Raw genomic sequence first — 72,089 nt, forward strand, 5'->3', positions numbered from 1 at the left:
CGACGACGATAGATGAGGGAGAAAATAAAATACGGAAAGCATCGAAGACACTGCATTGCGTTTCTCGTGAGGATCACCGGGACATGTAATACATACGTCTCTGTCCATATTCATCGAGCACTTCGTCACTGTAGGTAAGCGTTTAAGAGCAAGCGCCATGCTACCGTAATTGCAGAGATATTTTCGAAGCTAGCCAGCCATTGTAAAACACAGCAAAGCGTTTTTATTAGGGCGATTTTGTTCACTGTGAAGAACTGGAAATCACAAGGCAATAAAGACAAGTACAGTTACACGCTGGCACAGGACAAGCGCTAAAAGTGCCATTCTTGTGCACGAGTATCGCGTCTGCGTCCTTGGCTTTAATGCGTTATGATTTATTGTCTATTCTCTATTGGCTACTAGTCATTGAAAGAAGAAGGCTTCGAGCGTTAGGCTTTCAAAAAGCCTGTATTCGAAAGACTTGGTGCTACGAATCCGGATGCCCCACAATCGTCTTCTCTTTTCACTTCGCCTTCTCTAATAAGATTTATTCCAGAGAGGGAATGCTTTCACGCGAGATAAGTATTTTGTGAACTCGGCCACTAGTTCGCAAGAAAAACGAAACTCCTTAGATATTGAGCGTGAATGAAGCGTGACGCACTTAAATGGGGCCTCACTTTTCTTCCAGCCGCTGTCCTAGTCGCTGTCTTCAGAAGACTGAAGCTTGCCTATCCTGTGTTCGAACTTTTTCGCAGTGCTGAATCATGAATGACTCGGCCGGAGTGCTCAACGAAAACAGACAAAGTAACATTATTGTTCCTTTATCTTGAGGGACGTGACAGCTGTCGCGGAGCGGACAGTAAACAGACAATGACAAAGGTTTTTTTTCTTTCTTTCATTTTTGTAAGTATTGTAAAAGTTAAAATTTTGAATTTGGCGGCAGAAACTGTGCCCATTACGATAATAAAAAAAACATAAGAAGTAGGCGGGATGCCTAAGATTTCTTTGTAACTCATTTCGGCAGACGCGAAGGCAGCGGCAAGTATTTGCCGGTAAAGGATAATTTTTTTGGCATTATCTGAAGAATGTAGCACAACAAGTAATATTTTATTAGAAGAAAACTGCAGTGAGTGGCAGGTAACTGGTACACATAAGGGTAATCAATTATAGTTGTGTTTCTAAGTCCGAAACAGTCATCGCTGCTATGTGGCACGCCATGGTGCAGGACTCTCGTTGCGCGGGCACCACTCAGGCATAATTAATAAAGCACATCATTTTTTATGAGCGCGCCACAGTAGAGCGGCCGTTTCGAATCACCCGCAATGTTGTATGCGGCAGCACAGCACCACAAACACACCATGTGTCGTGACAGCACAAACCAGGCATTTGTTAATTATTTCGTTTCATCTTTAATGCTATTCCTTTTTACAAGGCACAGTAATCTAGAAATCTGGGCAAGTTGGAATTTGCGAATGTATGGTAGCTGTCAGTGCAGAATTATACGGGAATAAAAAAAGCGCGTTACCTGTGTACGTGCTATTTGTTTTTTTCTTCTTTCCTGTGTGTTTCTGCGCTGGATGCTACAATTGGCAGGCACTTATTGTGAGCTTAGTTTGCTTACACAGCATAGATGTCCTGATAACTGTATAATGTTTGGCTCCTTTCTAAGATTTTCGGTATGATAACAACATTGCGTCTGTTACAGAGTGAGAGAGAGCGCGATAGAAGAGAGTAGAAAGGCAGAGAAGTCAATCAGACTCGCATCCATTTTGTTATCCTGCAAAGGGAAACTGGGATTTATGGGTGAAAAGGGGGAAAGAAAAAATAATTAAGGAAAGAAAGAAGGAAGGAAGGAAGGACAGAAAAAGTAACAAAGAAAAGAAGGAAGAAAAGGTAGCAGCGAGGGTCTCGCTTCATCATGAGGTGCGCATCAACACCACACTTTGTCACTGCGGTGTGAAGAATTAAACTGCAGCAATTCGCATGTCGCTTTCCGAGCTTGACATAGTCACTGTAACGTCCTCTTCTGCGTGAATGCTTGCGGCTTAGAATACGCGAGGTATAATTCTATACTTGACTAAAGAGCAGTACTCTGTCCAATGCTCGCCGTACTTCTTTGCGCACAGCCTCTCGAAGCGGTGCGTTCGGTAAACGAACCAACCCACGAGGAAGATGACGTAAAAGTACGGCACCATGCTTTTCTTCCCCGATGGAAGGACCCAGCACAGGGCCGTGAGAATTTCGAAGACGTAGTTAGGGTGGCGACATACAGACCAGAACCCGGACGCCACAAGGTACTTTGTGTCATCGTTGCCAGAAGCGTCTTTGTACGCTGCCTTGATCACTTTTGCTGGCGAGCCCCATATGTTGCAATCGCCCTCCTTTTCCTTGACCAACTGCTTTTGACGTTGACACCAGCAAGTCGACAAGATCATGACGATCCCAGTGACCAGAATCAACGCAGCCGCAACTGGACTCATGTCGGATGGATTCTCCACCATATAGACGCTGGCCAGTGAGTACATTGAAGGCACAAAAGCGATGTGGCTCCAACACATGTAGAAACCTGCAGATAGGCAAGAAAAAGAAGTTGGTTGCGCATAAGAAGTTTTTTTTTATCGTTTGCCTCTCTTTCGTTTCTTGTTGTGTGCAGTTTTTATCCCCTCCTGCGGGTGAATCTATTTCGTGGGTATGAGCCACAATGTGAAACCACAGCAACAATGTGTCTGTGAAAGCGCAGGAACGACCTCATTACAGTTGCATGGAATATTATGGTCCAGTTTTGTAAACCCCACATTGGTTATACTCTCTCAAATATGTCAGCCGATCCTGATGCTGAATATAATACTGAAGGTGCGAAAGGGCCCAGCCACTGACAAATAACACTTAGGAGCGCAAAGCTTTGTGAATTAGGCTCGTAAGCCCATATTAACAAACACTATGCTTAGGTTGTCTATAAGAGAAAATGCCACCCAGTCCTGATCGAATATATTATTAGCAAAGGCTGCCAGCCAGTTTAACAAAGCAGTTAGGACCGCAAGCGTTCGTGAATTCAGCTGTTGGGCCCGTATTTACAAAATGTCTTACGCTAGAATTGTTCATAAGTAAACATTTCAGCCAACCCTCATGCACAACATGTTATTAGCGAAGGCGGACGGCCAATTGAAGAGAGCCCTTATGAACCAAGCAAATATTTGTAAATCCGGCACCTGGGCCCCTATGTGCAAAAAAGGTCTTGCAGTAGAATTGTTCGTAAGAGAACAATTCAGGGAATTCTTGTGCTGGATATATTATCTACGATGGCAGCCAGCCAATGGCGAAAACACTTATGAACGAAAAACAAATTCGGTCTTTGGGGCCGAGTTCACAAAGCTTTCCATTCGTAAGCGCTCTTTGAGATTGACTGGTGGCCTTCGTTATTCACATATCCGTCCTCACGATTGGCTGCAATTCATTCTTATGAAAACATTATAGCGTGAGAACTTTTTGCGAATACGATCCATGGTGATTAGAGGACAAAGAGCAGGTAGTTTTGTTTTGGTTGCTTACGGGGCTCACCTCCTCTGTCCACGGTTATGTCCATGGTCTGCATGTAGAGGTCCTCCCACCAAAAGAACTTGGCGATGTACGCAGTCTGCAGCACGGCCGACACTGCCACGGCCCAGTTCCATCCACTCGTGTCCACCTGAGCCTTCCAGCAGGCGAGAACGAGGAGCTGCCAGAGCATCATGCCGAACCGACTGTTGGTCCACATCTTCATGTCGAACCGGTCACCTATTCGAGGATAGAGCTCGATGCCCCAGTAGAAGTCGAACACGATGTTTCCCGTTGTGCCGAACTCTCCTGGCGAAGGGTCCATCGTGCCCATCAAGAAGAGCAGGGCGGACACGAATGTTCCTCCGATCACCAGAGCAACGGTGAAACCGGGCAGGGCTTGGTAAAGCGTGTAGCAAGGCAGGTCCTCTCCCAGGAGGAAAAAAACGGCTATTGCCATTGTGAGCACATAGTAGGTGAAACCGTTGTTCCAGTAAACGGGTTTGTGTCCCGAACACGTTGGTGGGCCCCAGTACTTCTTCCCGCGTAGCGCTTCGATGGACAGTGAACTGTGCAGCGCGAACACCATTAGGAACTGCCAACAGTCCCGGGGTCCCAGTCCGTAGGCTGTCCACGATTCCCATAAGAAACTGAGGAAACCAGACTCCAAGGCTAGAGATACAGTAGCACAGTGCGTAACCACGAAAGAGACGGTGCAAATGACCACGTTGGGTACAGTGAGTATGAAGGCGAGAGGCATGGCCATGTACCAGAAGATACTTGACGACAACTTGTCGGGCTCTTCCTCACCTGCACGTAATAAGAAGGGATTACATGTGAAGCAATATTTGAAGCAAAGCGCATGAAATTAGGGCCCTTAGCATACATCGTCAACTTGGCTACAGGCTTTGTCAAGTGCTCATTAGACAACACAACTGTTTCTTGGCCTAGTTTGTGCTTGCTCAAAGACGCACCTGCTGCAAAGAGGAGACGCACAAAGATGAAGATACATCGGTTACGACACTGGCGGCACGTGTCAATGTGTATTCCTTTTTCTTTGTGTCCTTTTGAGGAAAATGTGTTTTACAGCAAATACTCATTGCTTGTGTGGAACAAAATTTTTTGTTCAGTTATACATGTTATGTTTGGTACCAGGGAAAATATGCCTGAGAGCATTTCGTAGATCGCATTATTAAACTTATTTACTTATTCAAGGTGTCCATAAGTGCCATCAACATGATGTTATTACATAAGGGGAGAGTCATGCAGCCCTTTAATAAAGATCCAACTACCATAGAAAGACGAGTGTAATTGTAACTTCAAAATTACAATAAAGAATGTACACATCAGGCGCATGAAATTGTAACGCCAAATAAACAATTAAAAATAAAAGATCCGGATCATTAACAAAGAAAGAACACGATAACAGGTTGCAGCCATTACTAAAGAATGGTCCACAGCAACCATGTCAAATGAAAGGTCAGGTGTTTTAAATGCGCTCTAGTTCTTGGAATTTAGCTAGGTCAATTTAAATGGCACTGTTTGACGGAAGGTCATGCCGATCTTTTATTCAGCACAAAAGAAATTTCGCCACCTAAAGTGATGTGGCGACATATGAAAAGTTTTATTTTGTTTGGATGTTCTCGGCGCTGAAAAATAGCTGCCGGTTGAGCGAAGAAATCACCATAAAGTGATACAATATGGTAAAGGTTCCCTGCTAGTTGTCCAGCGAACATTCATTGTCTTGCTTTTGGACATAGAGTGGATGCCATTACACAATTTCTTACCTCACATGCCTATTATGCATGCACATTGCCGCTTCAGCCAGAGCAGCCTTTCGTATGCTAAAATTACTAGAGAACGAAGAGCTAAGCCATAGTTATGGGGAAGACAGGCAAGAACACAATTTGCATGGTTATAGACATCTACTTGGTAGTCATGACCAAGAATGATTAAAATATCAGGAGACTCTCCAGTATTTACGAAACCTTATGAATGACATTGAACAAAAAAACGCTTCTTAGGTGATCGCCAACAGTGTGAATGGCAGAAGGACGCAGGAGGCGTCTGCGTAGTTTTTCGTGACATTGGTCATATTTCGAACAAGAATAGAACGTAATTAGGTTTGGACTGCCTGGAACGAATACAGTTGGATCTTTTAACTACCTGACGGAGAATACAGTCATCTGCAAACGAAATCATCCCCGGTAGAGGAGTACGAACGGAAATCGACAAGGTCCATTATTAATGTATTACATCGGGACCCACATAGCACGTTTCACTCGGCATCAATTAATCAATCGAGGACTTCGCCAGAAAGCCCGTTCTGTCAAATTGCATGTGTGAACGGTTTAATATTGTACCAGTTCATAAACTTTACGAGCATTATCTAGCAATAAGATATAAGCAATCACTGTTCAATAATGAGGCCTCCCTGGATATCTTTGGTCTGGAAACATATATTATGCCATACCCTGCCCGTCACGAACAACATTGGATAATTCCATTTCGTGGAACACACTTTGGGCGACAAATGCTACGGTTCACTGTTGCTGTGTTATTAAATAAATTACTCAAAAAAATATAACAATTCAACAATACAGTCCACATGATTTTAGGGAAGCTCTTTTATTGTGAAAAGAAATGCAATGTTGATACAGGCGTTAAGAAAAGTGTCTATGTATATTGTATTTTGTGTATATTGTACTACTTTATATTGGCGTCCATGCATATTATGACTTGTTTTGTGTAAAATATTTTCATGCTTTATTACGCTCAGTGAACTCTCCCTTTTGTCCTCGCTGTTTTCCATATGTCAGGGAGGCTCGGGTTCTCCTAAAGTGGCGTCCCTTTTCTCCCGAGCCTACCCTCATCCTTGAGATGAAAAATAAGTTTGAATTTGAACTTCAATTTGAGTTTTCATAGACGTTACGAAGCACAATTGTGTATTTATACACTCCCTCTAATTCAAAGCAGCAATATGTGGGCCTTCTTGGTGGTGTTCTTGGAAACACTCTTAATCGCGAACCACATGGTTTCCATTAAGTGGAATATTTCTTGTGAAGATGTTCCACTTTCTAAGCGCAACCATGCAATGTGGAACCGCTCTCCTCGAGCGTTGGCTCTTGCGACAGAGGAACTTGTTTCCGCTGCTTCTATTGATATAATGTTATTACACGTATTTTCACTAATTAGGCTGGACATCTTAATCTCGTTGAAAATAATTTCCACTTAGTAAGAGAAACACTTCTGCAAAAATGTTCGGCTTATTGGAACTCATGTGGAAAGAAATTAAGGGCCAAGTCCTCTTTGGCGGAAAATTCTCATTAATGCACTCAAGTATACTGCGAATCAACTGCCGTTTGCCGGGACGACGCCGGAGCCTACGTGTTAGTTCTCCTGGTGCTTACCCCGAACATCCAAGAAGTGTACTACTAAAATTTGCTCATGTAAGGTTAGCCGAACTTCGACCAAGCGAGAAACAATGGAATATTCTCCATTGGTCTTGTTCGTCTCAGGCATCATCATCATCATCATCAGCCTGGTTACGCCCACTGCAGGGCAAATGCCTCTCCCATGCTTCTCCAACAACCCCGGTCATGTACTAATTGTGGCCATGCCGTCCCTGCAAACTTCTTAATCTCATCCGCCCACCTAACTTTCTGCCGCCCCCTGCTACGCTTCCCTTCCCTTGGGATCCAGTCCGTAACCCTTAATGACCATCGGTTATCTTCCCTCCTCATTACATGTCCTGCCCATGCCGATTTCTTTTTCTTGATTTCAACTAAGATGTCATTAACTCGCGTTTGTTCCCTCACCCAATCTGCTCTTTTCTTATCCCTTAACGTTACACCTATCATTCTTCTTTCCATAGCTCGTTGTGTCGTCCTCAATCGTCTCAGGCATCGGTGCGCAAATCTACACATAGCAAGGCTCTGATTAAGGCCACAGTTCGTCTGCGAGCACGGTACTATAGCCAAACATTCAATTAGAAATACAGGCCTGAAATATTAAGAACGAGTTGTTAATGACTTCGGCAACAATGCCATACTTCTGAGGAGCACAATTTGTACACTGCGCGGGGTACAATGGATTGACTCAGCAAAAACGAAGTGTCAAGAATCGTTCTCTGCGATAAGCTAATCCCTTACGTATGTCGTAAATCGGGTACTATAATCAATACGTGCAAAAATAGAACATATTTTGGCAAACTAACGACTTCGTTTTTACTCACTTGCGAACATTATTTCTGTATTTTGACAACGCTCCAGAAACTGAATAGAATATGTCAAACCCACACTCGGCGTAGATAGAAACGTGTTCAGCTTTTTAATGTAACGATCACAAATTGTTGCTATGGGTTTGAACGCCGATATTTCTTGCAAAATTTAATTCAGAGACTGGTCGCATTTTTCGGGGTAAATCAATGGGAAAGACAGCAGGTATACCTAATAGCGAATATTACAAACATTGGAAAGAGAAGAAAAACATCGTTCTCATTAAGCGAGTCGTCGCTAAGTGACTGGGACTTACCCAGCGATGACGGTACACTCTTAACTTTGACACTCATGAATTCCAGTGTAAGTGGAAGAAGTTTGTTCTACTACAAACATGGCAATTCTAAATGCAAGTGTTTTAGTTTCCAAATGAATGTTGCTGTATGGGTGGCAGGAGCTCGGTTAATTTGCGATAGAGCAGCTTTTTCTCCAGCCACCAATTTTTCGCAGTATATTGATTGCATAAGGCGATTCCATATTGTGTGATTGATTTCATTTGATTGACTTGCTTAGTCAAACCTGTGCAATGCACCACTTAGTGAAAATCCGTGGTACTTATGCAATGCTACAATTAAGTGGAACATTTTTTTGCAAATATATTGCGCTTATTTAGTGGAGCCGATGTGGAATAAGATTAAAGAGTGTAGAGCCCTCTGCAGCTGTACGGTCTGCACAAAACAGCTCGGTTGAACACATGTCCCATATATGTTGCAACCATTTCTGGCTTCAGCAGATTCCACCCCCACATTATGAAAACCACCTCCTTAATCATTTCAGCGTATTTTCTTTAGCTCCTCCTAATCTTGCAATGAAACCCTTGCAACCGCAGCGATAAAAAAAAATATGCTTGAGGGGCGTTAAATAAAGTAAAACCAACGATTTGGTTATGATTATTGCGTACGTTTTCGACGCCACTTATACGGCAAACGTGGAGAGCGTTTCTTTCCTGCTACCTTTTTCGAGCTGTAATTCGGTCAAAGCAGGGAGTGATCAGATTGGACGTACCCACCCTTGAGGTTAAAATTAAATTATCAGGTTTTACGTGCCAAAACCACTTACTGATTACGAGGCGCGCCGTGTGGAGGACTCCCAAAATGTCGACCACCTGGGGTTTTTAACGTGCAGCTAAATCTAAGTACATGGGTCTCTTCGCATTTTGCCCCCATCGAGATGCGGCCGCCGTGGCCGGGATTCGATGCCGCGACCTCGTGCTCAGCAGCCCAACACCACACCAACTGAGCAACCACGGCGGGTAACATTGAAGTCGTAGAGTTAGCTATGCACAACACGCCACTATCCGTGCAATAATATGCAAACTACAGTTCTTTTCACATCGTTTATTCGCCTTGCCCGTTTGCTTTACCGTGTTGGAACTGACAATGCGTGGGAACGCTTTTCTATGCGAAGAAAATTCTCCACATTTCGAATTTCATGTGCAGACCGTGGGCATAGTTCTTAACAAAGATACTCGCCAACGAAAGAATTACGAATGTCACTGCTCGTGCCAGAAAACGAGAATCATTTCCGTTCATGCATACTCTTTCACACAGACGCATAAGCACAGCCATTGCCGCGCAAGCGGAAAAAATTTTTGAAAATGGGATGCAATCAAAATTTACAGTCTCCCTTAAAAGCTTTCAAGCCACAGAGTGCGCGAACACGTTCAGGTTCCGACCGGTGGCGGGACTCCCGGAGCAATTTTTACACTCGGAAGCCATGAATGGTGAGGAGCGGGGTCATCTTCCCTCTTGAGAACGTTGGATATGTTATAGAACGGAACAGAAGCCCCGCTACAATGGACGATGCGAACGTGTTCGTGTGCGCTGTGTCCTGGGAACATTTGATGGAGACTCTCTGCAACAGCTGCAGATAGCAACTAGGAAACGAGACTTGACAACGTGAGCACATTTATTTAAATTGCACGGGCCCGTTTAGTGAACGGAGTCCTCATGACTAACATTCTTGATTAGTGACCATCCTCGGGCGTGCGAGAGTATAACGCGGTTTCAGCCTCAAGAAACGTCTGGTCACTTGCCTTATTAGTCTGGTACACTGGAACAAAAAAGCGTTTTCTTTTTCATAGGTCGTTTCGACATAGGGAAAGTGTCCTTGTACGTTTTCAGATAAAAGAAAGGCGCATAATGCCTCAAGGCAAGTTTTTCGAATTTTTCGCATAACTTGCCGCCAATTTGGACGTTAAAACGGTGGTTATGTGCAGGGTAAAAGTGTAGACAATTAGGGAGCTTCTCTAATGAAAGCCCTCCCCCTGCTCACCACTGTCTTTTTTGTCCTCTATATTTACCCGGATGTGTAAGTGCTGCCGGCACTTCTTGAAGCCGCCCTGTGCCTAATTTTTTAAACCGCGAGAAGGTCTATAGACAATTTTCGCTTCACTCCCGTGGTCTCTGCCGTGTTTTATCACCTAGTGCCATGTTTTATCACGCGTTCATTACGTGCCCCAGCCGGCCTCCGTTGCCTCTGTTTACAACGGCTGCGCACGACGCCGGTGTGGTGCAGCAAGCTGCTGTTCCGACGTTTGCCACCGTCATTGAATGCCTGAACTGCAAGAAACTTTAGCCAAAGCTTCAAAGGATATGCAGATGTCGCATACTCATCCTTGCAAGCTCGTTGCATCTTGTCCTATGCTACGAGCGCTGTCGCACGATGTGCCTGTACTAGAAGGCAGGGCTGGAAGTTGTTTTTCAAGACAAATCGGCACGTACTTTATAGCAGATGTAATAACTAAGGATTAACTTCATTCGCTCGTAGTCATTTCTTTGTTGATTCTCAATGGCTTGGAATGCCAAAGGTTGCCTTTTTGTTTTGTTTCAGTAACGTCTTTTTTTTTCGGGGCGATGTCACTACAATATTTATTTTGCACACAGTCACCCGTGAACATGTCATTTACGCTAGATTTGTTTGTGCAGCGCTCTGAGCTCAACGCATCCATGTGTAGAGGTTTTGTGGTAGCTAGCAGAAAAGTCGTAACATCGTTAGTCAATCGTTCACGTTGTGGCTAGGGACGAAATGTATAGCTTCCAACATTCTTACGTAACATATGTGACCTACTCATTGGTCAGCATGCTCTAAACGAGTGCACTTATATGCTATACGTGGCTGTGAGTATCAGTGAGTCACAGTGAATGAGGCTATACGTTACTGGAGACCAGAAAGATTATACTTACAAACGCAAGCAAGTATATACTAAATTTGGTGTGCTATCAGACTATCGTTGTATGTGGAGTTTGCCTTTCATCAAAAATAGCCGCAGAAAATATTAAACTATAGCAATACGTTGGTTTTAGTTGGATAACGCTTCGCCATTTTATTCCCAGATTACGGCTGAAAAAAACAAAGACGAAGAAAAGTTGCCCTGACAATCGCTACAGTTAAGAAGAGTTAGCAGAACGCTGTTAACAAGTGGTACTTCTTTTTTCTCGATGCTTCTCCATTGAGAACACGATACAGTGCGAGCTGAGCGGCTTTTAGTACAAAGCTCCACGTGAGAATGCCACAGTCCTCAATCCATAGGAAGCAGCCCTACTGGAGCGTTGCGCGCGTAGAGCCTATGTAGCAGATTTCTATTTCTTTAATGTGGTACAGCGTCTTCAAACTTTCAAACTGCACACTGTGTTATGAGGAATGTGGTGTGCTTGTTCTCATGATTATATTTTGATTATCTGGTGTTCTCTAACACACATCTGGTATTCTCTAACCTGAGCACAGGATCATTTTTGCATTACACCCCCATAGGAACGCGCCCACCCAGCACCACCTAGATAACACAAGGCCTGTTCACTCCGATCCATGACGTCACGTAACCTGGCCCAGCTGCCCTAGAAGCTAATGGGGGACGTTCCCGGGTGAGCTGCGGTGATCTTGACGTCAGCGCTTTCGACAAACCTGCCTTGTGAAAGGAAATTTAGGGCCAGGTAGCATGACGTCATGGATGGGAGTGAAGAGGCCTTGTGCTATCTAGGTGGTGTTGGCCCACCAAATGGGCAGCACATGGGTAGGCACGGCGCAAGCGCCATCTGTTTATAGTGGGTGAACTAGCCGGCGAAGAGAGTGCATAGTGAAGTTCGCTTCTTATCCTGGCTACAGCATGTAATATGCATAACGCGTGTGATTGGACTTGACCAGCGACGTATTTACAAAGCTTCCCAGCGAACCGAATACCTACTGTAGCGCCAGCCCATGCTTCAGTAAAAGGAAACGCCCGAAAATTGTGTTTACGGTCTCTAGCGGCAGCATATCTTACTTCTCACGCCAAACATAATCATTATTCGTGCAGGATATTGAAGACACCGTTTCTTAACGCAGCAGGACGCAAACAGGGGCACGAAGAGTCAGACGAGGATGAACACAGTGTTGTGTACATTACAGACATTTAGAAGTATAGCCTGCTTCGCGTCGCGTTGGCTGTGAAAAATAACACGTTGCCACTGCGCACACACCGTGAACAAACGAGCTTCCGGAAGTTTCTTTCACTCTTGATTCAAGTGCACTATCCAACAAATAGCCTCTGGACGCAAAGTTGATAGGATCGCAGGACCTCGGGATGTATACGTCATTCTAGGAGCCAATAGTTTCCACAAGAATTCTTTGGCACTGCACTGTGGGCTTCCAGGAAATGAATGGCGTAGTAATATTTCGCTTGCGGTTATCCCCTTTGCTGAGTTTCGACGGTGGCAATGATCGAGAAAGTGTGTGGTTTAACGTCCTTTAGTATGACACTGGAGCTTTGAAAGACGCCATTCGTAAATAGCTTCGGATTAAGTTTGACCGCATGATATAATTTTTTTTTACCGTCCACTAAAATCGCGGCATACGAACTTTTCTTGCTTAGCGTCGATATCGAACACTGTAAAAATATTTACGCCCTTAACGGTGTTTTCTTGTCGCACTGCAGCACCCTTGCCGTTAGGGCTTAAAAAATTTATAGAGGACGACAGCGGAGCTCTAACGAGATGTGTGATAACAAAAGACGTAGTTGAAAACTATGTAATCATTCAAACAACCTTGGGAGCATAGAAATATCTGACAGGAGAGTTTCCTATCTCTCTCTGTAAAATTCCCTTGTCGGTTATTTCTGTGCGCCTAAGGCTGTCAGAATGATTACATAGTTTTCAACTAAGTTTCGCACGTCTCATTAGAGCTTCGCTGTTGCTCTCTATAAATTTTTTAAGGCCATAACGGTAAGGGTGTTACAGTGCGACAAGAGAACACACTTTTAAGGGTACAAATATTTTTACAATGAAGTTGGGTCCCCCCGGTAAACAATCAAACGCGCGACCAGGTTATTGTTTGTTTATTTGTTTGTGGTGGGCCCAAAGTGAAGTTAGTCCCAAGTTATACTCGGAATTGCGTGACGGGCTGGGGTGCTATTTAGCTGAGATTTCAGTAGATTAACAAATAGACGCTTTTTGTATACGCCGATCAAAAGGCGCTGCCACTGCGCAAGTCCTTGGCCCAGCCTCGGTCTGTGGACAAGGGCGACGGAAGTAACTGTTGCAGCTGTTGAGAGCCGATGCACTGGGGGATTAGGATATGAATTTGGGACATCAGTAGGAGTCGCCAGAATTCAGCGAGTACCCCGCAAGTACCACGCTTCAATGTATTAAACAGCAGCACAGCGCAGCAAGCACTGCGGTTATCACTGAAGATTTTTTTTCCAGGAGTCGCATGTGCGCGCTCTCGTAATACCGTACAATGTCTGAACATCCGAAAGCGTAGCGGTGGCGTCGATGAGGCAAGAGAGCAAATAAACAAGCACGGTGTCGAGCTTTGTAAAACTGTTGTCGATTGAGTCGCGGGACGTCAAGAGAGATTGCATGCTTATGTAAGCACTTTTCTTTATTTTGCTTCTTTACGTTTTGGTATCTCGAGCACATATGTGGCAACCATTTGCCGCTGTCTCTCGGCAAGAGCTTCCCTTTAAGTCTGCAATGACGCTTCAGGCAAAAAAATAGAAAGACAGATTCAACGCATCGCCTTCTAAACAATTGATCGTGGCAATGAGAGCGAGTTATGCCGCAGGCAGAAACAAACGAGGAAGGCCCAGAATGATTACAAAGCGTGTGTAAAAACTAGGCCTGGAGTATGTCACAGCCTACATAGATGGTGTCCAAATCCACGCCTCAGAGACGCCTCCGTCTGAGTAACAGATATCGATCTCGAGAACTATGCTTTCGTTGACTGCAAGCGCCGGAAGTGATTGCAGGAGCCGTAAATAACGTCATAGCCGCCGTGTTTTAGACATCACCTATAAAAATACGGGTGTCTTGGCAACTAACACTCTCTGTGTACATTGAAAGTACTGGATAACGATGCATAGGGAGGACACTTTTCGAACGCTGAGGCTCAGTTTTTGAACGCTGAAGAAATAACTTCGTTTAAAAGCGTCCTTGCAAATAACCAGCCATTTTGGTGCGTCTGGCTGGAAGAAAACAAGCGCAGTTGCTGTAAGCCAAAACGTGTAAGAGCTGCAGAAGCAGAGCGCTTATTTTATTACACACTTACACGCTACTCGCAGTTGCCCTGGTGCGCCAATCGGTGCGTTGCCGCTGAAACAATTTTCACGTTGCGTCGTTCACACTGTTCTTCCGTGGCGGGTAAATATGCGCTTCACCGCGAAACATATACAATGGGGTGCAATTTACTGTGTTCTGCGCTGTTGGTTTGTTTCTTGAACTCGGTGCAACGCCACATTCGTCGTTTATGTTTCTGGAACGATGTGGGGTTGTCATGGTAACACATTAGGCCACTGCTCTGAGTCAGCCCGAAAGCGCCCGAGAAAGATGCGATGCCAAAGGCAGGGAGGTTTCTGCATTCTATTACCGAGCAGGAGCTTTTACATAAAGGTTAAACAGCAATCCCGTTTATGCAATTTTACGGCAGGAACTTTTCTCAAAGCAAGAATTGCATAACTGCACATCTTCACGAATACCGCTGCTCATGCTTTTCCGCAAACGTTCAGCGTTAGTGGCTTTTAGCTATGCAGTTACGTTTTATTTTATGTACATAGATGACGCATTCCGTTTAGTACGTCAGAAAACATTTAAAACATGAAGAGGGTCCGAAAAATTGTCATTCCGAGATGTTTTACATCGTTGCAAATATGATTTCGCAGGTTGTTTTTATGACTGCAGCCGCAAGGCAAATGCATGGCAGGGCGTGTATTTAGCGAAGCCCGGTGAATAAATATTGTTGAGTCGTTGGAGTCAAGCGGCATACATTGTAGTATACGTACAGAATGTAACTGTCGACACGTAAGACGTAAGACTACTTAGTTGTTTGCGCGAAATCTGTAATTAGATTTTTTCCGCGTATATAATCAAGGGCAAATTCATGCAGTAGTTATTACGTTGAACAGTACGGATATTTATTTTCCGTACATATTCAACGTCAATTCTTCTCATGCCTAGGCGGAGCGCCACTCGAACAACCGACGAGTCACGATAAGGAATAACAATAGAATATAATCGCTGCACTCTATCACAGCCCAGCAACTCAAGCCCAAAAACATGTTAACGTAGCTCCAATTTCCTTGGACTCGAACAAAATTATGGTAGTAAGTTTAAACCATTCCACTGATAGCATCAAGATGCGCTAACACGGCAACGTGTATTGAAAAATCGAGTACACAACAAGGTCAAGGGGAGCGGCTTTGACTACAAACAGCGCTTGCCAGAGTCCTCCTACCCATTCGCCTGAGCGGCGTCGGCACAGTGCTCAGTTTGTGGCGCAGCTGTTTGCGGCAGCATAACCGCGAGGCACGGAGCTAGAGAACCCGGAATCTATCGCAGCTACGTGATCGTCGCGTCGCTGGCAGCCGCCACTCGCTTGGCGTTTACAAAGGAAACTTCGAACGGCCACAGCAGGCGGTCCCTGTCGCGTCACCCGTTCGCTTTCGTTCCTGTGTCGCCCTTGCATGTGATTCTCTCCTCCCACGCTTCCAAGCGATTGTTCGCAAACCATGAATGGGTGTTGCGACGTTTGTTGTACAAGGCAACGTGTCTAAATTTTGCAAAGAAAGGCGCGTTTAGAAGGCGAACATGAGCCTCGAGTACACTACAGAAGCATGGATCGGGCGGAATTATTCGAAATGTGCGGAAAATACCAACAGTACGAAGGCTTCGATCGACCGAACCTTGTATATGCAAAGGCTTCCCCGGTCGAATCACCATATAAGTCGAACATTGCTTTGTCTCTTTAGCTTCAGGTTTTGCGCCGTGTACCAGATTTTTATGGGATTCAAGGTTCAGAAGCTAAATTCGACGACTGATTTCAGAGTGGCTGACAGCGCGTTTTCTGGTTTCTTTCAAAGACGAGATTAGTAGCCCCTCTAAATCGTTCAGATGACTAGAGTTTGGTAAACCTGGACAGGATCATTATTAAAATCTTCATAATATCTGGGAACAAGCTAATGAAAAATTTGGACACGTTCCGATAGAGTGCATGGAGCACCAAGATGTGTCCAGTTTGTTTTTAATGGCATCAAAATGTTTATGATGCTCTGGCAACCAAACCACGTGCGGCTTCATTCTCTACCATTTAAAGAAATTGTCAACAACATCTCAAGTGGCTGCTCGCTCAACCTGTGCATATTATTCTTTAAGGTGTTTCTTAACAACGGGTGGAGAACAAGAGCTCCGCTTCTACAGAGACAAATAGTGAATCCTGAGTGCTCGTTTTATGTCCAGGAGGTTATTTGCATGCGCTGTTCTCAGTGCTAGGATTCCTCGGCTGTTTTTTCTTTAGCTGGGTCTTCGAAAATTTCATGCCACACATTTTAAGGATTCGAGCTGCGCCACCACGTCAGTCCCTACTGTTTCCAGTCTCGCATACTTATCAAGTGTCCTCGAAACGGCCTAAGCGGGCCCGAATGCATGAGGCGCGTTTTATCTTCAGCGGCATGCAGCTGTGAAGAACCCAAACGGATGCCGTTTTTGTTTCTCGCACTGGCACAGCGTTGGCTACATTGCGAGACCTGATAGCAAGTGCCGTCGATATACATGTCGAATGACTTCACATCCTGGTATAGTTGAACTTTACGCAGCGTACACTGCAGTGTACATAAGATACAAAGTATTGCGTGACAGAATGCAATAGTCGGACAGATTTACGGCAACCCTCTGGCGTTTTGTAAGGCAGTGCCTGGAATAAACATAAAAGTATGTACCTGCGATAAGGTCGGCCTTCAAGTTTAAAGAGAAGTCTTGAAAGCGGACGCCTACCCATCGTGAACTAATGTGCCAGGCTCTGTCTGACATGACGCGCATGAAATGTCGTGCTTTTTCAGTTTCTTGCAATTTTGAACATTGGAAAGACAGTTTGCAGTACAATTAAGCGATTCGGACGCCGTTGGACGCATAAGCAGAAGAAACTGCAATTGTTCCCTGCCGAGAGTAAAACATTACCAGCAGTTTGATGGCAAAGTGAGCACAAGCACGTCTATTAAAACACTGCAAATATCAAAATATGTACAACCAGGACAGTCTGCAATTTTCCGGGACATCCAACGTAACTTCCGCCCATTTCGCGAGAACAGAGTCGCTGACAACCATGTATGAGCAGTTTGGTAGACGCAGCTACTTATCTGAGACACTTTTAGAAATCCGGACATATCCAGGAAGTCCTAAACTATAAAGGTGACACACAGCCAACGTATGTGAGTTCAGTGTGAGGAAATAAATGCGCCGAATCCGTAGAGAGTACCCATAAATTTACCTCATCTTACGCATGCTACCAGAGCAAATGGTAGGAGCACCTATTTCAAGAAGAAATAAGAATAAAAAATAAAAAAAGACAAGAGAAGAAGCGATGACGGCGTGACGCATGAAGAGAAGTAACAGAAGTGGATGATGTGTTTAACGTTGTTTGAACAACTTGCAAGCACCAGTGATAAGTTGTGTAATTATTTTTCCTTCTTTAATCTTATTCTAGGCTGCGCTTGTGCTACCTAACTGATGGTGAACTAGCCGCATATTTTTTTTCTTCGCTTATATTAAAGAAATAATTTTCAAAGGGCCGAATAAGCGTAACTTCAAGAAACACGGTTCGTGTTTCTTCTAGTGAAGGGCGTTTGTTTAAATATTTTCTCGTTTCATCGGTCTCAACCTCGCAGAATCTCATCATCGCAGGGGCCCACTTCCTGTATTTGTCGGTTCACGTTGTCCCCTCAGCGCGTCGTCCAATGGTTACGGTTAACGTAAACTTTTCGGCCCTCGTGAAAACCAGCTGCTTGATGTGGCTACTGAAGCTTGACGTTATAACGCGTCGGTTCTTTCTGACTAACCTGTGTCATCGAGCAAAGAAAGGTCGTCGGACTTCCGTTTCTCTAAAAGGCGGACAAGTTTGTATGGAAAAGGCAAACACGGGAACATTGAGTTTCTAAATTGACTCCGGCAGGAGAGTGCAAACAAGATGAAGCGATTCCCCACAAATGGCGGAAGTCCAGGCACTGAGAAGAAAAAGGCTTAGTGCTGTACACCGTCGTTTTTGCACTGGGATTACATATTTGTCCCGCAGGAAGGGTCAATTTTGAAGGGACTGCAGAATAAGACGGAAAGGCAACTCGTGAGTCGTTTCCTCAGCTTCACCATCTCATTATTAGTTGTGTTTTTATACGTTGTTTCCGAGAAACTTGGTCTCTAATTGGCACGCTCAAGAGCGACTGTTCTCTGCCTGATGATAGCCATGTCACCTCACTCCTAACGCTGTTCATCAGGAACATGGCATTTGTCACAGAATGATGGTGAAGTGCACGCTGTACCGGTGAGCACGCAAAATGAACGCAGAGAAACACGTAGTGCAATGTATGCTTCTCCATACGTGCCATTACTTTGCATTGTCAGTACGCATTATAATTTCCAAGAAGGGAGGATGTAGTTCTGTAACGCGTATTAGCTTCAGTAGTCATTTTATATATATGAAATAGTACCCTTCTCAGACTCGCAGGGCATCCGGTAAAATAGAAGATGAGCTGTGCGTAGTGCATTATAGCTTGAAAGAAAAAAAAGAAACTGGTAATGTCTTAAAGAGAACTTCATTTGCATTGCTGGTATAGGTGATATTAATAGGTGCAGTAGCTCTGATATTTTAAGGCAAGGGAAGGGGGCTTCTTGCAGAAACTCCTTGGCCTACCTGCACTTTTAGCGGCCTCTGGATGGTCGGCATCATGGCAGTCATGCTCCGTAGCATTTCCTTCGAGAGATTCTGCGGCAGAAAAAAAAAGTGATGAAATAAGCCAATTGTACAGTGCTTTGACTGCAGAGATGTCTTACTGCTTGAGCCTGGAAGGAAGGAAAAGTCGTACACACCTCCTGTCAAAGACACGAGTAACTAGAATAGAGTTCGGCAATGCGTGCCACTTGAACGTATCCACATCTTCATTAACGTTCATTTTGGTAAGCGACAAAGTGTTTTTTCTTATTCTACTGCCGACTTATATTAAAGAAGTAAAATATGCATACGCTGCGGAAAAAGATTGCCTACGAGAAAGCCGACAGGACAGTGACATGCCGATACACTGGGAAGCACATGTTTTGCATAAATAAATAAAAAATTGCCACATCAGAAGATGTTTTAGAAGGCGTCTCATTGTCGCTGTCTGCAATCGAAATTTGTTGGAAGTGTCTATACCAGTTCTCCCCCCCAAGTTCCCATGTAAGGAGCGGCGCATTCAGTTTTGATTGCTATGTCAAAATACACCATCTTCAGCAAGCTTACAATTTCACATCATCCAGGGAACAGCAAAAGCTGACAAAAGGGCCTGGCGAGGTTTTCTTCAGTGCAACATTATAAAAAAGCCACTTGCTCTGTTTTGCATTTTGTTGCTGGCGTCGCTTGAACCTCATCTACTCTCGTGAACGAAATGTTATTATAGGATAGGAAAAGTGTAGGTTTGGCGGCGCAGAAGGGCAACAGAAAAGGACGTTGCCAAATTGTGTTGCCTGAAAGCACTGGTCTCTTTCGTAATAATCATTTCTTAAAGAAAAGAATAGATGAAGACTAGTGCAAAGTCTTCTTTTACAGTGAGTATCCGAGCTGCCATTGAAATTTTCAGCACTGCCTCAACGACAACGTGAAATTAAACCATGTCATTTGCATTTGTAAAAAGCAACTGCTGGCCACAGGTGTCTTATACCCTCTTTGATTTTCGCAATCTATCCGGGCTGGCAAAGCGCTCGATGACAACCACGTGTAAAGCTATCCACGTTATTCTTGAGAGTTTTCGAGTCGGAGCGGCTCTGACATATTCTATTACATGTTGCGTGACACTGACACCTGTGTAGCTTGGAAAACTTTCCAAGATGCATGGCTCCCGCATTTACGACAGGAGAGAGACACCAGCTATGACTATGCGCACGCCAAAAAGTTGTCGCAGTGAAGCCGTGTGCATAACAGAACACCGCCGGCTCTTTACGAAAATGTACGACAAACTGTTGCTGTAGTAAGTCCATGTTTACCGGCTACGTGCCTTTACACAAAAATTTTATTATTATTACTTGGGCCGATTCACGAGAAGAAAAAACAAAGAAGATTACGTTTGGGTGGTAACATCGAGTTTACAGAGAAAGAAGATGCGAAAGACAAGATGGTGAGTCAAATATAGAGAGAAAGGATGTATAGAAAAACAGATAGGTCAACAAGGCCTAGTTGTGGTGGGCAAGGGTAGATGTAAAGCGATAGAAAGAGAAGAGAAGAACGCGTAAATAAAATCAACCGCATACACAATCCAGCATGAGCAGCGGTATTTTGAATTGTTTTCTAAGTCTATTGTGTAAGCACGTAGACCTCAAGAACATCAGCAGCGCCTATTCACCTTCTGCGTAGAGTTTCTTTGGTAGTACTGGCCTAGTACTTCTTATTCTGATAGCGGTCGATTATCTAGTATATAAGTGACTGCGCACATAACTTGCCGTTCGGCCCTATAGCACGAGTAGACACAAAGGAGGCGTGTAAAGTAACCATAAATGTTTGCTGTGTTAAGACAGAAGGGAATAGTGTGAGAAGAAAAAAGAAACGAGTTAACGCCCCAGACTGACGCAGTGCCCATTATAGACGCCATTACGGCACTCTTTGGCCATAGCTGGCCCTCGCGCCATTAAACGCCACTAATCATTATAGACGCCATAGTGAAAGGCTTCGACCACTCATTTTAACTACTTGGAGTACTTTAATGTGCATCGAAAGTGAGATGCACCCGAGCGTTCTTGCCTTTCGCCCCTTCGTAATACGGCCATCGAGACCGGGAGTCGAACGTCGAACCTGGTGTTCAGTAGCTGAGTGCCATTGGAACCGAGCCACCTCAGCCGTGCGAAGAGTACGTTCTCACTTACTACCTATTTCAAGCATAAAACGCGAGAATGCAGACCACGAAGGAAAGAAATGCCAATGTTTAAGCTCCCGAAGCTGCCTTCTGAAGTCGTCCATGTGAATATTACAGAAATAAGAAAGAAAGGGTAAACGCTATTCGCAAGCATTTACAGTCACAATCTATCAAAGCACAATATTGACAGCAGCAAAATCTCGAAGGAAGGGTACTACGACTGCAATCAGATCCCTGAACTAGGATTTGCTTCGCAACAACAAAGGGGCAACTGTAGATGATTAGGCGAGTATGGCAATGGTTCAATTCGAGGGCGTTCACGGAGCCTACAGACCTATGGAAATATGGTGTAGGCAAACAGTGAAATTGTCATGACTTCCAAGTGAGGATTCAACCAGGACTCTTCTTTAATTTCCGTCTCTACCTTATTTCCGTAAGTCTGTGTACGCTGTGAAAATACTTGAAATGAACTAAAGACACAGTTTTGGACATAACGCCACTTTCCGTTGGTGACAAATTACGAAACTGTACATACTGCACTTGGTGCTTTCTGACCTACGTATGTAGGTGGACTGCCACAAGCATATACTAAAGTATGCGATGTGTAGAGAAGGTGACCAGTTCATGAATTTCTCAAGGCGCTATTCTTTAAATAACACTCCAAGGAAAGAAAAGAAGAGTATCGCAGGCACTCCATAAAAAACATGTGGTACAAGGCTTCACAGAAGGTGGCCAGAAATCGAAGTCGGCGTTTGAAACCTATGGAGAGAAAATTACCGCGAAGTCCAGCGTCCATTGTCTGGCCCTTTGTGCGTGACAGAAAGTGTAAAACGAGAGCTCATTATGAACGCCAAGGATAAAACCTATAGGCAAGCGACGAGCATAACTATAAAAACAACGCAGTAATAGGAACGCAAGGGACGAGGTACTAACAAGTGGACATCAGGTAGTATAAAGCGAAGTTGGGGACGACAGCTGGTAACTATACTAGCACACTGCATCTCTGGCTTTAAAATCCCTTCAGAAACGACTGCCACACGCAGAGCTATGAGACAAATTTTTGTTCATACCTCCGACAGCTCGCTTGTTCGTTCGATGCTATGAAACGTCTCATTAAGCATGCTTACGGGCATGCCCACCCATAGGAACATGCTTACAGGAGCAAGGCGTTGAGAACTGTGACTTAGCCTTCGCGCAATTTTATCATATCACCTGTGTCGCTTGTGAAACGAACCTGAATTGGCTACGCAGTTTACACGAAAGAACATTAGAATATGTCTAATGGTTTGGAGTTGTCACTCGAGTTCAAAAATAAAGCTGCGGGAAATTTGGGTAAAAGAAGTGCTTCATTAAATTGGGTTACTTTGTGGCTTATAACAAATGATTGTGTTGATCAACATTCTCCATTGAAAACTGGTTACTTGGCTATTTGCACAAATAAGTCATAAGGCACGCTACCCTAAAATAATTAAAGCTTGCAGCAAATTGCCCATGTTCAGCAGGTATAAAGCCCTTCAAGCCCTTTTTCCATGCACCAGGCTTAGCAAAAGCCAGCAATCGCTGACTGTTCGAAACTGATCTAAAAATACAGTCTAGCGTAAGACTGTGACTGCTATGCTTACCATCTGTTTTGGTCATAACGTTCCAATCTGGAAAAATACCTGAAGCGATTCCGCCAGTATGCTTTCACTCGTGCGTAACTGGTATCGCGAAGTCTCGTTGTATTGCAGTTCGGCGAGATCCACAGCAGACCACCATGCCAGTGCGACAATGAGGCAAACAGTGAAGCGACAAGGTTGTTGGCCAAGCGATACACGTCGCCCCAGCAATTTTCTGTATAATGGAGTTCCTGTCACGTGCGGATTTATCGCAGTCACCATATGTTGTGTCGGGGAATAGAAGCTCCATGCAGACGCAGCTGGCGGCTCAGACATGCGCTATGTAACAATGATGACGTGGTTTCCGAGCCGGTACGGAACCTTAATTGAAGCGTGCGCTGCAGTGTCATTACAGCTGAAAAATTATTCGCCTTAGAATAGAAAAGGCAGCTAGTAACGTGCAGTTTACGCAAGCTTACACAACTTCTAGCATAATAAAAATTCTAGAATGAAAAGAAACACCCTAGCGATAAAAATCTTCATACCAGGTTTCATGGTATAGCGAATGTGACATAAAGAAATGCCTTCAAAGCTCGTGACGAAATTTATTTCAAGACGAATTAATGTCTACACGTTAAACATTCGTATGTCACTACTAACTGTATGCATCGTAAAAATGCTTGATGATTAAGTCTGCTTAAGATAATCTGATTGCCGATTGTCGCTGTACCATGTGTATTACGCACACCTTATCTCGTCGTTTGCGAGAGGCACTATATGCGACCTTTGACAATTCGGAACATCCTTTCCGATAGCCTAGGCACGTCATACAAGAAATACTCTCATGAAAAAGGCAGTCCGTTCTGTAATGTGACTAGACGAGTTTCGGTAATAAGTGGTCCTTGCTCACTTGCTCTCGCGCGTCGTTATTGGTTTTTGTCATCATCCTTCGGCTGGAATACTTGACGGGCTTCAATTCAGCTACCGTACAGCGTAGCGCACAGCACGTTTGTGAGATGGTCGTAACACCAACAAAAGATAAGAAAACTCTACAACGACGAAGAAATAATTTTTTTAATATCTTTATCTGGGAGTTGCGATTGACCCCGCTGAAAGAAAAAAAGAAAGACATCCAATCGTTCATTATATTACACGACTTTACTATACGTCGACGTATTCCGCAATCAATGAAACTCTCTCAACAGTCTATGGAGTGTAAGTTGTAGAATACTGGTGATTCAGTCGACCCAGTCAGTGATTCAGGCCACTAAGAAAAGTAATGTGAACGAGCAGACAATTCCGCCGTCAAAGTATTTATCTTCGAGCACTTGTTCCCGCTAGGTTCCTGTATGTAGGAACGGTCCGTCCTTTGTTTTGTTTGTGCTTCAAAAACAATTCGAGCTAATCTTGCTGATTGAAGACGAAGAGAATGAGAGTCGGCAGTGCAAAAGGGCACCAAGCTTCAGCGCTCCGGGGCTTTCTTTTTTCGCTGAGAAGCCTCGCTGCTTCCCCCGTAAGATGTGAAATTCTTCTTTGCCCGCCTGGCGGAAAAGAGCAGGAGCACTCAGTTTTATTGAGTTAGACGACCTTCACCGCGGCACTCTTCACAAGCAAGCACCAAAATTTTGCCCCTTTTCGTAGCTCGGATCGGGAACGGTGAGGCTGAAGGAAACCACGCACCGTCGAATGCAAGGCATATGCGCCATCTGCGACGAGCGCGGCCTTGAGCTTCCGGCTTCAGTCACTCACCTGAACGTCGTAAATACCTGCCGGTTCAAAGTCATCTTGTTCTTTTTTTCCCGCGGCAAACTTCTTTTCGAAGGCGCACGGCATTTTACCCGCGCTTCGAACCGCAAAACTCGAGCACGTGGTTTAGTGCCGTTTCAGATTCACTTGTAGACTTCGGGTAGTTTGAAGGACCGCACTTAGTGCGTGTGTATGTGTGTCAATGCATAATTCATTTTTACTTATAGTTCTTCTTTCTAGGTTTTTCTTTGTATTTATTTATTCCGCACGATACTACGTTCATTTTTGTTAGGGTGCCTTTCCTAAACATTTTATAAATGATCCATGCACGTAGCGCTTAGCTTTTATCGCAGTTGGTTGCTGCATTTCAAAACAGTAGTCACCGTCTGACCTACTTTCCGTAAGGCATGCTTCAGAGTTTGTTCTTTTCCCTATTTGGCTGAACACACAAAGGCAAAGTAGATGAGAATCTCTGAACAACCCTTTCCCCCGCACCCTTTCTATCACGCTTCTTTACTGAAAAACCCCCACCACAGTTTAGCTTATGCCGCGTAATGCTAAGAACCATTTTGTACTTACGAACAGCAAGCAATGACAAAATGTTTTGTGCCAACCGCGCACAGGAATAAGGAAAGTATTGTCACGAAGCGTGCAGTGTTCCTGTTATTATTTCGCTGTTGGTTATTTTCATTCTTTCCCGATTATTATTTGTTCTTCCCTCAGGGGTGTACCATGCTCCCTAAAGAGCACCTCTTCCTCCGCAAGATCACCCACTGCTTCTTTTTCAGGTAGTCACGCCTGAAGAGGCCTACCTTGGCATTTTTTTTTTACTTAAGAAGACATGTTCGTAAGTTGTCTTGCGCGGTCCTTAACATGTTCTCAAGCTTCAGGACCATGCTAAGAGCGATGGAACGAAGATTGATAGGCATAACGTTAAGAGACAGAAAGAGAGCGGTTTGGATCAGACAGCAAGCGGGTATAGACGATATTATGATTGACATCAAGAGAAAAAAATGGAGCTGGGTAGGCCATATAATGCGCAGGTTAGATAACCGTTGGACCATTAGGGTTACAGAAAGGGTACCAAGAGAAGGGAAACGCAATCGAGGACGACAGAAGACTAGGTGGAGCGATGAAATTGGGAAATTCGCGGGCGCCAGTTGGAATCGGTTGGCGCAGGACAGGGGTAATTGGAAATCGCAAGGAGAGGCCTTCGTCCGGCAGTGGACATAAAACAGGCTGATGTTGATTATGATGACGCAATTTTCTTCCCATCAATGTGTCTTAGAAAAGTGTAGTGTTGAGCAAAGTTTAGTAGCGTCTGAACCACTGTAAGAAAAAAAAACACATGCTGTTACGTAGCAGACGAGGCGCCGCGCAGAGTCATTAATTTCCCCATTCCTGCTATTCCATTCTCCATACCCTTATCATCAGTGGCGTAGCCAGAAATTTCGTTCGGGGGGGGGGGGGGGGGGGCGCTCACATTGCAGCTCTGTCTCCTCCTTAAAAAGGAAGCGTTAGCTCGGGTGTTCGTATCTATCTACATGTAGAAGCTGAATTCGTTTTTCTCGGAACCCAATGCACCAAATTTGACGAGGTTTGTTCTATTTAAAAGAAAAACTTGAATCCTAGTGACTTTTGGCTTCAAATATATCATTCAGGTTGTCAATTCTTTTATAAAAATTCACCAAAATAACAAATTTTCAGAAATCTAAACTATCAAGTTTAAAACTATGTAACTCAGCAATAAAAAATGATATCACAATTCTGTGAATTGCACCTAATAGTACATCTGCAGCGGACAAAATTTCTAAGTGGAACGTGAATTTCCAGAAATTTAGCATTATGGAAATACGGCTTTCGCAGAATCATTGTACACAACGTAACCAATTCACGTAACATATGAATTGACACACCAAATTTGTCCGCTTTGACTGTTATAATAGATGCCGTTTACTGAACTGCGACATGTGTGCTTGATGCAGAGCTATTAGTTTGTAAACGTCGTGCTTCATTCTTTTTTTTTTACTTTTCGAGTTTTTCAATATATTTAAATAATGTTCAGGTCCTAAATCGAAATTCCGCTGTCAACAGACACTAGAATTTAACTTTCTCTCTCAAATGCAACAAATTTCATTAAAAGCGATCTGAGGGTTATCAAAGGAAAGCGTTTCTTTGCTTTACGTGTATTTGAATAGGCCGCGTCGGAATTGGGCGCGAGCTAAAGCTTCCTCTTAAACAATTTGTCTGGGGATCAAATACATGAATAATAACTGCATTGCCATTGCTAAAGATGCTGCAAACGAATTCTTGAATGCTACGCACTATCAAAAGAAGTAAAATATGTATTTTTCGTAAAGGATGTACTTGTATGTGCCAAAAATTGTGCCCAAAATAACCGATATCAATGCTTCCATGTTTTTTCTCAATTTACTAAGTAAATAAAATATCACACGAACTTTAGAACTTTATCAATTCGAAACTAGCAAGGCAGTGCATGCCACTGATATAAAAAATGTAAAGGCCATGAAATTAACAAGCTCAGGAGAAATATTGTAATGAAACTTTGTCATTCAAGAACCTTGTTTAGATTCTTGTACATATGCAACGGCCAGGGAAAAATCTCAATGACGTTGTCATTTGTTCCAATGTATTACGCAGAAGCAGCTGTCACCGGTCGTGTATCGTGAGTAATTGCACCGAAATTATAGCCGCACGTATAAAAAGCAGGATTTCTGCAAAGTAAACGAAGGCGAGTCAAAGGAAAATCAGCCAATGCGAATATATGACAAACGGGGTACCTTATTTAAAAGTAGTCTCCATGACCATTTAAACATTTGTCCCGTTGTCTAACGAGTCGCGTGATTCCCGTCTCATTAAATTCCTTGGGTTCCTACTTTAAAAAGTCTGCAACTGGCTCTTTCACGTAATCGTCCGACACGAATCTGGTTCGCCTGAGCTGTTTTTTCAAATGCTCCAAAAAGTGAAAGTCGCAAGGCGACAGGTCTGGGCTGTATGGCGGATGTTGCAGCGTTTCCCGCTTGAACATTGCCAGTTATGTATCAACCACATCAGCGACGTGGGGACGGCATTGTCGTGGAATAAGATGACCACATTCGTCAATTTTCCTCGTAGTTTGTTCTTGATTGTGACACCCAGCCGATCTGGCGTTTTACAATAACGAAACAAATTGATAGTCTCTCTAGATTTAGCAAATTCTATCAGTAATGGGGACTGACGATCGAAAAAAAAAAAGTCAACAACACCTTTCCGGGGGAAATGACGGCCTTTCCTTTCTAGGGGGTGGTGAATACGAATGGTTCCACTGTAAGCTTTGCTGTCGTGTTTCAGGCTCGTAGAAGTGGCACTATGGTTCGTCCCCTATCACAATTGGAGACAAGAAGTCGTCACCCTTATTGTGATACCGAATCAGATGGGTCAATGCAGCGCTGATCTTCTCCGTCTTCTCGCGGTAGTTCAAAATCTTGGGCAACTATTGCGCACACAAGAGCGGATAACCGAGACGTTCATGAATTATTGCGTCAACCGAACCGTGACTGATGTTTACACGCTCTGCCATTTCATCGATGCTTGTCTCGTCAGCTCATCAACCTTTGCAATTTTGTTAGGGGTGATTGCACGATGGCTTTGGCCCGGCCTTGGATCGTCTTTGCAACTTTCACTTCCTTATTTGAACCGTTTGCTCAAACGCTTCACAGTGGCTAATGAAATGCAGTGTTCAACGTACACGGCAGCCATAGGGCGACTAATTTCTTTTTGGGAAATACCTTCAGCTGTCAAAAACCTCAGGGCACCACGTTGTTCAACTTCTAGAGCGTCCATTATGTCGCGCAACCATGTTCAACCCAGTGTATGAGAGCATTAATCAACCTTGAGATACTCACACCTGCGTGTCACTTTTGTAATAGAGGGATGCCTCTGTGTCACGTGCACGCCTCGCAGATAATGGACTGAACAATTATTGCGCGGGGTGGGTTGCCTCACTTTCATTTTACTCGCCTTCGTACATTATGAATGCGAAGATACAATGGGATATACAAATGCGAAGATACAGCTTGATAAAAGGCAAAAAAGTGTCACTGGAAACAAAGTTCACTGCACGTATACGCAAAACCACACAACGAGATATTTAAATATACGTCTAAGTCTCCGATAAATCTACGCATCTAAAAAAAGTCACTGTATACGATGCGTCAAACAAGGCAAATAGACATGTTGCGCAATCAGAGATTCACAGAGTCCTAGATCCCACCCCCATTACATCCACTTACCCGGATGTATCGCACGCGACGGAAGGTGGCGCGCTTGCTCCCCGCTTTTCTCTTTTGCGCACACAAGACTGAGCTACCATCGTCGTCTCACCCATTCCAGCCCCCCTCCATCCCCCCCCCATCCCCCCCCCTACGGTTTCACTCGCACATACAGTATGCGGCGCGTGGTCACAATGTTATCGCCCTTAGACTTTATACGAAAAATGAGGGCGATGGCAACGGCAGGAATGCGCCTGAAGTGTCCATATAATTGCTATCGCAATACTATATAATAAGACTATCCGGCAATTGAAGCGTCCCGTGGCCCATTACTGTCCGCAAAAGAAGTAACAAAATCAAACTTTCACCATACGACAATTCGCTGCGCCACAACAATGTCTTTTTTTTTTCTTTTGTGGAGCCGGGGCACCGAAATGAAAAACCGCAAAGCATGTTGGCCACAATCGAATGCCTACTTTGGGCACCTAATGTAGCTACCGAAAGAATATCGAAGAAAACGTGAGACGCTTGGTCCACCGAGAACCTTTCGCATACTGCTCGGTATCCTACAGTGGCGAGACAAGACTTTCCGGAGAGGTTGCGCTCAAGCGAACGCGGTGCAATTCTTCGAGTCCCCACAGTGATGACGGCGCGCGACGATAGCTTCTTTTTCCCGCCTGCTAGCCGGAAAGTGCCCAAAACTCTGCGAGGCGAAAATCCACTCGGCCAGAGAAAAGCGAACGCGCACCGACGTGCGTCGCGCGGTGGTCGGAGCAACACGAGAAAAACGCATGCGCTCTGGCTGCCTCTGGCTGCCCGCGGGTAGGCTAGCGAGGACAAAAAAATTGAAGAGGCTTAATGTGTCCTCGCGAATAAAAGTCGAAGTAGAAAAAATAAATAAGAACGTAGTTACCGTGGCTGACTTTCGTGTCTTGACACGGATGCTTTGGCGTAGGTGAAAAAAAAAATGTCGATATTTTTTTATGTGTCATGACGGCACAAATTAACAACCACAACCCTTCGTCTCACCCGACCGCGCTGCTGGCTTTTTCAACTTGTCTGATAGTGTGTTGATTTGGCTTGTCTTGTCGTATGGTCCGATGTAAGACTTTATAAAAGTCCATGCACCTTGGGCATCCAATATTTATAGTAACATAAAACCCACAAAGTTCTGCAATTGAAAATCTAAAGCACAACTTTGGAAATGTCAATGCACCTTTCACATCAAAAGTTTATGAGAACTTTATACCCATAAATTTCGGAATTGACATCCATGCGCTGCGTAGATTCCGCGGCCTCCGCAAGATGCCGTGGCGAGCCCGTTCGCCATCAAAACGTCCTTGAGACTTTCAGCTCGAATAGGGCTGCTTGCCGTTATGTGACTCGCGGTGCATGGGTGCTGCCGCGAAATCCAGCCCAAGTTCGCAAGGTTCGCGCTGAAATGTCTTCTCGAGCGTGAAAAAGACATTCTAGAGAAAATTCAGAATGATTTCCGGCACCGGGGGTTGCTTGGGCGGGCGGTGGATGGACAGCACGAAAAAATTTCGGCGGAGGGGGGGGGGGTCTGAAGCCCCATAAGCCCCCCCCCCCCTGGCTACGCCCCTGCTTATCATCACCGCCATGATCCTAGTACTATAAACCTCGATTGGTGCATTGCAAATCAAAGAGGCTTGCCCGGCTTTCCCAGTCGCGCCCGTCCTAAGTCAACCGCATGCTTCACCTACCTCCGGGTTATTTATTCCTGTCACTGTGGCTGGTTATTGACAGCACTCTACTATTGCTTTACTTCCCGTGGTTATACGAAGTCAGTTGCACGAAAACGCCGCCTCTTTCTTCTGCACACCACTTACCCTTGTTCCTGCCTGACAATTCTTCTGTTAGAGTTCGCAGCGTGACGCTTATGTTTGCCCGAAAACGAGCTCCATGACAGCCTTAAGGTAGCAGTACTGAGGCGGGAAATAACCTGCATCAGAAGAGGAGAAAAAAATAACCTGAATGTTCGCATAGTGCGATTTTACTTCGTACCTTCAACTACCTGCGAAGAATTCTGTTCAAGGATTGCTTGTAAAAGCTGCCATGTATTAACGACTGGCGCAATTCTGCAAAAAAAAGTAATCTTCCTATTCGGAAAATTCAGTCGTTTCGTCACGTACCAGAACGCCCAATGAGAAATTTCTCTGTTCGTTGGCATGGATGGTGGGAATGTTTCTCATGCTTTCAAACTCGAAGTGGTAGCGCAGAAAAACTATTCAAAGTAGCCCGAAAATATTTAAGTATCCACTTGTGCTTTCTAACTCCGCCGGAATGACTGCCGCGTAATAAAGATAGTTTCAATGCGATAAGAAAAAAAAAGATTTTCCTGAGAAGGGTGCTGGGCGCGTTATCCTCATAAGGGCCACAAAAGCTCTGAGTTTCACCAAGTTTAGGTCGTAACGCCTCGAGAGAGCACGGACTTTCTAACTGACAATTAGGGCTGAGCACCGTGCTTTCAACGTGTTTGTTTCGAGCTGTGGGGGCGTACTTCCGAAGTTCCTGAAAGGCCCGGTCCAAAACAAGCGCGCGTCTTTCAGCTCGACCCGCTATCTAAGAATTCCGGAACATTAGCGCTAACCAGGTGCCAGGGACACCAAACAGTATTGTCCACGCACCTGTGACCGGTCGGTTGCTAAGAAAATTTACTAATGAGAATTTGCGCTTCGTTGCTAAGGGCACATGTGGGATACTCTAGCTTCTTTTGGCCCCTGTATTTCCCGCCTCAAAGCAGACTAACTTTTCGCTATGACTTCAAAGCACCCCTTGGGGCATGTACAATAATTAACAATTAGTTTCGCCTCGTAGAGGTTAATTAGCAGTGCTTTTTCATCTCAACCTAACCGACAGCCTTAACGATCTGTGTTCTAACTTTTTGTGTACGTTTGTCAGTACATTTTCTTTGCTTACAAAGGGCACCGTCTAGTGCCTGACTAAGTCGTGGAGGCTTGATTTCTCGAAACAATATGATCATGAGATTCAGAGCTTCTCGAAACAATATGATCATGAGATTCAGAGCGTCTAATCTTATTTGTTGTGCCTTCCAACTCATATATGCGAATACCGAGTGCACCATCTATTTGAGGGCGGTAACCTGACTCCACCAAAGGCGAAATCATTTCGTACGAAATGTGGGACTTTTTTTTTGCGGGACATTGTACACTGCTCGTTTCCACGCCAAAGCGGCGTCATAAACGCATTGTGTAATACTTGTCTTCAGAGGAATGGAGGCTATGATTACGCAGAAAAGGCGTGACGCCTTCTTAACAGTGCTCGGTGACTCGCAGTGACATACAGATGCTTTCTTTTCTCTTCTGTTGCTGCACTTCTTTTTTGTTCGTGGTTGGGCTTACAATCTTTGTTAGACGCGTCACTATTGTTCGCTCCTTGCCGATCTTTTGCATTCCAATTGTAATTGTATCTTGAACTATACTACATGCTCACCTTACAAATGTTTCTCCAGAGGCCTGTAAAAATATTCCCTCTCCCCTAAAGGAAAAGAAAACCCTCAGCAAGGTAAAACAATCGCCGGTGAAGTCAATAAGAAAGTGCGTACTAATGAGACAAAACGTAAACTTCGTGGCGCTACGCATGTAGGGGTATTCCTCAAGGCGGAGTATTTAGCCCCACCTTGTTCAGTCTCAGATTCGTTGACCTCGTTCAGTTAATGCCAAATACAATCAAACTATCAATGTATGCATACAACATGTCTGTCTTGAGTTCGGATGTGACATGTCCTTAAATAAATGCAAAACCTTAGAAGGCTGATACTCTGACAACGGTTTACCTTCGCAGTCAAGGCCTCCTTATACCATCATCATCATATCAGAAAAAAAAAGTGCACAGATGGCGTTTACTCGCAGGTCAATGACACGCTTACGCCGTCTCCATCAACGGGCAGATATTTCCGACGAAAAGCTTCACACAATAATCGGTATTATCATCAATAGAGACGTTACCGGGAGCCCTCATTTGGCCTACATGATATGGCACCTGAGAGAATTTTCGCAGTTGTTAAATTTTTTAGATGAAAACAACTTGCAATGCAATGTTGTAATTGTACAGGACATTATTTCCCGGCTTTTCGGCATGCAGCTTGCCCATCCTCGCTAGCAGTCGCTGGATAAACCTTCGTGCCTTCCAGGCTATTCAAGCTCGGGCTCTCAGGGTTTGTCTTGGTTCGCCAAGGTGCGCGTCAGCAGCGTTAACTATTGCAATTGACCGTGGCATACGAATACAAACACACATTGCTCTTGAAGGGCTGAGACTGCACATTAGGCACCTTGCCCAAGTTTGTCCCCACCATCTTGCCTCACAACCTTTAAAGAGACCTCAGACGTCATTCTGTGCTACAATCTCTGTTCATTCGACCAGTTTTTCATCAAATTTCTCGCCGGCAACTAAGCTGTCTAGGGGTTGGTTACTCTCAATGGTTGTGGAGGAGTCATCGTTTGCCCAGCGATAGTCGCCACATTTAGTTTCAAAACGTGTCAGCCGGTGACGTCGACGGCTGCGGTACATGCAGCTCTTCGTGCTTTACTTCGTCTCACTAGCCAAGAAAATCCTCAAATATTATCAGTATTCAGCGATTGTAAAGCGGTGGTGAAGTCTTTATTTATCAGCCCTTGGGTGTGGCCCACATGAAGAACTGGTGCTCGTTATCACCGATCTGCTTTACACCTTGACTGAGAAAGGGCACCCCTTCACATTTTACTGGCTTTCTAGTCACTGCGGCAATATGGATAACGAGCACTCCGGTAACGCCGCTCCCCTTGAAGACGGCACACAAGCGATGATACCGTTGTCATGCTCAGATGCAGCTGGAATATTTCGCATGCGGGCACGAAACATAACGCTCGTTTGATGGCACACACGAAGTTTTCAAAACAACGGACTGCGCCACCTGGGCTCTTCTCTCCTCCTTTGCATTCCACCAGGGGACGTATTCTGTAAGTGTCCACCTAGTGGACATGTCTATTTTATGTGCGGCTGAAGCGCTGATTGGCTGGGAGTGCATGTCCCCTTCTGACGCGTACCCCAGTCCAGCTTATCAAAACTTCAACACCAGGCGAAATGGACATGTCCACTAGGTGGGCACTTACAGTATATCCCCCCCCCCCCCGCTTCCTATCTTAGCCGATGCGATGCTAGCCTGCTTTGTCGGCTATGATCAGGAGTAGCCTTTACAAAATAATTTGCTTTTCGTATCGGAATGGCTGACAGCGCTGCATATGATGACTGTTGTGACTGTGTTCTCGAGAGGACACTTCATCACGTCTTTTTTTTATTTATTTTTTGTCACTGTCCTGGATACATAGTACTGATACAAACTTTCGCGACTGCACTAGCTCATATCGACGACAGACCGCCGCAAGAAAAAATTATTTCAGAATACCGACTTCACGAGCCGTTCCAGCAGAGAGAGCTAAGAATTATTGCTGCAGCTCTTACGTAGAGCAAACGTGAACGAGTCACTTTAGCACTCACAAGTTGACTCCGACTCTGTGCGGAACAGAAGTAAATGTGTTCATCTGCTTTCTTGCTCTCTCTCTCTCTCTCTCTCTCTCTCTCTCTCGGTGTATTTCCTTCATATATTTTCACGTTCCCCTCCCCACCCCGTATGCAGGGTAGTGAACTGGATTTCTGTTGTGGTTAACCTTCCTGCCTTTCCTTTCTTTATTTTCTATCTCTTCCTCTCACTCTGTCTTGCTCGGATGTGGAATTACTTGGCATTGCAGTAAATTACTCTGAAGACGAATAGCTGTGGGTAGCCGCCGATCGTCGGCTTTCCTCACACGCTTTCACTCGCACACACAGCATACGTCGAGTGGTGACGGTGTTATCGCCCTTGGATATTATATAAAGCACCACGGCGACGGCGACAACAAAAATGCGTCCGAAGTGTCCATATAATTGCTGTCGCAATAGAACGCCTCTGAGAAACAAATACTAGGCTCTTTGCGACACGCGCAACTGCCTTTAGTATTGATGAATGTTAAGATCCTGATATATATGTATAACCACTTCAACATGGCCCGGAAAAGATACTTTTCTAAGTGAAAGTGTGGCATCGTTATAATTGTATAGTTATTATTAACATTATTAATCATTAATTTATATAGAAGGATATATTGCAATGTGTTTAGCCAAACATATCCAGATTACAGACAGTGCAAAGTGGTTTGTGGTGTCTAGCTAAGAACGTAGGTTATCTCAAAAGGATGCCTTCTTGGGCAAGTTGGTAAGGTATGCTAAACATTATGTTTTTTTTTTTACAAATAACAGAGAGAATGGGAAATTAGTTATTGGAGGGTAGTGATATAACCACCAATATACCGATCTGCATAGAGAGGGGGAAGCATGTGGAATTATTCTAGAAGAGAGTGAAATTGCTCCATTACGCAGTGCGTAGTAGAGCACGCTCTTCAGGCTAAATTTTTCCGCCGGAAATGCAACTATGCCCCCTCTCGCAAATGAGCCCTGTGTATGTGAATAAATGGTTGGTTGCTCCTAGTGCTTCATTTGGGCTTCTAATGGACACCTAATAAGATGCACTCTAATGACAGAAACGTGATAACGTTGTGAATATACTAAGGTTGTGAATATTGTTTTATATAAAAGATCAGTATGGCCGCTCCTTATTCGCAAACTCTTCGAAAAGCATTAGACATTCGATTCCATTTGCTTCGGGCACTATTCGACTCGTATTCTATTCAGTCTCGAAAATCACCTTTCGCTCATTCCTAATACATTCGAGCGCTCTCGCAAAATAGAGAAGCTGTAGCTCAGAAAATAATTCCGGCAGAAGCGATCCAATATGATTGTCAAAGTCAGCGATAGAGTTGCGTTTGCCCTGATGCGTTTCCTCATGCGGCATTTCACGTGTGGAAAGGGTAGAGCCCAATGCTCGTCCGGTCCCCTTCCTCCTCCTTCGTGCGTGACTTCATCGCATGATCCAACAAGTACCACCTTCTCTCCTTCTCCTCTATGCACGCACAACCTTCTCGACTCTTTGCTCTTCTCCTTTTTACTTGTGTTACCCTATACCCTGTTAAATCGCCATCTGGCATCCCCCCTTAAAAAACCTGGGTAAGTAGCTAAATACAACTATCGTTTTATCAACGGCGAGATTTGCGCTTATTTTCAGTGGTACGACACTCAAGGTATGGGACAAAGTTCAAGCTTTCTCTTTAAAGTTCTAGTTTGCGTAATGCCCAATGAAAAAATAGTCCACTAGAGGCACACCTATGATGCACTAAAACATAAAGTGACAGAGACTACCCCCCCCCCCCCTCTCTCTATGTTCTCAAGTGTGTTGTTGTACCTGTTTAAAATGATTCCACATATACAGTGGTGTTACCGTGATAGGGTCAACGACCAGCAGGGGGCGACAGAAAAAAAGGCTGAATCTAAAGCAGGGGCATTATGCAGACGAGCGCCCGCGCTGTTTGTCGTGCGTGTGCGCCTCCTCAGTTGACATTTTTCTAGCACCATCCCCGCGTCGCAGCGCCTCTTGCATTCTAAGCGCATACAAGCGAGACAAGCGGCACCCACTTGAAAAACTCATTTGTGAAGTCCCTATGCCGAAGTTGCAGTCAGACAGGTTTTCCATTTCCTTCTTCTCCTTCTTCTTTAACCTCTCTGCAACTTCTTTCAAGGCGGAATTCTCATATGAAAGTTCACTGACATGTCACATTTTTATATACTCGGATAGCATTTCTTGCGTGTATAGGTTGAACTCCAATTACAAATTTCATCACGTCATGCACCAAGATTATTATTTTTTAAGTGCTGATGTTCCCGTGCCCATCAAATGCGCGACTATAAGCGATAACAGCGCGCGTGTTGACAGCCCCGGGTGCATATTTGACAATTTACGCCCAGTTCCTGTGCACAAGCTATCTTCACAGGTAATAGAAATGCCTGCTCGACTTGTGCGTTAGCTGAAAGTCGCCTCAATGTGCCATTTCAATGGCTATATAGGAACGATGGCAATGCATCCCAAGTAGTTCTTGGGGTGCGTTTTTTTTTTTGTTGTTGTTGTTGCTAAGCACGCCTACTGAGTAAAGCTTGCTCCGAACTGGTGATGGACACGCTGAGTAATTATCAAGGAGGTACACGAACATTAAAATGTGGCAAAAGAAATCTTGATCACTTCCTTAAACTTAAACGCTAATTAGTGCAAACTTTGTAGAAGTGCCACCACACATAGCTCAATATATGTGACGGCTGGCAAATATATTAAATATGTGTACTTGTTAAAAGAAGTTCACGCCGCTACGATTTAGGTGAGCAATCAAGACACGACCAATAATGATTGCCACTATTCTTCAAGTGTGAATCTTTCTCTGTGAGAACTCTTTATAGATTTCTTTTTCAGCTTCGTGTTGCTCTACGGCGGACGACAATTGTTTATTTTGTAGTTCTTTTTATTTTTTGGAGTTTAAAGTAGTATAGCATAAAAAGAAAACACTTAAGCCATGCTCCGACTTGCTAACTTTTTATTTTATTTTTTTATGTATACATACTGTCAATCACAAAAGGAATTACAACGGGGGTGCAAAAGAAGAAACAGGAATTTTAATACAAGGCAAAAAATAAATAAATAAAATATGATACAACCAAACGTGTCGCATTTGTTGGCTGTATGACATACAATAAAATCTACAAAAGTAAATTGCGCAGACAAAATGACATTGCAACTTTGCTTATATGAACACAAATGCAAAAACATAACACTGTTTCCAAATTGCAAGGCTAGCAAATCGCTTTCAATTAGTTAAGAAAAACGAGCTAAAGATGTGCTACTAGTAATGGAGGGGGTCCGGCTATTCCATTCTCTGATCGTCAGGGGGAAAAGCGAGAATTTGAGGGCATCTGTAATAAATTTGTAAGACGCAAGGGTATGGCAACATTTCTAAAGGGTAGTTCTTGCTGTGGATTGCTTAATATAATGTGACATGTCCATTTTCTTGTGGTTGTGTAATAGTTGGTACATTATCTTTAATCATGTTATGGTTAGTAATCCAGCCTTCTTAAGTCATTGGCGGGTGAATCTGTTCGGTTAAATTTGTTAAACATGACCCTAAGGGCTTTTCTTTAAACTCCTTCGAGCTTGTTCGTTAGTTTTTTGTGTTCCGAAACCAAGCAGTGTTTGCGTCTTCCAGGATGGCCCTGATAAGTGTATTATAGGCCAGAAATCAGCTTTGTGTCTGGTGGTAATAGTTGTAATCTTCTTTTTATAAAAGCAGTCTTTTTAGTGCAGATGATGTGATGTACTGAATGAGAATCCCATCGTAGATTTTGTGACAATATGAAACCTAGGTATTTATGCTCCGTAAATTTAGACAGGTTAGGTGAATTAATGGGATAATTAAAGTAGGAGGAATGTTTTCTTCTAGTTATGGATAACAGAGCGGACATGTTTTCGTTAATGCCCGTTCGCCAGTCACTGCACCACACTGAAACTGCCTCTAAGGCTGTGTTTAAGGTGATGTGGTCATAATGGGAATTGATTTCCTTGTACTGAACGCAGTCGTATGCAAACAACCTGCATCCGACATTAACAGGTGAAGGTAGATTGTTTACAAAAAGTAAGAATAATACTGGCGCCAAAACTCTACTCTGCGGTACACCAGAGGTCACCGGTACGACTAAGGATTTCACTTGATTTAGTTATACGAATTGCGATCTGTCTTTGAGGAAGTTAGTGATCAGTCAAGAATTTGTCCCTTGTCCAGGGTAAATTCAAGTTTTTTATGCGACACGTCATCAAAAGCTTTAGAAAAATCCAGCAGAATGAGATCGATTTGTTTTTGATGATCGCTGCTTGAGTAGACATCACGGATCAATTCGATAGTAAGGTTGGAAACATCTTTTCTGTACGTCCACTTTCACAGAGTGGAATGGAAGCGGATTTTCCTTCTGATGCTTTCGCCATAGACTCCGACTCCACTTTCCCTTTGGCGCTCTATTCGTTATAGCCGTCTTTCTTGCCTCGCTGCGCTCCGCGTTCGCGCTTTCATCCTTTGCTGTGCTCCTTCGCTCGGTTACGCCGACGCCAACGGTCAACGCAGAAACTGGTGCCTAAGAGTTGGGCTTTAAAGAAATGAACATGGTGGATGTCACTTTGTGATTGCTTCCATCGTGTTTTTAAAACCTCTAATGTTATATGGAGGGGCAACATATTGTGAAAGAAGTGCTTCAAGAAAAAAATGTGCTCTGTTGGTCGCCTATCAAAAAAGTTCTTTTGACAGTTTATGAAAACTTCCTAGACATTGTGCTACAGATTCTACATAACGTTTATGCGCACCCCGTGTATATTAGGTTTACACATTTTCTCAACGGATTTCTGCGGGCATTCGGCAAACAACCCCTCTGGAGGCCTAAAGACCGGAAATGGATCGAAACAACTTTTTCTATCGACAATCCACGTGCTTATATAGCCAAAGTTATGGCCGATATAAGAAGGCATTTAAACAGTCTATATGGAGAATATAAATTATACACAGATTCCATTAAGTATACACGAGCTACTATACGGCACATTATAGGTAAATAAATGGCTGCACACCTTCAATAAATAAATAAATAAGTTCATTACTTAATTATTCGATTATCAAACAGTTGATTTCACCTTTCTTGCAACAAAACAAAAATAAAACTGAGGTTGAGAAGAAAAAAACAGTCTCAAGCACTGCTTAACATGCCTCATCAACGCTAGGAGAAACAATGTATGCAGCACCTAAATTATGTGATATTAAGGCGAGAGCCTGAATTGTCTCGTTGCAACAGCTCACACCTCACGTCTAGACGAGCGGTACAAAAATATCATCAGCAGCAATGGCTCATACCCCTTTAAGGAAGACGCTATAAGCGCTAAGCAAAGTGAAGCGAAAGGTGGATACATTCATTGAAATCACCGATACATCACACAGAACTGTATACGTTTCCCTAAAGAACAAGCTCAATATCAGCGTCTGAACCATCAGTAAAGCATTGCATACCCCTCTCGGAAGTACGCTACGGCCGAGGATGCTCGCCAAGAGAGAAACGAGGTACAATGTGCGAAGCGGCGAGAGGAAGGCGCTCGACCGTGAGTGCTGCTTTCCCGCGCTGAGATTTCATTTCATTTCATTTATTTTCACCTTAAAGGCCTTACATAAGCGACGGCTTTAATCCTTTTGTAACAATGTTAGAAGAAATGTACAGAACAGTAAAGAAACAACAATAAACAAATACAAGCCAGGAACAATTGCGAAAAAAAAAGAAACATCGTATTGGAGTAAGAGTAAGTGGGATCGGTAATTAAGCAGTGTGATTATTTAACATTTCGCGGAACGTTTTACGGTCAGTGCATGACACGATATCATCTGGGAGATGGTTCCAATGGGTTATAGCGTCGGGGAAAAATGAAATGTGCATGGCAGATGATATGGTGTTAATATTTGCTATGGGACGACTGTGGCTTAAGCGAGAGGATGTACGTAAGGGTGGATTTAACAGGGAATGCCTGGATTGTGGATGGTAATAAAAGGTGTGAAGCAAGCAGAGACGAGAGATGATCCGGCGGGAAGCAAGTCATGGTAGTTCAAGTGTACGTTTTAGTGCGGTTATGCTGGTATCACGAGAGTAATTGGAAGTTACAAACCGAGCAGCGCGATTTTGTATTGCTTCTATGTCATAGGTTAGATATGATTGGGAAGGATGCCGGATGGATGACGCATATTCTAACGGCGGACGTACGAATGTTAGATATGCTAGCTTTTTTTTTTCTGGTGATGCGGCTTTCAGGTTCATTTTAAATATCCAAGGGTGCGTGAAGCATTAGAGCAGATGGTGTCAATGTGAGTTGCCCGTGATGGTGTCGATGTCATGTGAACGCCGAGATATTTGTAAGGCGGGGCATGATTGATAGGAGCTGAATTTATTGTGTAGGTGTGACTGGTTAAGCTGTGGTTGCGGGTGAATGACAGAGCTTTGCATTTAGTAAGGTTAAGCGGCATGTACCATTTCTCGCACCATACTGCGATGGAATCGAGATCCTGTTGTAGCGCGGTGGTTTCATTCGAGCCTTTGATTGGTGAACACAGGACAGTCGTCCACGAAAAGACGTAATTTATTCTTAATGTTAGCAGGTAAGTCATTTATGTAGATGAGGAAAAGTAGAGGCGATAAACCAGCGCCCTGTGGCACACCCGATGTTACGCTGCTAAGAGATGAATTATGGCTAGTTGCAGAGGTAAACTGTGTGCACCCTTAGAGTTCAAGTCAGGTAAGCAAGCTATTTGGGATTCCGTTAGATGCGGGTTTTTGAAGTAGGTGATTGCGGGAAACGCGGTCGAATGCTTTTGAGTGATCCAAGAAAATGGTATCAATCTGCATATGAAGGTCCATGAAATGTAGAATGTCATGGGCGAACTCGGCAAGTTCGGTCTCGCATGAAAATAGTTTTCTGAAGCCGTGCTGGTAAAAGAAGTTGATAGATTCCAGGTGAGAGATTAGGTTGGATGAGATTATATGTTCTAGAAGTTTAGAAGGAATGCTGGTGAGAGAAATCGGGCGATAATTTATAGCACGGGAGCGGTCGCCAGTCTTGAATATTGGTACGACATGGGCCTTTTTCCAGTCGTCGGGCAAGCTTTCAGTCTTTAAGGATTGCGTAAATATTAGATGTAGTACCTGGCTAGAAAGGTTACTGGTGTTAACTAGTATTTTGGCGTTAATTCCATCACACCCGGCTGAGGTGGTTAGGTTGAGTGAATTAATGAGGCTACATATGCCATCAGGGTTGATCTTGATGTCTGCCATTAATTTTACTTGGAGTGCTGGTATTGGTTCAATGAGAGTGTCATTAGTGTTGGAGAAAACTGAGGTGAAGTAGTCGTTAAGAGCTGACGCGCATTTCTCAGAGTTAATGAGATTACCGTCCGGATCTGTTAGTTCAATCTGTCTAGAATGTGTCTTTACTGAAAGTAAGCGCCAGAATTTGTTGGGGTTTGATCGTAGAATCGTCAGAACGTCATGATTAAAGAAGTTAGCTTTGGCTATCATCCGCTCCTGAATATATTGGTTAGCGCACAGTTCGTATTTTCCCCATGTTTCTGAGTTATTTGTAAGTTTAGCTTCTCGGTAAAGCCTTTTCTTTTTAGTAAGGAGAGCTTTCAGTCGTTTATTAAACCATTCATTGTTACAGTCGGATTTCACGAGAACTGTTGGTATGTATCTTGCTTCCAGGTTGAGCAATACATTCTTAAAAAGTTCCCAGTTGCTATCGACAGGTCTTGATAAGTAAGACTGCTGAAAATCATTAAAAAATTTGTGGAGTTCATTATTTATGGTGTTAAAGACCGCCCTTTTGTTATCTTTTATTATTTTTGTTGTGGGTGACTTTTTCTTAAGCGCTATTGTCATGCAGATATGGATGAGGTTGTGATCGCTAAGACCGGGTAGTGTGGTAACGCTCTTTAAGCTATCAGGGCAAGATGTGAGCACAAGGTCAAGGGTGTTATCCCCTCTTGTAGGACATGGTATCACCTGATGTAGGTTGAAGTCTAGAATAAGGTCAATAAACTGTTTAGCTTGGGATAACGGTGACCTGTTGGTTAAAGAAAGCAGAGGCCAGTTAATGTTAGGGTAATTGAAATCGCCAGAGGTGAATAGGTGCGTTAGCGAATCTGTCAGTGATGTCGGTTAGTGCTTTACGGAGTGAATCGCAGAATGACGGATGGCTGTCCGGCGGCCTATAGCACACGCCAAAAATTGTCTTTCCAGCACCATCGTAAGCGCAAGTCCACAATAGTTCGAGATTATCATCCCAACTGAGCAGGGAAGATGAGAAGGTGTTTCTGAAAGCTAATAAAACACCCCTTCCTCTCCGGTTGCTCCGATCATGGCGATACAGAGCATAGCCGGAATTCGGAGGGAAAATTTCGCCATCTCTCACGTCTCTGTTTAGCCACGTTTCAGTTAGTACTATGATGTCGGCATCGATGTCGTGAGTGAAGCTGCGAAATTGTTCTCGTTTGGGTAGCAAACTGCGCATGTTAGTGAAGGCTATGTTAAGGAGAGGTAAAGAGGGACGATTGCGGGATGAGGTTGAAGTGATAGGCTTCGTTGTCCGTCATAGCACGTTTTCGTGTCTTGTTATTTGGGAAGCGCTGTTTCCATGCGCCTTTATGAATGGCCTCGTAGCCTCAATCACGCTGTCAGAAGTAGGGTCGTAGTGATAGCGCTTATTGTTGACGAGCAACTTGTCTACGTGTAGTTTGAACGCACATTTTTGTGGTCGTATGAAACCTAACAATTTAGAACATGCGATGCGAGTAGCAGGAGCGAAATCTTCACGTGTAGCGAAGTTAGTTACCTTTAGTTTCCGCCCACAGGCCAGAAAGTTTTCCTTTGATTTAAAAAGAGCCAGCTTGATAATTATCGGGCGTTTTCTTTCAGGACGGTATTTGCCTATGCGATGGGCACGTTCAATAGCGCTTGGTTCTAGATGAATTTCCAGCTTGCTAGCGCAGAAATTGGTTATTTTTTCCTCAGACACTTTCCATGTTTCTTTTTCATTGTCTAACTGTCCGAGGAAAAGCAAGTTATTACGGCGCATTCTGTTGTTTATGTCAGTGCTCTCGGCTTTTAGCAGCGCTGTCTCTTTGATGGCATCATTCTGTCGAGTCGCAATTACCTCGTCCTGATGGTCGTTTTCTAGCACAGAAATACGTTTTGTCAGTGCAGCAAATCTGTTGTCTTTGAGAACGTTGGCTTCTCTAAGCTCATTTATGTTGGTACGTATTACTGAAATTATTTCTTTTAGTTCTTTGATGGTCTGGGAAAGGGATGAAACGGTGTCTCTGTCGGGGCCTGGGTTAAGTTCAACATCTCCGAAGAGCAAGAGGATTAGATTGGACAGAAACGCAAAGGCAACACCTTCATAGTACAGACGTACAAATCCACACCACTTCAAGTCTCAGGGGCAAGACACCGCGACGACACGATTGTCGCTACGAAATTCCTTAGTATTTTGTAAGTAACTAACCTGGAAGGTTAGGAAAGCGATGAGCATCCTGCGTTCAACGATGTCGTGCCCCAGCTGATCAGCTTTGCCACGCCGATTAAATACAGCTTGGCTTGACCCTATGACTGGTGACGTTGCCTTCGTAGGATGTCGCCAGGTGAAAGAAGCTTCTGCCGCTAAAACTAGACTCGTCTTCACAGCTTCGGTGGCGAGAGGCGGACGGGTAGCCCAGGGTTGTGGTGGCTTCAGGGAAGGCGATCCGGTTTGCAGAGGGCGTTCCGGGGTAGGGCATGTACCAGCACAAGACCAGTACGGCAGCATCTGGAAGGTTAGGAAAGCGATGAGCATCCTGCGTTCAACGGTGTCGTGCCCCAGCTGATCAGCTTTGCCACGCCGATTAAATACAGCTTGGCTTGACCCTGTGACTGGTGACGTCGCCTTCGTAGGGTGTCGCCAGGTGAAAGAAGCTTCTGCCGCTAAAAGTGGACTCGTCTTCACAGCTTCGGTGGCGAGAGGCGGATGGGTAGCCCAGGGTTGTGGTGGCTTCAGGGAAGGCGATCCGGTTCGCAGAGGGGGTTCCGAGGTAGGGCATGTACCAGCACAAGACCAGTACGGCAGCATCTGGAAGGTTAGGAAAGCGATGAGCATCCTGCGTTCAACGGTGTCGTGCCCCACGATGATGCAATGTCAAGTCGAGGAGAAACGTCCTTCGCGCGTGTCTGACCCCGCCATGCGAACGCGCGACGCCGCACCTAAGCGTCGAAAACGAGCCGAAGAAGCCGAACTGCGAGAGCAGCAATGCGACGAAGTGAGACGGCAACACAGAGGGGAGGCCGAAGCTCGCAGACAAAGCTTGCCACACGTTTACTTCACACTGCGGCTCGTTGTGTCTAGCGAGAAATCTGATCCCTCCGATCGTATAACTTAATGCATTACCAAGTGTGTAGCAGGCTTTTGCCTTCACGTGTTACTGGAGTGCAACATGCCGCCTAACTTTTGTACATTTAGAAGCAAATAACATGACCTAGATAACATATTATCAAGGACTGTATAAGATAGACTGTAGAACGAAGGTTTAGTGAACAGAATAAACAGTTAACAATGAGACTTAGAACGACAGATAGCTGAGCTAGTTGGTAAGGATTCATTATGCAAAAATAGAAGTGAGGCGTGCGAACAGGACAAAGTGTAGAGATCTAGAGATCCTTACCAACTAGTCCAGTGGCGTTCGTGTTGTCCACTTTTCTACTCTTGTGTCCTGTCTGCACGCCTCACCACTTTCTTGCGTAATAGTTAACAATTATATATTTAATAAGCATCCTATTGCATTAAGGTAGTTACGGTGATATATATAACTTGTGTGCCGCACCTTGTGCGTACAAGACTACGACAGTGGAATTACATGCGCAATTTCAAGTGCAGTCTAGATCAGAAATGTCCCTTTCATGACTGTCGAGCTAATCGTCCATCATTTACCCTTCATAGTCTGCGGGCCGGTCTGTTCGTATTCCGGAACCCCTAAGCGTTTTCTCTTTATGGACCTGTATGTCCATGTATATATATAGGTCAAGAGCGAGAGAGCTCACAATGAACAGCATAATGCTTCCGGACTCGCAATGTGAACATATTACAGCGTTCTGAGGAAGAAAGCTCTTCATGGCGACAAGCGGGTGCAGAGTGGAGCAGAGATTTAGCGCCGGAGAAAAGTCGATGAGTATGGGCGTGTGTATGGGCATTGTGTTGCAATTGGGCAACCAGCTACTTTCTTCTTGACTAGTTCTGAGAGCCGTAATTCTGTTTTCTGGGTACTTGTGAAACAGTGACCAAGGGAAAGCTTTCAGTGAGGAAGCCGTGCAAGAGACGCTGAGAGGCAAGTGCCTGTCGTAGTTGCGCAATAGCGTCCCAAGAACTGTCAATAATGGTGCCGTCCGACGACGAAGAATGTCGCCTTCTTAGAAGAGTGAAATTACATCGGTTGCGTGGCTCAACCTCGATATAACCTTGACATACCTCTACGAGGTTATAGGAGGCTCTTCAGCTGTAAGGCGATAGCAATGGAAAGCGTCCTGAAAGCTACTTCTATGATATGAAGGGAGACTTTCATTTACAAACGAAGAACAGGAATTAGACTACACCAGCGACTTGACTCTGAAGACTAAGTAGGAGTCCCCCACAACTCCGTAAGAAATCGTAAAATTGAAGACAGGGCCCGTACCAGATTTCCCACAGCGTTTTTTCTATGAACACGTTATACATCAATAACATGCGAAGGAACAAGAAAAGCTTCAAAGAAGCCGCTGTCACTGCTGGAAGAAGATTATGTTGTGCCTTCAGGAAATGGCACATACCCACTATGGGCAATAGACCGAGAATTGGGAGTTTAGAGCTCATTTATAGGAACGAGTGGATAAGAAAGGATTTTGGTAATCTTTGGGAAGAAATTTGACCGAGATGAAAAGAAGGTTACTATCACCTCCACCTTATCGCTCATCCGGCATCGACCATCCCTACAAATTAAACGTCATCAGCTGTAAAATCGATACCCTTTTTCATTCATTTCTGCCCCCTACATCGACTGAGCGGAATCGCCTTCCGCTCGACGTAGCATTCATACCGGATTACGACTCATTTCTTTCATTTGTTGTGCGATGTCTTGGTGCTAATCCCTGACATTTCAATTTCTTTTTTCAGACAGTAATTTGCTTTTGAGTGCGTTGTTTTGTATATATATATATATATATATATATATATATATATATATATATATATATATATATATATATATAGTGAAATTATAAGCCAACGGAAGGACAGCATAGGTGAAATTTTTGTCGTTCTCAATTGAATTAAAGAAATGGTCAATAAATGTAAATGAATGGTGGATGAAAGAACAACTAGCCGCAGATGGGATGCAAACCCACGTCTTCGCATTAGGCGTATACCAAGTGTTTGTTTTTTCATGTGCGTTAATTTTCATTTATATATCACTTCTTATTCCACTTATAACGACAACTTATTTCTGCTATGCTGTAATTCGTGTGATTGTTTGCTGGCTCCTTATGGTTTTACTAATAAAAATCAGGCCGCTCAGTTTCCTTTCTTCCCGTTCATTACATATCGGGGGTCTTGAACCCGGCAGCCTTTATGCCCTCAAGTAGCATCTGTGAGTTTATTTAGCAGTTTCCTTCACTCAAAAGCGTCCCCTATAGATGGGATGTTCTACATACACTGGCATGGCCGGGACTGGTGGTGGTTGAGTAGCAGTCCCATTTTTAACTCTAGCAGTCCGACATAAGTACCGCGGAAAGTGAATGGGTAAACAGCGCGGTGCTAACTCTTATACATCGCACGCGTAATGCGAACACGATAGATCGTTTCCCACTCGCGACCACTTGTTTTTTCAGCCACTTTCATTGCCATTTTACTATCACGTATTTAGTTCAATTAGGAACTACAAATAATTCCCTTATGCTATCCTTTGTGGCAGTGTTTGTTGGCTTCTCATGGGTTGACTCATAAAAACCGGCTTACTCAGTTTCCTGTCTTCTCATATATATATATATATATATATATATATATATATATATATATATATATATATATATATATATATATATATATAGACTGAGGCTCCTTGAGCTGTTTCGTTGATAAGAATTTGGATTTAAGAGTGCAATAAGAACTGTAATGGGAACTGGTCAGCATGATAACCGTATTGTCGTTGGAATAAAATCACAAAAAGCGTAAACCACATCCTTATGGGTGCCACCCAGATCTGAAACACCAAATGACAGCAGGCCCTAACTAGTTAAACTTAATCCATGCTTGCTAATTGTAGCTTCAAGCTATCTTTCTCTTTGTTCAATGATCCGGGAGTATCATAGAAAATATTGATCGATAGGTTCATTTTCCCCGGGAAAATGGCATAGCGAAGAGATTACCAGACCAAACCTGTGCATATAGAGGTCTAGTGGGGGATGCAGGAACATAATAATGTAGTGAATGCCTCTAATTGTCGTGATGGGCATCATCATTAAGTCACTGAATGATGTTATTTATGTTGCAAAGGGGTAAGGTGTCGAAAATTTCAAATATCTTATCGCCATGATCTATAAGGTAATACTGGAACAGTATAAGTTATAGGCACATTTAGAGATGATCGCGCTGACGACTCAGCCATCTCGTTTAAATATAACCCACTGTCACGCCACTGCTCAACCAAAAGAATGCGCTTTCTCTGTTTTATGTGAACCGAGTTAGGTTCACAGCATCAAAATTTTTCAAGTGCAGTGAAAGCAGGCGAGCAGTTCAAATGTACGTTCTGCGGAATAATCTCAGATGCTTTTACCTTGATGATACGAACGCGGCTTTGCTTTCAAGCCCAGAAATCCGCCGGTTCATATGCTAACGTGTCGGCGACAGGGCAACGACTCATCTACACGAACAGTGCTTACAAACTTCTATGAAACGTCGGAGCTGGGCATGCGTAATGATTCTCAAGAAGGTTTAGTTCGCAAACTTAGTAACTGCATACAGATGAGCCATGTACTTGTTTTTATATGCTATATGACTGAGCTTTCATCCCTGCATTGGTCATTGTTCGTTAAAAAGTTGCAACGTATTAACCTCGTAAAACCGGCTTGCGTGAAACGTCATTGCCCAGAATTTGAAGAAATACTAAATAATCGTAACGTACTTTCCGTCTTAACATGCGTACAGCGAGAATCCTGTCTAAACATATTTCAAATTGCAGCATGAACACGGCATCTTATTTGGTAACTTCTAATTGGGCACTGATGTTCTGCTACAGCAATGTTTTGTTATATTACATTTCCTTTCCCATTTTTTACGGAAAAAAAAACCGAATAAAATGTTGTCGCAATGAACCTCAGCATGACTGCATGTGCTGAGTAACCATTCCCTCGTTTTCAAATGTGAGCTATAGAGCTGTGGACGGCAGAATGTATTAGCACACTTCGTAAGAGTAGCGAAATTCCAGGGCAAGTCGCAAGAATATACGAGCAACAATGCAGGTTAAGAAATATAGAAGAGACAAAGCGCAGGGATGGTAACCGAACACACATCTGCTTGGCCACCCGAGATAAGGTGTAAAGGGGTTATAGGAGATAAAGAAAGGGAGAAAAACAGTACTACTTGTGTGCACACGGGCTGATGCCCGCACCAATCTGTATTACCTCATTACTATAGTACTTGGAGTATTGTAGCAGTGCCCTCGTTGATTTCTGTTCAATCGACATGCAAGGCCATGGTCCAAGTATCTTCCTTTGCGAAAACGATCTTGTGCCCAGGTGGTTTAACGTTTAGTTGTTATTATTAGTACATGTGCTTCATCTCACGTATCGCCAACACCCAGGGACGGTTTCAAGATTCAATTTGACACGGTTGGCAAGCGTTCATACGACCTGGTCATGAAGTATAAAATGCTTGATTAGCCGGGTTCCACACGTCGTTGACCTAACGCTTTCGGCGATAATTCCCCACCAACAGACGAGGTTTGTTAGAAATGATGCAGTGTCGTATCGTAATCACAAAATTAATCAACTTCAGCGTCAAATATACCCTTCAGTGCCGCAAACTTGACAAGGTCAGGGCAAAGTGCTCAGGTCAATGAGAGCGCAGTATATATTAGTTGCGTTGCGTTTACTCTATATAGCCAACGAGTTTGTGTTATTCACGTAGAAATCCAAACAGCTAGCATCTTTCCCGTCGGCCTTTCTCTAACGCATCGAATCGTTTTCATTCGAGCTACCCGCCGTGGTTGCTCAGTGGCTATGGTGTTGGGCTGCTAAGCACGAGGTCGCGGGATCGAATCCCGGCCACGGCGGCTGCATTCGGTGGGGGCGAAATGCGAAAACACCCGTGTACTTAGATTTAGGTGCACGTTAAAGAACCCCAGGTGGTCGAAATTTCCGGAGTCCCCCACTACGGCGTGCCTCATAATCAGAAAGTGGTTTTGGCACGTAAAAACCCCATAATTAATTCATTCAAGCTCAGTTTCAGTAAACGCAAGACGATGTGACTTGCGTGGTTCGCTCACCGCGTGGGCGACGCCGGCCATGACGCACGTCGGGTGATTTAGTTAACTTGCGCACCGAGCCATTCGCGTGCGCCCGATGCTGTGAGTTGAGCCGCTGTGCACGAACTCTTTGTCTTTTGTCACGGTTACCGTGAGCGATAAGTGGATCAGCCGCTTCCTCGTAAAGATCAAAGGCTTCTCGTCTTACAGGGAGTGCCTGCCGAGACCGTAAGTGTGCTCTTGTTTCGACAGATCAGCCAAAAAACCCGTGACTGCTGACCCTTTGAAACACGACAGCGGCATTGCAAAATCACGTCTTCTTTTGCCGCATTGTTCCAACGTTTCGAAGTTCAGTCTCGTCTACCTATAAGCTCAGGCAAATCATTTCTTTCGTTACGCCAGGATGTTCCGAAAGCACTAGTATAGTTCGCGTAATTTATTACGCGTTCGTGAAAGACTGCTCCAGCATTCATGACGCGGAGACAGGAAAGAAGGCGTAGAAAGAAAGAATATCAGTGCATGTTCGGTCGGTGACTTCGAAACTGCAGCGCCATACAAGCTAGGCATCACGCTTTCATTGTTCAACCTTCCTTTCGGAGGTAATGCAATACAAAACCTATAGAGAGCTTCGTGAAAAGTTAGGTCGATGTCAGTTTTGCCCTTCCGTTCCATGTGACCTTAGAATGCACTATCATTGGCCAATTACGAGGCCCTTATTTTTGATACTTTGAATTTTACTTTTAAAAGAATTCTAAGAAAGTATAGAAACGTGAAACTATGATCAAAGGCAATAAATAGTTTGGTGCATGGCGCTGTGCATATATTATAAATAATATATACCTGCGTGTGGTAGCACTAATTTGTATTCTCGTAAATGAATTGATTCAATGACATTTAGAAAACAGAGCATTAGGATATCGAAAGCACGCTTACGAGTATATGCAAAAGTCGCGATAGATCACTTTGGGAAGAATAGTCTTGGGAAGCTCCATTTGTTATGAACGCAAGACGGGAAATAAATACACAAATACCTGTAAAAACGTGATAAAATAATTCTAGATGCTTCCCTAACTCTCGCGTTTCCGCAAAATAATTGCATTTCACCCCAGAGCAGGTTGTGTGTTCTCAGTAGGTGGGCGAGAGAGGAACTACCCAAGAGAAATTGCTTTCCTTGCCAGCAGGTTATCTATTGAGTTGGGCTCTCATTCTTTTTTTTTTTTGAAGAAATAAAAATGCGAAGAATATTTTATGGAGGTTTTCTGGGGGATGTTCAATTTTTTTTTTAACCCTCCTAAAGCACACACCGAAATGATTAACGCTTTCTTCGTGAGCTCATAAACATAAGTGCTGCCGCCTTCGCCGTTCAACATGGCTACGTTCCCAACAAATGCTGGCAATATTTCCAGGCAACGTCAGGCCTGAAAATACGTTACATGTGAATCTAATTTCTAGAACGCGATGTTAGAACGGGCCATATAATATTGCTCTTTTTCTTACGCTGACTGTACGTGCGTAAATAATTTATGTATAAGATAACGAGATAAGGGCACAGGGGCTCACAGTGGTTGCTTAGTGGCTTTGCTTTTGCGCTGCTAAGCATGTAGTCGCGGGATGAAAACCCGGCCCCGGGCGGCCTGATTTCAGTGGCGACGAAAGCAAAACGACCCGCGTACTTAGACTTAGGTGCACGTTAAACAACCCCAGGTGGTCAAAATTAATCCGGAGTCCACTACTACGGCGAACCTCATAATGACATCGTGGTTTTGGCACGTAAAATACTCCGATTCATTCAACGCTTCCTTATTTTACGCCTGCTATATGGGTGAAGAAGGTATCTTCTCGCATCTCCAGCACCAACAGGACCGGCTGTTTTCTTCGCGCTAGAAGGGACAAGTAGATTATATAGCACGTCCACCTTCTGTACTGCGCGTTCGGATGCAATCAGTGCTGTACCAACAACCTTCGACAGAGGGCAAATCAGAGCTAGTAAAGGGAATACGTTATGCAATGAGGCCAACACAAATGGAATGCAATGGTTTTAGCTCCTATTAATGACGCAAGGGCACCACTTCGCAGGCATTTTGGGTAGGGAATTTCACGCATCGAGATGCATCGTTTCTTTGCTCTGGTGTACCGAGGCAGCGAAATGCAATTGTCAAGGACACACCGCATAGAAACGACGTGCTCTTGTTATCATGTTTACGCTTCAGAACGGGAACCGATTGCCTTTTCTTTGAACGCTATTCGCTGCCCACGGTGTTCCTTCTGCTTGCGGCAGGATTCTGGATTAACTCGTCGAGATCAATAATTTTCGCCATATTTTATGCACTGCGCGATAGTTTTGTGCGCAAAATTGCGTGCTCAAAAATTCCTCGCCTTCCTTGCTTCTCTCTGCAAGTTTAGCTAGCGAAATAATTTGCTAAAACATACGAAGATACGTGACTAGCGGAGCAGGACAGTGTAAATTGTCATTACATATATATATATATATATATATATATATATATATATATATATATATATATATATATATATATATATATATATATATATATACGCACGAACTGAACCCGGAGGCAACTCTTTTCCATTAATTAGCCGGTTAAGCATCATGCCACCTTCTTGTGTGTCAGGTCATGAGTGACGTCATTAGTACGCTTTCTACTTCCGCGTTTCCAGAATTTTCGCCAAAATCGTGCTCACGTGGCGGGTCTCTAAGTTCTACGATTCTGTGCTTTGATATGCGGTAATAAGTGATCTCTAATTAATTCTAATTGTTCCAGACGTTTCAGTAACTCAACTTGTAGCTAAACTTACGCTCTGATATCATATCTGTAATGAAACCCATTAATCTTGTACTGTACTATTATTTCTTTTCTGATTTATTTAGAATTTCGTGCCCAGTCGTCTCAGAAGGTGAACCAGAAGTACTGCGCCAGAAACAAGAGTGCCACTCGATGCTCGTGCTACTGAAAAAAAAAAGGACATCCATTTGCCTGCAGCGATTCGTGGCGCTGAACACCACGTCGATGAAAGATGACGGGATGGTGGAAGTGAAGAATAACGCCCCAGGCGCTGGCGGGTTAAGTACAGGTATTTCCTCGTCTTTCAGCGCATACTCCTTTCGGACGCGCTGTATTCCTCTTTGACTGAGCTGCGTAGTGGCGGCACACCGAGGCAACTCGGGGCAATAGGCTGAACCTCGCACTATAAGTGCAGCCAGGCGCAGAAAAGCTGCTCAGCTGACATGATAGCTTAAGCAGCGTGCTGCTATACATGGCTCTGAAGCGCAGTGTTGTGGAAAGAAGCTGCTCGAGAACTGCAGTTTCAAATCTTGGTAAGTAGGGATGGGGAAGACCTCAACATATCAGTGTGAGAACGGAATTGTGAAGACGTAAGCGCTATTGTCGCTCCCTTCGCTGCTGCTTGTACTGAAAGCTCGACCTCGCACGTCTTTACAATCCCACTGCTGTCGATGAGCTTCCACATGCTTCAGTGTTCGTGACTGTTCCCGTGACAGCTACGATGCGCGCAAGAAGTGTCTTGCCTCCACTGTGAGCAGGTCCACGGTGATAGCTCAGTGGCTATGGTGTTGCGTGTTCAAAATTAATCGAGAGTTCGCCATTATACATCGTGCCTCATTAATCAGATCGTGGTTCTAGCATACAGAACCGCAGAATTTAGGTTAGTTCAATTTGTACTGTATACGCATGGCAACTGCTACTTGACAAAAGAACGAAATCAGGGCTTGAGCATTCTTCTCATGTCCACTGCATATTCCGTCGCTGCACAGTTTTCACCGTGTAATGATTAAGTTAGGATGCTAGAGAAAACGCATCCCAACCACCATCATTCTTTATTAGCAAATATTCGACCAGCGTAATATGGCTGTGCTCACTGATCTAACGCGTTTCATGAAAAAATAAAAATAAATACACGCTGTTTTCTTTTATGTTGCATCGCGGACGTCCCACGTATTACTTCTAATGCCAAACGAACTAAACTTCTGGTATTGGACTAATCGTAACATTTATCAGGGAAATTCGGTAATCAGGTGATACTGAGAAGTTAATGGGACGAATCCTTCCACCGAATAGTCTACGAAGAAAAGAGCTCCGATAGATAAGTTCCTTTGGCATACTATTATGGGACACAGAACTGGAACAAGTTGAGTAACTCTGCAATCCAATAAGCCAATGATTATGTTCGTTCTGCGCCATAAGAGAACACACACACACACACACACACACACACACACACACACACACACACACACACACACACACACACACACACACACACACACACACACACACACACACACACACACACACACACACACACACGCGCACGCACACGCACACACACAAAATTACGGCTCTCCCGTAATAGACAGTAGATGTAAGCATGAACTGGCTACCTTCAAACCATATTGGTTGCATATGATACTAGCAAAACTCCTAAAATGGCTGTAGTGCATGTTCCCAACTGCACACGCCACCACATCGCACCACGCCATACTGTGCTCTGGTCCATATGGACGCAATAGTTTCCTGTCACCGAGAGCACATCAGGGACCGCTGGAGTTGAAAAGAGCACTGGCAACTTTGTCTCAGCGCCAGAAGATGACAGTCAAGTGTCTAGTATCCTGTATCTGCCTTTTGAATGTCGCTATTGGAAATGACAAAACTTCAGCGTAGTAGAAGTTACAGCTTGTGTTATATTGTGAACAAGCGTGTGGGAGAATTCCGAAGCAATATTCTTTGTAACTTGTTTAGGAAGCAACCAGCGTATCTAATGCGGCCTTGACAGGTTGCCTGGATGATCTCATTTTGATCTCGCAATGTGCCCGGATGTTCTCGTTTGAGAGCCCGGACAACAGTATTGGCTTTTGGCTCGAGGTCACTTGAAGGCCACTGACAATAAGAGCTAAAAGCATTTCGTGCTTTAAAGCTTTGTGAATTCGGGCTCTGGTAGATGAATGGGACAGATTGTCGTCCACGCACGCGGTGGTAAAGATATCTTTTTTTTTTGGTACTTGGCAGTTTTTCATGCTATGGCTCATTTCCTTAATAAAAACACTTCATCGTTGCCCTGCAAAGGACGATGATGTCTCAATTGAATGTCGTGCAGATAAAATGAACGAAGGTATGGAGCAGTGAAAACGGGGGAGGATGTCAAGTTTCATAACACAGAGTGCTTTTCACCGTAGCACACAAAACAGCAAACTTATTTTTTGCGAAGCGTGCCATTTTCGCTTTCCTCAGTTCCTTGGGAAGTCTAAGAATGCATGGTGGACGCTTTGAAAAAGTACAGACCACTCTTGGGTCTCCTCCACAGTAAGTGTTTGACATTTATTTATTTACCCACGTGAAGCAAAAGAAGACGCTGACGCGCTCATATGGCGACGGCTGTTCTTCGCCTCGTGAAGAGAACGTATTATGCGCTAATATACGCATATAAATACTGTATAAACGTAGTTCTTTTTTCTGGGTAATGCAGTGTGTCAACGTTCTTTTTTTTCCGAATTCTCTTTGTTGTGGAATGACAAGTGCCCAACTAAGCCGACTTAGCCTTCCCGGTAGAAAAAAAATAAAATAGAACAATAGAGTACTGATGAAAAGAAAATTTGACGTCAACCTGAATGTAAAAGGAAGGTAACAAGGGAGCAAAGTTTATTACCCATATTTCGGCAACTAATGAATACCGTAAGCGACACCGGCTGCTTCCCTTCTCCTTCACAAGATAGTAATGTTTGTGTTCGAACGAGATTTCGCTTGAGTGTCACATTCCAAGCGCAGCACTTCACGAACCAACTTCTTTTCCAGGGCGAACATCCGCATATTTTGTATGAGAAAGAACGTGCATTGTGTCGCGAATCACGAACGACGGCGTCCGCCTCGCATGCAGGACGCATTCGGCTACAATTCCGTATGTCGCCTGGAGCCCACCCGTCTCTCAAATGGGCAGAGATGCCGTCCGACTACCACTGGGGTTTTCTCTCATCTCGAAAAGCGGCTCTATTGACACTGCGAGGTTCCTGGGTGCCCCTCGTACGACCACATATGGCTTACTAGTACAGAGCATCCACTGTGGTTGTGGCCAGCCAGAGGAGCGCCGCCGCCCGGTATACCTACCGGTAAATCGACTACGAGAGCGCTTCCAGCCAGGTGCTCGACTAATACTGGTCCTTGGCGCTTGCGAAGGACATTCACCTGATTTTGAAAATTACTGGCAAGAGGCTGTTAGACGTGCTTTCTAATCCTTATATATAGGGCACCCTTCTGAAATGGGAAAACCTAAGAATAGTCAAGCGCCTGGCCGGGGTACATCTCAGCCCATTAGAAAAACATGTTGGTTCCCAGCGGAGCTGAGGTTCGCTTTTTTTTTTCTTGTTTTGTCATTGACTGGATAAACGATATATGAATGAAGCCACAAAGCCTCGTGCACTTAAAAGAAAATTTTGAAAACATGTCGCAGTCTTCCAGGAAATATTTTGGATGTTCGTAGAAAACCGCGAAAAATTCTCTTAATTTTCGCTTAAGTTGGCTTCTCTGCACAATGATGAGATATGCGAAATCACTGCGAACTACCCATTAAAGAGATCCTGACTTTGCCTAATCAGAGCATACACCGACCTTTATCGGAACTAGAATTAAGTGCCGGATTTGCAGTCACAATGTTACGTAAGATGTCACTCGCCGCGTGAAGACCAGCGCAAACAAGAACACGCACTGAAAAGAAACACCTCAGTATAAGGCGTCCCCACCACCTGCTCTTAATTAGCTCCAAATATTCGCTTAAGAGCTGTATAATAAAGAGATTGTAGGAAAATGAGAGGCTAGGAGTCTTGCATAACCGAGAGAGAGCCCTGAGCTTTTTTCCTCCTTTTTCTTTGTGTCGCTCTGGTGTGGATTGAAAAAGCCTCAGATTTGAATTTATTGCTCGAATGTACCCCGGGGACAGCTCGCAGGTATATTTCTTAAAAGATAAAGCGAACGGGAAGGCGATGTTTATTTTTTATCCGCAAAAGTTCTTCGAATGGCTTTCTGTCGGGATTCGGTATGTCCAAATTCAGGACATCTATATTTCAGTGCGACGCAACAGTATCGCGCTACCCACAGTGCTGCCTATTCATTGGTATCACTAAGCTACCATTATTTTTATTTCACTTTACTCCTATTCGTTTTTAAATCGAAAGATTAGTGTATCCACGACCAGTTCTTTGGTGGATACCTACTTTTTACGTAAACGCAATGCGTTCGACGTGTAATAAATAATGATGATGCTGTACGCAAAACTATAGCAGTCGGAAAGCTCTCGGCCAGTTGTGACAGAGGTAGTAGTGGTAATAAATTTTATTTCGCAAACGAGCTGGTGAAATATTCAGCCTGGGCGGCAGAGGAGTTCGACGCGTTATCTGCAAATGTCCCGCAGGCTTTTACCTGCGCACCGGCTTCGATGTTGTTTCTCACAGTCGCTTAATACAGTAATGAATAATTTAGTGTTTCAACACTTTGTCCGTTTCTCTTCTTTGTTAGCATAATTTTTTTTTATCTTTCGTTTTTCTACATGTTCTGAGCCATTGAAAAACGGCAGGAACTTCTCCAGGTGCGTGCGGTTCGTCCTGTAGGTAGCTTTGTCAGTAAAACACTGAAGCTTTGCAATCAACTAGCCTAAGGTTAAGTTCGTTACGCTTTGCTTTGGCTTGATGAAAAATTAACTGCGAAATCTCCGTTGATCTGCTGAAACAACACTGATGCCACGAGTAAGCATTTCTGGCAGAAGACAAAACACTGACCGACCGACCGACCGAGCGACCGACCGATTGATTGATTAAAAATTTATGTACACAAAGAACGAGGCTCAGAAAAACATGAAAAAAAGACTTCGAGAAAACAAAGACGTGAGGCCATGCATGGGCACTGTAAGTACCTCACTGCCTTGCGGGCGCTTTAACTATAACGCTGTTAAAGAATAGTAAACAGAATGAGCGAAGGACGGTGGATGGAAGAGAATGGGATTGGGTGCTAACGTAAGAGAACAGTGAGCTTGGAAGTACATGAAAAGGGAGAAGATCTTGGGACCTGACCGTCCTGTTTCTTTGATGGACATTCCAGGCTGTCCTGGGGGACAAGTACCAAAGAGCGTGAGGCACTTGATAATCCCGGCACCATCAAAGAATGCCGCTAAACTTTCATGTGGCCCTTTGCTGTAACTTCAAGCCATACGCGTCACGAGACATGATTACTGCCCGATTCAAAGGTTGATGATCGGCGCTTGGCGCAGCCGCGCCGATCGCCAAGCCCGGCGCTGCGCAGCCGCTTTTAGTGCAAAGCGTGGTTATCAGTGTAGAACCGTACGCCTTCCGTACCTCATGTCTTCTTGAAGTTATCGCAAACGTGTTGACCAAGATCATAGCGTTGAAACAAGCGACACGGCTCATCAAACACGATTATCGATACTTTCGTTCCTTTTCGTTCGTAAAATTTATTGTAATGGTCGTGTCTATTTTCCAGGTATGGCGTAACTTCTTAAGCTTTAAGACATTTCAGGGGCCTACGATCAGCTGCTATACTCAAGGATAACCTTTTTGGCAATTACGGGAACGCTACAGGGGCGGAGCTTCTTGGCGTGTTTCACTACACCAAGTAGTCCACAGAGTTTGACAGCGTTTTCTGTTTCTTAACAGAAATAATAAATCAGGTTTCCTTCCACGTGCGACGATTTTGCATTCGCGGAAACCCTGAAGAGAAAACCAGAAAAGTAAGTCATATTTAATGCATGTTGAATGATTCATTTTGACTTATCTTGGTGTGGTAAATAGATTTTTTATGCTTTATCTTCCCTGGCCTAAACTAAACCTACAGAGAATATGGGGCGCCTTCCAGGAGTGAAGATACGTCTGAAGACACCCATCTTTCCGCCGGCTACAGCGGGGGGGGGGGGGGGGGGATATGACAGAAGACCTATGGGTACGCCACTGCCATGGAGCATGAGTTTAAGGACGAGATCAGGAAACTTCAGGATGACTGATCGGCAGCAGAAGCAAGTGGTTCACTGCCTTGTGGGGACTTGAACTATGTGGCGGTCAAAGAACAGTGAAGAGAATGAGTAAGCCATGGAAGGTGGGAGCTTATTAAGGTGGTTAGGTGTGAAGGAAAGAAAGTAGTTTGGAAAGACAATGTTTCCGTCGAGCACGTCTCGTCTGTCACTGAAGGAGAGCATGCGCCTGCAGCCGTCTCTCAATTACTTTTCGTTGGTGCACCAGGGTGTACGTGCAAACGTAGTGGCTGTTTACAAGGGTACGTACTATAGACATTCCGTGCGATGTGCCACTGCCGCATCCGTGTAAACGTGGCATCTGAAATGGCTAGTATTGGCAGCTTTTATGGTGCGTTTCATGGGTTTCGAGCTCCAACATGACGCCGTAACGTTTACATTCCTCAAGCTCGCTTCCTTTGTGCACATCAATCAGGCTTGAGAAATATTCCGTACTGTATCCACGGAGAGCTCTTTACTGTGCGCGTAAAAGAAGCACTCATAAGATGTTAGGTTAGGGGCAGTGAACAGGACAGTGTCACGTTAGATAGAGAACGATTATGCTATCGCATAGATTTACATAGTTACATCATTTTCCGCTGTAAATGGGACCACTGCAATATTGCAGGGATCGTCACTGCTGATGATGTAGCGCATGCGACTCAACAACTTACGTATACTTACGAGTATAGCTATCGGCGAGTGATGCGCGTTCTTTCTTGAACAAAATATGCGACAAATTGGTCAAGAGGAGGAGGAGATAAACTTTATTAAAGAAGAGGTCTTAGGCGGGGGTTGGGGTGACGTTCCCCTCTCCACGGTGAGCTCCTCTTCTAGGCCGGACGCCAGGTGGCCAAAGAAAACTTGGTTTTCTTGACCAATTTAAACAACGCGCGCAGGTTCGTGCGCCCTCCAAGAGGACAGCGGCGTATTGGTGCAAGAACAAAGACGAAGACTTAATGGCACGTGCATTTGACGCACGCGCTCGCATCGTATGTGACCGCTGTCTTGTCTTGTCTTGTCTTGTTTCCTCGACAGTGGCGCGTACGCACTATGGGGCCAAGAAGCAGGCGGTTTTCCGTACGGCTGTCGGGGAATACAAGAAGAGGAAGAGGTGAAGCACCGCGGCAGTCATATATTTATTTACTCCCCGGGCACAAGTTAAGCCACCATAAATAGTTGTATCTGAACTCCTTGAACTGTTCGTTACGATATACATATATATATATATATATATAGTAAAACGGACAGCTCTCCATGCTCCATGAAGAAGAGATTGTTGGAGACATAGAACCCCTTCTTTTACATCGCAAATCTTCTATTACTCACCGTAAAAGGCTTTCAGCAAAGCTACATGCTTGGGATAGTGCGACCGCTGTTATCAGAAAAGATATCGGGTCTCTGGCATTAGAAAAACTTCAGCACATTGTTGCAGGCGTGTGAGCGTAGATTTTTTGATGAAATCAAGAATATTAAAACGTTACTACATCAGATAATGGAACCTTTCGTGTCGGTTTTCTTATTATTCTGTCATGTACTTCTAAAATTGCGCAGATTGTTTCTGTATTTTGTCCGTTTTCGGTAGTGCTGTGCTGGGATCGTGGCACTCAAACGAAACTCGATTTTACCCGCCCAAGAGCATTTATATTGCGTGAACACCAACAAATGTATTTATTTTATATATGTCCTTTAGAAGTTATGTCAGTGTTTGCATTTTTTTCTCATTGTTGCTTTTAATATGACTAGCGTTTCAAATACAATTACTATCCCAAAAAAAAGAAAAGTAGCCGGCGCTGCTCATAGACACCAGAGCAGCTAATAAAACATTATTAATATAAATTATAAATATAAATATAACTAAATTTATAGACGCGTAAATGCAGCTAATGAAACACTCTGTATTGAGTTTCTGTGAGCGCGTGTATGTGCATCAATGTGTGTGCTTGTATATGCTTGCGTATTTCGCAATCCTTCACACAATATTGCTCCTTTCAATAACTAAGCGCGGAGTTTCTTTTTTTTAGCATAGGCGTTTACCATGCTTTGCTGTCCTTACCTGCCTACAAAGAAAGCTTTGGCAGCATTCTTTTCACTACGTGTATACTCGGTTGTTTAGTAGGGCGAAGTGCGTTCCCAGTAGCGCCTCTTCAAGTCGTGGTCGATATCGATCGGGAAATCTACCACCAAATGTCGGTTCCTTAATCCATGCATTAAATATCTACCTCCTGGCCAGTTTTTCGTTCATATTAAGGGCCATGACGGAGCTTCCACTGAAGATGGGATTTCTTTCAGCCTAAACCAGCTATTCGTTCGCACAAAAGAAAAACGTACTATAGTGCTATTGATATGAGAAGTCTAAGGTGTATTAAATACAGGCATCACTTCCGGGGGCCGATCCTTGTACTAATGGGAAGCTGAAATATCCAATGGCGGCACGCTCCTTCCGCCAAGGCTCTTAATTACTACTTTGGTGCACAGGGAAAACACGGGGGCCCCGATGTGGCCTCCCTTTATACACGCGCTGCTTTCCTGGTCCATTAGCAAGACTTCCGTTTAAGCACGAAACATGACCCATTAAACCGACATAACAGCTCTTCGGGTACGCTTACTGTGTTTGTACTCCAAGCATTCGTCAAGACGCTTTAGTAGCTGTTTACCTTTTAGTGATGGGAAGTTCTTTGTATTCATTATGCAAAATAGAAGTGAGGCGTGCAGACAGGACACAAGAGTAGAGAAGTGGACGACACGAACGAGAGAAGTCCACTTCTCTACTCTTGTGTCGTGTCTGCACGCCTCACTTCTATTTTGCATAATGAATACTTACCAACTAGCTCAGCTTTCTGTCGTTCTAAGTTCTTTGTAGCATGTTACATACAAATTGGCCTTTACATTTGGGTGCGGCAATTTTCGCGTGTCCTTAATCACGGAGTCACGATGAAAGCACGCGACAACGACAAGAAACTGATAAGGTCGGAACGATCGCACGCGTCCGCAAGATGTCACTTCCTTCCACGTCTGCACAATGTGCTGCTTTCAGATATTCAGCTCGTGTTCGGTTTCGGCGCCAACCATGCTGTTTTCCGAAAGAAAAGAAAGAAATCGAAAAAGAGAAATGGCGTAGTTTGGCGACATAAGCCCAATACTTCAGAACGTCGTATCGACCGGCTCGACTCTGAACGACCTCAAATTTCAGCCGCTGATGGCGTTTGCACAAAAGACGGAGCTGAGAAGTCAGAGCTAAGAATACTCGCATAATTGCAGTTTGCGTATATATGTACATGCCCTTATCCAGACATTCCTAGAGGTGCATTATGTACCATGCGGAATTCCTTTGTTTCGAGCAACCTTGTCTTGAAAACAGAGAGATTTGTTACGATAGAAAAGCAGGGATGTCGGCCTGAATCAAAGTTCTGCCTTGCTACTTAGCAGTGGGGAAGGGAAATGGGATTAAATGTAATTACAGTGAGTATGCGTTTGAACTTCATTTTTAATAATTTTAAAACAAAAAGTGCATGATGTAATTCACGAATTGAATCCGATTAGTAGGAACCAACCTTAAAGCCAGCAGCAGCTTTTAGTTTTTAGCTGTTTGTAAATGAATAAATAACTTGAAAAAGACACCTCTGAGGCGTTGGAAAATGCACTCTTGTTTCACTTATTTATTTAACACAACACCATTTTATGTAGTGCAAGGCAAATTCAACTGAGAAACCAAAGCACTTCGTTGAACATTTAGTATTAAAACTGGTCATTTCTAATTGGCTATGTAAGTGAACTGAGCAGCTCCAATTCGGAAATGGCAATAAGTGGCTTAAACTGTTTAGGTGAACTAAATAGATTTTTTTTGTAATTAGTTGATTATCTCAATTAATTTTTTATGCAAGTAATTTCCAACACAACGAGGAGTCAAGCAGCTCAGTCGTGCAACACCGCTATCTGCCACTCGCGATTGCTTCGTTCTTTTCGTGTATATATATATATATATATATATATATATATATATATATATATATATATATATATATATATATATATATATATATATATATATATGCGTGTGTGTTTGTGTGTGTGTGTAGAGAGAGAGGGAGAGGGAGCGGGGAGCTGGGATATTGTTGAGTTCAGAATTCAGATTCAGATAACTTTTTCCTTATGAATTTCTGTTGTTCAGTTGATGGCCACCTTCGCTTCATAGTATGTCTAACGTTACGATTGGCCAGCATCTGCCCTTACGAAGTGTTTTTGCGTTTTAGCGTACTTGCCGCATGGTTTACTCATTGTCAAAGGACCAAGCGCCTGCCACGCGTGCTACCAATCGGTTCTATAACGAGACAATCGCCATGGCTACGGCAGGGTATAATCGCGAGCGACACCTACGCGAAGGTTCATATCTGGATACGGACTCAGTGACCGTAGCTCGGAAAGCGTTATTGCAGTAGCTGAATTCGAGAAGGTCTTGGTCACCGTTTATAGACTCTGTGTGCACGTTCAAATCTGCGCGAAACTTTGCTCTCTCTCTCTCTCTCTCTCTCTACTCTCTCTTTTTCGTCCCTATATCTTTTCCCCAGGGTAGGGTATCAAACCGGGCGTGCTTCTGGCTAACCTCCCTGCCCTTTCTATCTTCTCTGTGTGTTGTCTTTATCTCTTCTATCAAAGCATAATGTACAGTGGCGCGATGGACGTGGCATAAGACGAAAAAAACACACAGACGAATCTCTGCCGTATGTGTGTTTCTTGTTGCATTCAATCCACGGCTCGTGACGGGCTTCGTCATCACTCTGCCAACATTACTTTACTTTCGTAGATACCCCGTGACATTATGTGTTGTGATTTATTGTTTATCGTGTATTTTTCCCCTATATCTACACACGCGGTGTTATATGCGTACATAAGTGTACGATTACTTGCGATAAACCTCAGTGGTGAGTGTAGGACTTCGCCCGTGTGTGTTTCCTCCGTACGGTGTCGCATCTATCGCAACTCAGTATCAACTTAACGTGTCGGGCTTGCTATTCTGGTAGCGTGATAGGGCGCGCTTTCCGACTGGTAGCTTTGAATGCTTGATGGAGGTTGAACGCTGAAAGCGTGACGCACCTGGTGCTGCGAGATTTCGCCGTACTCATTAGCGTTACCACACCACGCTACCTTAATTAAAGTGGAACTTTGTGGAGGAACCGGCGTGGACCACGTGCTCAAGCGGAGCGCAAATGGTTTTCTGTTTTCCCTAGCCGCGTGAAAGGGATGTTTTCATCAAATCGAGCTTCATTAAACTTTGCGGGCGAGACGGGTTGGGCGGGCAGTGGTGAATAGAACTGTCAGCACGGTATGACGGGTCGATTCGGTCACCTGCACGCGGTCTTGACGTCACAGCATACGTATAATCATTTTTCAGAAAAGGTGTGGGCGGAGTAGCGCGGAACTTTTTTGTGGCCATCCAGGCAAAGCTGTGTATCATCTCCTACTCGAGTGCACTAAATACGACCCACAACGAACGGTATTGCAAGCAAATGTGTTGCTTTTAGACAGAAGACCATTCATTCTAAAAAGATACTTGGTCCATGGCCAACTGCGGGCCTTTAGAAAAGAGCACTTCTTGCCTTCAAAAAGTTTTTCGAGGACACCAACATTTTGGTGAACTGTTAAGTTTCAGTTGATCCTAATGAGCTAAATGAGTGATGTAAATGTTGTTCTGGTTTTAAATAAAATGATATATATGGTGATTGTAATTTTTACGCAGTGTGTGATTGTGTTCTGTGCTTGCAGTGTAATTACATGTGTTATGTGTTTTGGCTATTCACAATATCTGTCTTTATATATGCGAATGTGTACCGAACTCAGGTACAAAACTTTGCGATTCACATACAGTTACCCTACATAGTTTTGATTCATCCGGTGTTCTACTGACTGCCATATTTTGACATTATTCTCCCTTTTTGCGTATATCTGTTGCCCTTGCTAAGTGACAAGGAGCAGCCGGTGCCGCCATAAAGGCGTCAACCTCCCCTTATATTAAGTTCAACAACAAAAAAATAAAGTGCGGAACTTAACCATCAGAACACCACCATCGAACAAACCATTTTGAATAGAGAAATGAGTGCAGACGTCGCTTCGCATTACTTTAGTTTGTACGACACCATTCACGACTAAAATTCATCGCCAAGAGCTTATGCTCTAGTTTGGATAGTCTGGGAAGTGGCTGAGCGTATCCTAAAACCTAAAGACCAACTTTGTGAGCTCTACAAAAGTGGAAAGAAAAAAAAACAGATGGTAAGATACAAATAAATAATATGTATATATTGGAATGGCAATGCCAGAAAATCCTAGTGTATACGTTTGTGAAGCGGTTACTTAAATACTATCAAACAGTTCGTCTGCACCACGTTTCGCAGCTTAGCGATTACGTCGTGCCGGCCTGGCCTGACGGCAAGATGCGGTGACCCCCACCCACCAAGCACCCCATGTGACCTGCCCGACCGTCGATTACACAACCCCCTAGATGGATCTACATTTCGCCACATAGCTTCCGGAATGGGCCCTCATTCCAGTGCCGTGTTTTCAGGATCAGCACACTTTGCTCGTCTATAAAGCGGCCAAGCAGACGAGCTAACCAACGAAAAAAAAAAGACGTACAAAACTTCACTTTAGTAAAGGAATCGCCCGCTTGAAGATTTACGGTTGCTAAAGTGAGGACATTTGGGTACCGTCTATTGTTTCATTGCGTAATTCCGCAGAGAACAGAGCCGACCACCGACACCTTTGTAGGGTTTGTACAGACGGCTATACATAAAACAAGTCGTACAAGGGCTGTCCTGAGTCTTAACTATTCGGCAAAGTTGACGGCACGAGGTTAACTGCTCCTGCTTCCGCTCCCGTTACCGCCACCGCCACCGCGTTCTGCAAAGTCCAGAAGGGTTCCCAAAGAAAGCGTTGCGCTAGTAAATACGAAGCAAGGTGCCTGCCGACCAGCATGCGTGATATAAGGCGACTAAACGAGCTCGTTTGCAGTGGCGACTGCGAGCACACATGGACGGCACAGAGAAAGCAGACACCCAAGTCGGCAAGAGCTGTTTAATTAGCCTGTGTAAGTCAGCCAACCGTTGGCACGGTATAAGCAGCACCTATAGCGCGTCCTGTAGGGTTGTGAAACTCGTCTTTGTTCAGTGTAAAGAGCTTACTGCAGTTCCGGAAGGTCATTACGCAGTTTTCACCGAGATAAGTTTGTACTACTTCCTCCGTGACGGCTCACTATAAAACGAAGTCTTAGTTTGCGCCCGTCTTGACAACGCGGAAGCTGTCTCTTGAAACGACATGAGCACGCGCCACTTGTTTCAGTTTGTCGATAGCGGCCATTCATGTCGTTGAATGGGGCCGCCCGTTCCTGCAATGCACACACGCTGTGAAAAACGACAGTTAGCTGAACAGAGTTTCTGTGCCCGCATTCAAGATGTCTAGCACGACAACTTTCAGGCTATACATACGAACAGGTGATGTTGCTCAATCCGCTTGAGTCTCGTTTATATCTCCAGGTACAGGCTCTGGGTAAACATCTGAACGATCTTGCATCTGCGCTCGTGCGCTTTTAAGAACAGGTCGCTTAGGTGTTGCTTATAAATCCACTTGAGTCTGATCGGTGTCTTCAAAGGCGGACTCGGTGTACATATGTAAAGCCCCCTGGTTTTACGCTTTCACGAACAGGTGGCTTGAGGGATATCTAACTGGTGTCGCAAGTTCTTTACACGGAAAGGATTAGGCTTTAGGAGTTTTCTCGGTGCAGGCGAGGGAAATACAGAGAAGTAGAAAACCAGCGTTCCTGAAATTTTATCCCGCAGGTATAGCAAGAATTCCTCTGTCTTTAAACAGCCTGCCGCGTAAAAATTTCACTTGCACTTCTGGTTTCAATAGCACGTGAACTTCTAAAGCAAGTTAAGTTTTCGCATCTTCGTTGAAAAGCCCTAGGTGACAGAGACATGGAATTAATTAAAGAAAATATGGGTCTGAACTCATAAAGGAGTTCTTGCGCAAGAACTACTAATAGCAAGTGCCAGTTAATCATCATGCCGAACATAATTTTAGTTAGGGAGGCTGAGCAAATGAAAAGTGTCCTTCGTAAAAAGAGCTTTGTGAACTTGGCCCATGAGGATATAATTAGAGAGTAGTCTGTATGCTATAGAAGTAACGTAACAGACGCTGTTCTGGACTCGGGATAGTATTTAGGCAAGGAATCCTTCGCGCCATCTGGATGAGTATGTCCGTGAGTAGGAGTGAAAGATAAAGCGTTTATTTTAGATAACTTGCATATTGAAACAAGTCGTCAGATTCTATTCAGAGCTCGCACATGTCGGCAGACATCAGTAAGCCCATGTCTGCAGACGTCAGGACCCCCTAAGTAACGCTCAGCACAACTCTCACGGCACCGAAGGTCCGCTTTTAAAACGTTCTTCTTCCCTAGTTTCCTACACAGGGAATTCGACTCCACACGATGGGTGTGGAGTCAGTAGAGGTGATCCAACCGAAGGAGCATATACGCTTGCAGTTTGCGGCACGATCTTCGTCCGTGTTACCTGCCGCCCGCTGTCGCCGCGCACATTCCCGCTACTGTTAACGACGGTGTTCTTCGTAGGCCCGCTTTTCTTCCGCGGTCCTCACCGCACGCGGCCTACTCATTGCACGGGTGGAAGGGAACTCAGATAAGACTACGTGGTTTAACTTTTCTTATTACAATATTTTTTTTACAATACGTTTACACACTTCTCGCAATTAAACGCAGCTGCGGCATACCCGGCGATACGCTTGTACTTTATGCCTTAGCTCTTTTAAACTCTGGGATGGCCGCCGTGTTTTTGCCTACGCAAACAAATTGCCAGAACCTAGCGTATAACAGCTCCGCTGTAAAAACACGGCGGAAGATACAGCCCTGCGGTGCTTGGTCGTCAGACATCTGTGGACCGAATACCCGTAGGTCTCGCAACTTTATCTCGAATCACGTTTTCTAAATCTCTTTTTTTTTTTCGTTAAACAGCTTGGTTAACGCTAGCTTGGACACACAGCATAACGGTGCTCGGAATATTACACAAAGAGTTCAAGTGCGTCAATGTAGTTCGCACTTCGCCTGTGTGCTACGTTTCCATCGTATAACTTGTTTTCCCGTGACGTCATGAACGCAGCTTCTCGCCGTTCTAGTATCTGAACATGGAAGCCGCGATGACGCCAGTGCGCAATACTGACACGCGTACTTTGCTTCGCTGTGCTGACGGTGAACGCAGTTCACCGGATTATCCCTGAAATCGAGTTGTCGCTCGGCGCGAAACGCTCCTTTAGTGCTGTCACCGTTTCTTGTTTACGCAGCGCCTCGAAGTGCTGTTAGCCCAAGGTGACGGCCACTATGACGTCTGTGCATGCTATCGATATACAAACACAAAGAACACCCTGGAGAGCGAGATAGACGTGATGTCTCGTGAAAGTTTCTTGACGAGGTTATTTTTCCCCTATAAAGGTCGCGCCTAATTATGTTGGGTTTCATGCCGCGACACTAAGGGGATAACCTACAATTCTCATTTCGCTGACGGGAGTCAGCAAGGAGCAACAGCGCGAAAAAGAATGAAAATGAGTTGTACAGGCATATCCAGAGTCCTCTGCGCCTTTCCTTCTTTTTCTCGTTTTCTTTACTTGCCTTTGTCCAATGTCAGCACACCACATGTTCAAGCACTTCATATTGACTGCAGTTGCATACAGAACGAGGAAGGGAGGGAGGTGATCAAATTCACGAAAGAATATCGGACAGACATTAAGAAATAACAGCGAGGAATATGAAAGGAACTTATAGTTGAACCTCGAGGCATGTACGCACATTGCTTTTTTTTGTTGTTGTTTTTCTGGTGGGTCTTTACAGTGAATTTCGACTCGACGCTATCAAACTTGTTACGCCATTACTTTAGTGTGTTCTTGCTGTAATTCTTATTCCCGCTTTCCTTTCTTGTGTAGCTGAACAAGTCGTATGTTGTAATGGTTAACTGTACCAATATTTTCTTCTGAGCGACTCAAGTCCGCTTGAGTAAAATTGTTAACCTCGTGAAGAAAATATGCTTAAATGTTATTGAAATAGGAGTAAATATCTTAACCAGGAAATATGGTTAGTTTTGCGTGCCGTCGAGAAGAGTGAAGGCGTTTACAAAAAACAAAAGACAAAATAACAACTCGATCTGACGTTAGCAAACACACTACTTCTTTCTGCAGTGCGCAACTTATGGTTAATGAGGAAATGTGACTTGTTGGTGGATATTTTTTAAAATATTGAATGAGACTGTCATGCTTGTTTTGTCAGATTGTCATGGGAGAAACATATATAATTACGACAGCACACAAGCGCAAGCCAAACGCAGGAAATAAGTCAAAAACATAAAAATGACATACTGCAATTGTATGACGGCCGCTAGTTGAACAACAGCGACCAATTTGCTTCTGTAGTAGTATGAACTTGAAAAAAAAAAGTATACAAGGGAGGTTTGGTCGGGCAAGCAAGCTCAAACGTACAGAAGCACAAACTAATCCGGAACGGGACCGACGGCGTCGACCACGCTAAGCACTTCTGAAACTTCTTTCAGACCTTGTCGTACGATGTTATTCAGTTTGTCTGTCGATCATGCGGCTCCTCCGTAATTAATAAAGTCCAAGTAGCGTGAACAAATGCGGTGTATGTTTGGGAGTTTTTCTGAACGGGATGAACCGAATACTGCAAGATGTAAGAAGATTATTTTTTTTGACGCCTCAGCGAATATGAATGCGCCCGAATAATACTTTATCTTGCCTCTGAAGTGCTCTATAAATCTTTTGGTGGACGCTACACTTTGCAGATTATCCATAAATTAACACCTAGGTGAAAGGATATCAACGACGTATAGCGCACGGCGAGGAGCACCAAGAGGGTCAAGACGGAGTCGTATCTTTCGCTTCTCCACCACTAGGTCGCGCCACCTACGCAAATGAATACCACTAGAAAACTATAGAATCACACACATAACTAAAATTTTATCCTTCATCTCAAAAGGAACTTGTTCGCCCGCATCTTACGAATGTTTACTCCAACCAGCACCATACGACACAGTTCAATACTTACTGCACGTAATATTTACTGCACCAGCTATTGGCATCAATGCTGCGAATTGTGGGCAAAACAGCAGCTTTTTCATTATGTGAACTGCACTCGGCATATGCAAGTCGCCTTTTTTTTTGTGCCTACAGCTGCTCTTCCTTTCACATCCCATTAGAAAACCTATTTTGCGCTATGACTGGTCATTTCCCACAACGTTGCCCGAATAAACATTGTTCTCCCTGGTATTTTCGATCTATCTTCGATCTTCTTCGATCTACCTCCAACGAGCACGACAAATTACTCCACTCCCCGAACATTAGAAAATGTACAAACGCCAAGCCTCCTGAACAGCGGCATTCTGTTGTTATACACAAGAGTGTAGAATAATGTGTGCTCTCGTAATGGCTTCGAGGCGCAGTCGAACGAACCTGGAACAATGCCGGAACCCTTTAATACATTCTGCAGGAACCGCCATTAGCGCTGCCTTAAGTTTCGATCAGTTATGAGCTTCCACGCTGTAAACACGTTCGGTAAGTACGCATTTGTTTCAGAACACGGTACGTTCACTTTCGCCCCAAGCTTGAAATAATGAAAGACTATGCAACGTTGTAGCTACAGCAGCCACGCGGTCCCACCAGGTGCACTCATCGATTACTCTCAAGAGCCGTGCACCTTCGCATAATTGGTTACATTTTCAAACCTTCGCATATTTGTTTACATTTTCAAAGCTTCGCATAATTGGTTACATTTTCCCGCACCCCTACATCTTCCTTCTCTCGTCATCGTCACCCACCAAGCACTTCTTTCTTCCGTCTATTTTTCCATCTTCCCCTTCCCCCAATGCCGAGTAGCTGGCTAGAGGAATATACCTCAGGCCGACCTCTCTGCATTTCGTATCATTAAGCTTCTTTCTCTCTCTCTTTTTTTCTTTTCCCACACCCCATCAACCAGTACAGCAGGTGCGCATAAATATGTTGTTTACCAACGCATCCCGGAAACTTTCCGGACTCGTCGAACAACTTAGAAAGGACGCTAAAGAGAAAAATTATCAGAGCCGCCCTGTAACGAATTATCGCCTGATAATAACATGGAAAGCCATTGTTATTGTGATACGGATGGTAATCTTGGAAAGATGCCGAAACGAATGGCGTGTGGCGAAGCAGCCCTAATGCATCCACGCCAACTTGCCTTGACGTCATGGATTTTGACGGCATTCGCTCGGGTCTGTGTCAGGTTCGGCCGTGATACTGGACACACGCACGAGGCTCAGTGCTCAAGTGCCTACTGGCCGGTCTGGCCAAATCGCGTGCATTTAAAACGATCGCAAAACGCACCACCTGCCGGCCTGGCCGATGACAACGGATATAACACATTCCTTCGCCCATTCACGAGGTATTATCGTCAAGAGAACACAAAACAAAGCTTTTTCGCACGGGACAGTTGCTTGCACGTTGACTGGGGCACGTATCGCACAATATGCTTTCGTACTCGAGTGCTGCGGCGCAGGTCACTATGTATCTGTGGGTGTCCCAGTGGTCCCGAAGTGGCATTGCGGTACGCAGTGTGACTCGATGATTGAGCTTCGCCGCGTCCGTAGCTCTGGTAGCTTAATTGAGCGTCGCTGGCATCAAGAAGTGGCGTATTCGAAGCGTCCGCAGCCGAAGCAGATTTACTGTTAGCTGATACAGTTATTAGGTCGTGCAGAAGTGATCACGTGCGGGACCTCGGGCGTCTTCGGCGCCTCAAGCTGCTGTGGCACTACGCGTACATGGTCATGGTGCCTGTTTCAGTCACGACCGTGTGGTGACCGTAACGTCGTCGCGAATCCCTGGTCGGACAGTACTCTAACTGGTATTCAGGTACGACCAGGCCTGGAATTGCTGGCGTATACGGTTTCACCGCAGACCTGGACGATTTTGCATTTTTTCGGATGCTTTGGGCCAGCTGAATGGACAGCAGTGTCGTTCGTAAATCCGGTCGGAGCAAGTCCAGCGTTTTCTTTTTCAGCTACCGGCCCCTGAGAAGTTCAGTATGGCCACAGCCCGCCACGTCGTCTGTTGTTGTTGGGTAGGACCGCAGTATCCTTGCGATCTGTGTGTGCAGGTCACCGGACTCGCCTTTCTTCAGCTTCTTG

General features: G+C 44.3%; 1 protein-coding gene across 1 annotated transcript; it reads right to left on the reverse strand.

Annotated features, from left to right (window-relative positions):
* Positions 1 to 716: 716 nt before the first annotated feature.
* On the reverse strand, positions 717 to 22,948 carry LOC142584415 (uncharacterized). Its single transcript, XM_075694563.1, has 4 exons — positions 22,749 to 22,948; positions 18,939 to 19,010; positions 3,538 to 4,323; positions 717 to 2,545 (listed from the first exon to the last, which is right to left on the reverse strand). The coding sequence occupies exons 1-4, from the start codon at positions 22,762 to 22,764 to the stop codon at positions 2,025 to 2,027; spliced, it is 1,395 nt and encodes a 464-aa protein (XP_075550678.1). The 5' UTR covers positions 22,765 to 22,948; the 3' UTR covers positions 717 to 2,024.
* Positions 22,949 to 72,089: the final 49,141 nt, after the last annotated feature.

Source organism: Dermacentor variabilis, chromosome 6, assembly GCF_050947875.1.
Source record: "Dermacentor variabilis isolate Ectoservices chromosome 6, ASM5094787v1, whole genome shotgun sequence".
Taxonomy (NCBI): Eukaryota; Metazoa; Arthropoda; class Arachnida; order Ixodida; family Ixodidae; genus Dermacentor; species Dermacentor variabilis.

Bases quoted from the DNA above. Each gene is read 5' to 3' on its own strand.
- LOC142584415 (XM_075694563.1), bottom strand. The intron at 4,324-18,938 runs GTAGGCCAAGGA...TATTACGTGCAG, and splicing joins AGAGGCCGCTAAAAGTGCAG to GTGAGGAAGAGCCCGACAAG. The intron at 2,546-3,537 runs GTGAGCCCCGTA...GCCTATCTGCAG, and splicing joins CATAACCGTGGACAGAGGAG to GTTTCTACATGTGTTGGAGC.